The sequence below is a fragment of the Dama dama genome, chromosome 19 (genome assembly GCF_033118175.1).
Source record: "Dama dama isolate Ldn47 chromosome 19, ASM3311817v1, whole genome shotgun sequence".
NCBI lineage: Eukaryota > Metazoa > Chordata > Mammalia > Artiodactyla > Cervidae > Dama > Dama dama.
The window spans coordinates 12,718,693-12,790,467 of NC_083699.1; the positions used below are offsets into that span (position 1 = coordinate 12,718,693).

Genomic DNA, 71,775 nt, shown 5'->3' on the forward strand with positions numbered 1-71,775 from the left:
CCACTCTCCTCTCAGGAGAGGAGAGTATTCTGATCTCTACTGGGGAGCCCACGCTAGAAACCTGGGAGAGGTTCTCAAGTCCAGCCTTTCAGACCTCATAAGCTATTATTCACAAAGTCATCCATTTCACCTGTGAAACACTTCATCTGTTTTCCTTGCCTGCAGACAAATTGCTTCAGTCCTGTCTGATGCTTTTCGACTCTATGGACTGCAGCCCATCTGCCGCCTCTACCCATGGAATTCCCCAGGGAAGAATACTTAATGGAGTGGTTTGCCATGCCCTCTGCCAGGGGGTCTTCCCAACCCAGGGATCGATTTCACGTCTCTTCCGTCTCCTGCATTGGCAGGCAGGTGCTTTACCACTAGCGCCACCTGGGAAGCCCGTTTCCCTTGCTCCATCCCTATTTCCCCAGGATGGGCCCTCATCACCTCTAATCTTCCTAATATCTAGTAATCCTCATTGTTATTCAACCTCTAGCTTTGTCACCCTCAAGAGTTCTGTCATGAAGCTTGGCACCACCACAGGTCTGGCGTCCTTGCTGCTCTGCTAGAAATTTCTACCTTGCATGGCTTCTCATGAAACAAGCTTCGATGTTCCTACTCTGGAGTTCCCTCTCTCATTCCCAGATCAATTCACTCACTCACTCACTCACTCACTCACTCACACACACACACTAGTTTCGTGCTTGCGTCCTTATTATCCGTAACGCTCCCCTCACCTCTATTACCCACCCCTTCATAAAGAACCAAGACTGACTCATTCTTAATTCTAGTTTAGGTATGAACTTCAAGGATCTTTAGCACTCCTCATCTCCTCCGCCGTCACTTTCCCCTACAGCTGGTTAAACGGTACACTTACTCTCCGTTTCCCAAACGCCTTTCCCAGACATTGCGCTAGAATTCAGGGCTCATTTCAGTCGCAGTTCCCACTACACTCATTCATTCACCACACTGTTCTCTAAGGTATCGGTTTCAGTCGCTCTCTCCAACTAAACTGTGAACTCTCTGAGGTCCGAGAGCTTGTCACATTCCACTTAGTTTTCTCAGCACCTGAGACGTAACTTGACACATCATAAGGTGCTCAATCAACTGTGTGTTATTAAGAGCAGCCAAAAAGGCTGCGGAGAGCAACGCTGCGAGGAGCGCTGCGCGCGTTCTCGCCTCCTCCGCGCAGGTGGGATCGCGCAGGTGGAGCCTGGCGTAGGGCCTGAGGGGAGGCCCGCACTTTCTCCGGAGGAGCGGCGCGGAGTCGGCAGCCGGAGCAAGGCAGAAAACGAGAGGCCAGCGCGGTCTGCGGAGGAAGGGTAGAGGCGCCCCGCCTAGAAACTTCCGGGTGAAAAACTCACGCTGCCGTCACCCCTCGTGCCCCGCCGGCCCGGCCCACCGAGTGACCACGCCCACTCACAGGAGCGTAGCCCTGCGTGACCTGCCGCGGCGTCACGTGAGCGGCTGCGGTCACGTGAGCACGGTTTGCTCTGGGCTCTGGCAGCGGCTTCCTCCTGGAGTTGCACTCGCTGTCATCTCTCGGTCTCCCGCGGGCTCGATGGAGGAAGAGGAGGAGGAAGCGAGGGCGCTGCTGCCAGGCGGCTCGGACGAGGCGGGCAGAGACACCCGGGCCACCCGTGCTGCCTCCGGGGCGCTGCAGGCCCTCTGCGACCCCAGTCGCCTAGCGCACCGGCTTGTGGTTCTGTTGCTGATGTGCTTCCTTGGCTTCGGTGAGCCGGCCGGCCTGGTGGGGTGGGACTGGAAATCAAGGAATTCCAGACTGTCTCGGGGTTGCGTTGAGCTCCAGGGTCCTCCTACCCCCTTTCCCCCCCACCTTCGCGACCCCCATTCAGCCCTGTTGCAGGCTATTCAGTGTCCCGAAGGTGGGGGGTCAGGGGACTGAGCTGAGTGACTTTTGTCCTACTCATTTGCTCTCGCAAGAAGTTCCAAAAGCTAGCAATTTGCCTTCTGGGGCTTTAGATATGAGAGAATCCCTGGATGTCAAGGTTCCTCTCATGACACTTTGTTTAGAGGGAATTGCGAAAGATGTAATCCCCTGCCCCAAAGAAGCCTCCAAAAATACTTTGTAGTATTTAAAGAATACTTTAAACTTTTTGATTGAGGTATTCGTTGGCAGTCGTTTATGTTTCTCTTCCTCTTTGGTAAAATGTATGAGTGTGTCTTGTTGATTGCTTCAGTGGGTAGATGTATTCTCCTACTCCTCCGCTCTGCTAATGTGAAGCAATCATACTGGACTGGACTTGTGCTGTTTGGTTTCAGTTATGAAATTTGGTGACTGAAAGCAGTTTCTGGAGATAATTTTTAAAAATATCTTCTTATTATGTCCCAGCAACTAATTTTTTCCAGTAACATTCTATGTCAGTATCAGCTTGGTGTGAAAGTAATGATGTATTTTTCATGGACTCGCTGGATTTGGTGTAATCAACAGGTATATGGTGGATACCTTTATCTACTGCTGGAATATATAAGTAGGCATGGAGGCTGCTTTGGGCTTTAGTTTCTTTGCATCTCTTTTTGTTCCCCCTCTTCTCACTTTGTGGAAAGATGGTGCCCATTCATTAACTTTGAAGCCTGACATTGATATTCCTTACAGCCATTAAAGCAGGATTCATAAAGTTCTGAGTTTAGGAACAAAAAATCAAGAACAACACAAGACACTTAAAATTGCACCTACTTTAACACTTTATTTTTAGTGATTTTTATGTTTACCTTTAGTGGGTTTCAGAAGCCAGAGTCATAACTTTTCTAATGACAATTTTATTTCTTTTGAACTGGTGGCTTCTCATGTATACTTCTAGACAGAGTTAGTGGAGAAACAGAGGCAACATTATCTCGTGGCCTATCAAAACTCTGTCGATTTTATTACTGTAAAAAGTCCTACCTCTCTCCACTTCTTTCTTTCTGACCCTCCAGAAGATGTTACTATGTTTTAATTTAACCTTTTAGAACTCTACTTTATTTTTCTTCATTCCTGGCTGTGTATTTCCTGAGTTATTTGATCTTGGATATACTGTTTGTGGAATTAGAATTCTTATTTTGAAAACAGATCTAGTTAGAGTAGTTAAACTCCATTCCTGTGCGCTCAAGTGGTGGCTTTAGGTAACATTACTAGGAAACTGCTGAGGATGTTTTTGACATTTTTCATGTGTGTGTGTGTTGGTAGCTTTAAGGAAAATATAGCTGTGTCATGAAGATGCTAATAAAACAATAGACATAGGAAACAGGATGTAAGTAAGGTGGAAAAAAAAAGAAAGAAAGGTGGAAAACAACTTCCCTAGGGCTCATCTGGTAAAGAATCCGCCTGCAATGTGGGAGACCTGGGTTTGAACCCTGGGTTGGGAAGATCCCCTGTAGAAGGGAATGGCAACCCACTCCCAACATTCTGGCCTGGAGAACTTCATGGGCTGTGTAGTCCGTGGGGTGGCAAAGAGTCAGACACAGCTGAGCGACTTTCACTTTCAAGGTGGAAAAACAGTTGTTGATTAACTTCTTGATCCAGGTTCCCAGTATTTGCTGTGTATGCAGGCTGCTGCTGAGGCCGCTAAGTCACTTCAGTCGTGTCCGACTGTGTGCGACCCCATAGACGGCAGCCCGTCGGGCTCCCCTGTCCCTGGGATTCTCCAGGCAAGAACACTGGAGTGGGTTGCCATTTCCTTCTCCAATGCATGAAAGTGAAAAGTGAAAGTGAAGTTGCTCACTCGTGTCCAACTCTTAGTGACCCCGTGGACTGCAGCCCACCAGGCTCCTCCATCCATGGTATTTTCCAGGCAAGAGTACTGGAGTGGGGTGCCATTGCCTCCTCCGGTATGCAGGCTAATAATTTGTAAATAACTTGGTATGTTTTCTCTGGGTTATTTGGCTGCAACTTAGAAAGTCTTAATGGACAAGAAAGCAGTCCAAAAGAGTTTCTAGTTTCTTTCTTTTTTTTTTTGAGTTTCCAGTTTCCTTGAGTCCCTAGTATAAACATTGCAAATCACCATTGGAGTAGTAATTGCAACTTGAAACTTTTATATGGAAAGTATTGCTAAAAAGAAATTTGCTTTTCCGTTTTCTAGGCAGCTACTTTTGCTATGATAATCCTGCTGCCCTTCAGATTCAAGTTAAACGGGTAAGTTGACTTTTCATCTATGTTTCTTTTGTTGGCTCTGGAGCAGATACATTGCTGAAGCATCAACTCTCAGATTGCATGGTCCGAAACATTGTCTAATGAATCCATTTAAACATCTGTTGTCACCAAATCTGTGAGGGCAAGGAGTATTCTTGACTTGGAATGAGTGGCCACAGAGAATTCATTTATGGCACTTATGACTTGATATTGTTTCATACCTTAGATAAATAAGTACTATTTCCACAGTGCAACCCAAAAAGTATTGTGAATTTTTGTTGGCATTTCTCTCTCCCACTCTGTAATCATCAGAAGGACAAATGATTTGGTAGGAGAGCATTTTGCTTTCTTAAATATGTTAATTGTTATTTCATTTTTAAAATGTGGATACTGATTCCAGAGGATTGTCCCTATCAGTATTTTTGATATTTACAGTTTCCTATGTATTTAGATTTTTTTTTCCCTTTGTAAGTTTTTTTTTTACCTTTGGATAGGAAGAAATACACAGATTGGCCCTTCACATTCTAGAATGAATGAAAAAGACCAAGAATTAGTGAGGTAGGAGGAAAGGATATGCTAAAGATTGTCCTTTTTCATGTGGGTGAAGCCCCACAGCAGGTAACACACAGGGAATAGAAATGTAGATGATACAGGCAGATGTAGGCAGAAGTGATCCCCATAGTGCAAGAGCTGACGGATGTTGAACTCCATGAAGCCTCTGAAATGACTGCAGACTCAAGAAGTTCCCAGGTGTGACCATTTTTCTGGAGGTAGAGGCCAAAGCTGATAGTAACAGTAAATGATTAAGATATGCCGCCACTACCAGAAAGAATGTTTTGATTGTTAGTTGCTACACTTAACCTGCTTTGAAAAAAACTGTTTTGTTTTCTTTCCATGTAGGATATGCAGGTGAATACCACGAAGTTCATGCTGCTGTATGCCTGGTATTCTTGGCCCAATGTCGTTTTGTGTTTCTTTGGTGGCTTTTTGATAGACCGAGTATTTGGAATACGGTAAGCTTGGGAGAAATCTCACTTACGGGTAAATATGATTATTAAGAAAACACAAAACTAGATTAAGTATTTCTAGAAAGAACTGAATAAACTTGTGTATTGAGTGTGTTAATCTGCATTTGTGTGTGTGTGTGTGTGTGTGTGTGTGATTTTGGTTTTTGAAACTTGGTTGGTATTTCAGTTAAATGCTGCTAATGGCATATGGAAACTCAGTTATCTAAAGGTAAATTATGCCTTCACTTGGAATCAGCAAGCCCGGTTCTGATTTCTGTTGCTGCCACTTGCTCAGCTTCTTAGTTCTTCTGATCTGTTCCTAGCTTCCTGAGCCTCAGTTTCCTCATTGGTAAAATATGGATAGTATTTCCTGCCTTGCAAGGTGGTTATAAGGACTGAGGGAGGTGGATGCACAGTATTTGGCATGTATTTACTGTTTACCTCTCCCAGCCCTAGTGAGATTTTCTCTTCTGCCTTTCTTTAGGCATTAAACTTTCTGTGACCACTCCAGTTAGATGCTGAGGAAGGCATCACATTATTAGCTCTGTCAGTTTTCATCCTGATGATGATGTGCTGTTTGTGGAGACTTTAGGAGGGATGTAGTCTGGAACATTTTCAGAAGGCAGAGGGCGAAATGATGATATGCTTTCCAGCCATGTGTGTTGAAAAAGAATAGAAGAAACTATATGTGTTTAAGCTTGGGGACTAACTTTTAAGCACCTCGATGAGTGTATAGAGGAGGACTTCAATTTGCTTGGTCTAAAGGGGTAGAATTCGCTTGAACTTGAAGGAAACAGATGCCATTTATGTGTGATGAAGATTTTGCTTGATCATGAGTTGTTTTGGGAAAACTTTCAGTAGACTGTGGTATGACCATTGCACAAGGATTTTTGGAGGGACTGGGATTTCAGAAGGATGGTTTACTCATATAATCTTTAATGACTCTCCTAATACTGGTATTTTTTTTACTCTGGGGAAACATTAATGAGCTATTCAGAGTGTGGAATGTTAGAGTAAGCAGATTTATATCATTTCTCATGGTCCCTGTTTTTCCTTTTAAAAATAGCTTTTGGTTATACAGAATTAGCTGAGAAGGCAATGGCAACCCACTTCAGTACTCTTGCCTGGAAAATCCCATAGACAGTGAAGCCTGGTGGGCTGCCGTCTATGGGATCACACAGAGTCAGACACGACTGAAGCGACTTAGCAGCAGCAGCATACAGAATTAAAACCACTTAAAATTATTTAATAGAATTCCTTGGAATCAACCCTAAACTCAATAAAAAATTTGTGAAGAATGTCCATTTTTAAATGGGAGCCCTGGGAACTTCTTGAAGATTATTTAACAAGTTTTGTTTAAGAGATGATAATGGCTTAAACAGACATGCCCTTACCAAAGCCTCTGGAATCCTTTTGGGATTAGAGACCTCTATGGATTCACATTCAGCCTTGGAAAGCTGCTGATTTCAGAGGCCAACCAGAACCTCATTTTTCTTCCTTTGGAGGGAATGCAGAGGAGTCCAAGAAATCCAAAGTGAATTATCACTGAAGGATTTGGTGATAAACTCTTAATTCACTTTCTTTCTCTTTTTCTAACAGATGGGGCACCATTATTTTTAGTTGCTTTGTTTGCATTGGGCAGGTAAGACAAATTGTTCACTGATTCACTGTGGACACTGTCTCTTGAATACTGTCTATTTCCATCAGCATGGATGTGTTTGGTGAAAGCCTAACTTAATTAAGCAGAGTTCACAAATGCCCATGTGACATAATGCACAGTCCCTTTTAAGCCTTGAGACAGATGAACATTGATACTTAAATTTCACAAATTTACTAAGAAGAAACACTAAAATCATTGTAGAAGTTGTGTTTCATCATATGTTACTTATTTTGGATTCCTTGAATTTTCTTTTTCATTGATCCTACATTATATTCCATGTTATAGGTTGTTTTTGCCCTGGGTGGAATATTTAATGCTTTTTGGCTGATGGAATTGGGAAGGTTTGTGTTTGGGTAAGTTATGCATAATTTCATTTGTCTTAACATATTACTGTTTGGGGGGCTTCCCAGGTGGCTCAGTGGTAAAGAAAGACTCTGCCTGCAGTGTAGGAGAATTGCAGGAGATACGGGTTCGGTCCCTGGGTGGGGATGATCCTCTGGAGGAGGAAATGGCAACCCACTCCAGTATTCTTGCCTGGAAAATTGCATGGGCAGAGGAGCCTGGTGGGCTGTAGTCTGTGGAGCAAAGCGTTGGACACAACTGAGCGACTGAACACAAGCACACATTGCTGTTTTAGTGTTCATTTATCAATTTATTAAAGATTTGCCAAAATATATTATTGTATCTTCTGGAGAATTACTTCAGATTCTTGAAATCTACCTCTCTCTTTCTCTCTCTATCTCATATATGTGTGTGTGTGTGTGTGTCTGTGTGTGTGTATATACACACAACTGCTCAATTGTTGTCTTAATTCTCCTTTACAGTAAGCAAGAATTTTGAGTGTTGACAGTTAACTCTGTATAGGCTTTGAATATTAAATAGTTTTCCAGAGATGATGTTTTTCTTAGGTGTTTTGCTTTTCTGTTGTGTTGAAGACTGTGATTTAAACCTCATGTAGAAAAATGTAGACCATCAATTTCTAGCTTGGTGATTAATGTACATTTTGCTGTTTCTTAGTGGATAATGTGTAGGTCCTTTTGAATCATGTTGAAAAGACTTTAATGAGCAGATTACTAAAAGACCAATAGCTCTCAATGAATTTCAGTGTCTGTTCTGTAAGCTCATTCTCAATTCAGCCTTGGGCTTCCTGCCTGGAGGGATGCAGACAACCTAACTTACGCTTTTTACAGGTACCAGGGACCGGTAGCCATAGGTGACACATCCCCAAAAGTGCTCTAAGTGAGGGAGAGGGAAAAACAGTTTATTAAAATGTGGAAGGGACTCAGAGGTAGATGTGTGATCAGAAATGACCATCCATATAGGATTTGGATTCGTAGAAGAGGAGAAATATTTTTAGATGAGGACAGTGGTGAGGAGGACTCAGTGTTTGAATGCAGAGAAGAGGAATCTCTTACCTGAAGGTCAATAATTAGAACCTGCAGAAGGAAAATTAAAATCTGGAAAGTAGGAGAATGTCAAATATGGAAGATACTGGCCTAAAAAGTGTGAATCTGTGTTTTTTTCACAAAGTATGGACCACTCTTCCTGGATGAGCGTTTTATACAGCGTAGATGGTGATGTGGTAGCTCAAACTCCTTTTATTGCCAGGCAGGGTTGTCATCGCAGTATATTAAATTACCTGTACTTAGCAGTGTAAAACTATGAACGCAGGTTTGTGTGCCTGATGCCCAGTGAGGTACAGTGAAATGTAGGCGTTTGGAGCATAGAAAGGTATACTGCAGGGCTATGCAAGGAGACGAGGTGGCTCATGCCCTAAAAAGCTTCATGCTCCTGGAAGAGTTTTCGTAAAGCATTTTAAAAGACAGACGAAGCAGGGATGCCTCAGGGTACCTGATCAGCTTGCGTACATTTCTCTTGTTGGCTGATGATGGGTGGTGATGACGGGAGGCAGTAGGGTGGTGTCACGGGTTAGCTGTGTCAGTCCTTCGGCTCCCGGACTTAGGCTCCTGGGCTGTGTGCTCACGGTCATTGAGTAGTTCTTCCCTTTGGCGGGAGCAGTTTTCACATCTGCAACACAGCTCAGGAAATTCGTACCAAATAGTATTATCTGTGTCCTTCAGAGAGGAGCTACAGCAGAGGATACGGGCAAAGGCCTGTCCCAGGAAGGCCCCATAGATCCTGCTCGGTTACAAAACAACCCTTCCAGGGTGGGCTTCGTGGGTAGAAATCTGGACTGCGTTCAGTGTGGACGGTGTGTCTGCACCTGATGTCTGGAGCCTGGCCTGGGGTGACTCGAGGACTGGCTGTGCTGACTGGAGCATCTGCATGTGGCCCTCTGTGTGGCTTGGCTTTCTCGTAGTGTGGGGGGCTCAGGGTAGCTGGACGCCTTACACAGTGGCTCAGGGTTCTGTGTGTGAACGTTTGAGTGAAAAGGCAGATACCCCCTTTTATATCCCAGCCCCACCTCCACCACCTTCTACTCGTTGAAGCAATCGCAAGCCCATCTAGATTCAGAGGAGGGGCTTAGACACTACCTCTTGACGGGAGGAGTGTCAAAATTTTACACCTGCTGCCTTGCTAACTATGGTATTTCTTTTAAAAGCTGTGACTTTTCTTTCCTTATTTTAGGATTGGTGGGGAGTCCTTAGCAGTTGCCCAGAATACATATGCTGTGAGCTGGTTTAAAGGCAAAGAGTTGAACTTGGTGTTTGGACTCCAACTTAGCATGGCAAGAATTGTAAGTATGACAGATAACAAAGCCAAATAGGAGGCAAAAGATTGACTCTTGTAACCGTGTCTTAAAGATTACAGGATGAAATATATTTGTGTACAAGTTGTGTTGGTTTTTTATATATTTTTCTAGACCATAATGTACCATTTACCTTTAAATGAAGGCATTTCTAATCTTACTTGACCTAAGAGGAAGCAGTTTCAAATGCTAATTGAGCATTCATTAGTTCAGAGATTCTGAGCATTGGGACAGACGGATCACAGAGGTTTTATTCTCTAACTTCTTTACCTCTTTTCGGCATTACTGCAGTGAAAGTCTTTATGTATGGTCATCCAGGCTCTGCTTGCATATTTCTAGTGATAAGAAGGTCTCATTCATCTACTACAGTTAATTTTTTGTTTTTTAAACAAATTCTCAAAGTCATGTCACTTTATAAAAAGCGTCCAAATACATTATTTTTATTATTGTTTATTTGGCTGCTCTGGGTCTTAGTTGTGGCACATGGGTTCTTTACTTGCAGCACGTGAACTCTAAGTTGCAGCACGTGGATCTTAGTTCCCCAGCCAGGGATTGAACCTGGGTCCCCTGCATTGGGAGCATGGAATCTTAGCCACTGGACTACCAGGGAAGTCCCAACTGCAATTAACTTAGTGAAGCTCAGCCTCCCATAGAGACCAGATCTGCCTGCACAAGTCGCTTTTACTGATTGTTGGACTTTTGCCTTCTAGTGAGTGTTTATCTTCTCCGTCAGGCACTAGCATTTTGCCTACTAGCATTTTGCCAAGACAGATCTGAAGGTCTTGGTCAGACATACTCATTTCCTGTGCGTGTCTAAACCATGTGGCCTGGGTTTCAGTTCCCTGACTGGTGCTCCCGCCTCTCTGGACTTCACTGTGGGTGGTCATGCTCCTTCCAGCATTTGGAACCTGGAAATGATCACAGTGTTTCATGATAGGCGGTCCGGTAGAAGGGTACCCAGGAGAGCTACATTATGTTGTTATAAACTCAACCTGGAAGGTGTTTTGGCCATCCCAAATCCTGTTAGGTTTTTTTTCTCATGAACTCTTTATGAATGGAGGTTTTTAAAAAGATTCTTGCCATTAAAAGTCAAGATTTTAAAAAAAAAAAAAGTCAAGATTTTAAAGACTGTAAAATGGCATGAAAATCCTTGGAACATAGTCTTAGGGAAGAAATCCAGTACAAAAAAATGCAGTACAAATGAAATATTTTTAATGTAATGCTTCATCTTATGAAATATATTACACATATGTGTGTTGTATATATATAAAACATTTCTAATTTTTGTACATGTGGGCTTTTTCTAGTTTTCCAGTATTATAAATATAGCTGTTGTGCAGTGACACTCCAAAACTTGTCTCTATCTCTGATTGTTTACTGAGGCTAGATTGCTCGGAAAGGAATTATTACTGAGTCAGAGGGTTTGTTTGGGTTTCTTAGAACTGTTGAGACATATTTCCACCTTATCTTTTCAGAGATGTTTCTATCTCTGTCTTTGGGATATGGGAGGATCCTTCTTACTGTAGCTTTGATAGTGCAGGCTATTATTTTTTAAAAGTCATTTTGTCAATTGGATAGGAAACAGCCAAGTATTACTTTAATTTTTTACCTTTGATAACTAGTGTGGTTTTCCACGTTTTCTAAATTTTATCCACAGAGACATTCTGGCTGCTTCATAATGTATCTTGTGCAAGTCAAGACATGTCTATAGCAGTTGGTGGATCTCATCATCCAGTAACTCCTAGAAGAAGGGAATAGGAGCAGCTGAGCAAGACTCATTCTCAGTGATGCCACTGTGGTTACTAGTGATCTTCAGGTTCTTTTCTTTGTGGTCACAAACTAGTTAATAATCCATTCACCTTCGTCTTGAGGAGCCCTGAGTTTCTCAAAAGGTGTCTCAGGGGCCTCTGTGATGCAGGGCTTATCGGATGGTAAGGGGCCTGAGCTGGACGTGGAGTGAAGCAGAGGTCAGGCAGCTACCTCTGCAACAGCCAGGGTGGCTCGGCTCTAGTCCGGATGGTGTATTTAGGGTCCCTATGAGACACACGAGACCAGAGGCGTCCGTCAGAGCTGCTGGGGTAGATGGAGGTTCAGTCTTTTTTTGTGTTTCTTATGTCTCTGCACTTACTCAGAAGGATCGTGGAGGTTCCAGCTTTACCTCATCATGATTTTTCTGTTGGCCGAGTTGGGAGTTTGTCTGATTTTAGATACTTGGGCAGTTACCATTACCCTTCAGGCAGTGGACTTCTCACTTCTATTATTTTTCATGCCTTACCTGGGGGTTGGAAGTCCAGCAGCCTTTTGGTTCTTCTTTGTTACTTTTAAAATTTCCTTATTTTGAGAAATATTTATTGAGTACTTGCTAAGCCAGGTCATGTTAAGCATTTTTAGATTTAAAGGGTTATTAAGACAACATGTCTTTGAGAGGCTTGTGTTTTCGATGATATTGAGGAAAGTTTCTGGTAGGTCTTCATTTATACCTTAATGCTCGTCTGAGTAGTGCCACTGGCTACCGTTTTGTGAGAAATAGCCACTTGTGCACTTTGCTGTGAGAATCTGGTTGAGGACCCATTCGTTTCTCAGTAGTGTTTCTTAGCAGTAGTGTTTAGAACCCTTCCTTGATTTCTTCTCTTGGCTTCAAGGACCCTACAGGCTCATCGTTTTCTTCTTGCTTCCTCTTCTGCTGCATCCATCTCAGTCTTCTCAACCTGTAATGTGGGCTGGGTCATTGGACACCTTCTCCTTTCTTTTGACACTCACTTCCTTGGTAATCTTACCTGGTTTTGAAGTTTTAAATAGCATGCCTTTGCTCCTGAAGTTGTATTTCCAGGCCTCTCCTTTGAATCCCATCCCTCACGTGTAGCTTTCTCGCTGACATTTCCATGTGGATGTCTCGTAGGCATATCAAACTCAACACAGCCAGAGCCCAGCTCTTGCTGTTCCACCTCCCATCACCCAAACCAGCTCATGCTAAAGCTTTCTCCTTTTCAGTTGTGAGCAGCTCTTTTCTTCCAGTTTCTCAGGCAAAAACTGATGTCACTGGGAACCACTCCCTACCACTCACTCAACTCTCCACATATTTTCCAGTAGCAAATCCTGTCAGTTTTTCCATCAGAGTGAATCTGCAATCTGGTCGCTTCTCATTGTGTCCTCTACCAGTCTCCCCAGTCCAAGACCGTCATCTCTCTTCTTCATTATGGCAGCAACCCCCAGCCAACGTCCTGGCTTCTGTGTCATCCTCACTTGTAGGGTGTTTTGAATATAGCTGCCAGAGTGAGTCTGTTAAAATGTAAGGGATTGTACCAGTTCTCTACTTAGAATCCCAGTGGCTTCCCGTCTCATACAGTAAAATCCAGAAGTTCTTTGATTACCAGTAGCCTGCCTTCCCCCCAGTTCCTCCCTGAGGACCTCATCTCTTCCTGTCTCTCCTTCGCCGACACTGCTCTAGACTCTGTGCTCCCTGCCTTGAGCACGCCGGGTGGCCTCCCTTTCGGGGCCAGGGCACTGACTGTCTCCGACCTGGAGTGCTGCGCTTTTCCCCGGGGCGGCCCCACAGCTTCCTTCAAGTTCTCAATCCACAGTCACATTCTCAGCAAGGTGTCCACCCCTTTCTGCTCTCCTTCCATGCTTTATTTTTTCCTTATTTTTTAAGGAAACATGTATTGCTATTTGATATGGGCTTCCCAGGTAGCTCGGTGGTAAAGAATCAGTCGGCCATGCAAGAGACTTGTAGGAGACTCGGGTTCAATCCCTGGGTCGGGAAGATCCCCTGGAAAAGGAAATGGCAGCCCACTGCAGTAACCTTGCCTGGAAAATCCCATGGACAGAGGAGCCTGGCAGGCTGCAGTCCATGGGGCCACAGAGACTCAGACACGACAGCTCGCCACGCCAAGGACAATCAGAGGATGAATTTTTTCCCCAGATGTCGCTATCAGGAAAAGCTGTGTTTTTTCTGAGCCAGAGTTTGTTATTGTCTTGGGTACCCTGTAAATTCTATAACTTGTGTTTTATTTTTGTTTGGGCTACTAGGAAGTTCTAGACGTACTGTGCTGTTCTGAATACTAGCATTTTCTATAAATTGCCAGTTTGGTGTAGTAATCTTAGCTGTGGCTTTATCTTAGGTTGTTATTTTTCCTTGTAGTTTTTTTTTTTTTTTAATTATCTGTTGTTTAATGATCCCTATTATACCTATTTCTCTAAGCTACTCACATCTTTTTTTTTCAAGCAGGACAGATACAAATGAAAATGATGATGGTTTTTTTTCTTCCAGGGAAGCACAGTCAACATGAACCTCATGGGATGGCTGTATTCTAAGGTTGCAGCTTCACTGGGTTCTGCTGGTCACACAACCCTTGGGGTCACACTTATGATCGGTTAGTGAATCCTGAAGTCCCATTTTTGGTCTCTTCTGAAAGCTTCTTACGCAAAGTGGTGTGACAGAGAGGGGAACCCAGGTTAGACCACTTGGTTATAGCTGTGCCTGCACAATTCACGAGTTCTTGGACCTAATTAGACACAGTGAACACAGTAGCATTGTTCATCCCACTTGTGTTTTTATTTCCACTTTCTTAAAATGAGGATCTTGTCCCGTGGGCGCTTCAGTGTTGTTGCAGTGAGCAAATGAGAGTGTACGTGAGATCTGAAGACAGTCGGGGGGTTTGTACCTCCCTGTGAGGTGTTCATTAATAGTCTTAGCAAAAGGGAGAATTGTTCCCTTCGATCAAATTCAGTTTGCTTATGAAACTTCGATTTTGTAGATGTCAGAGGTGATAGGATGTGATTAGAAACCTACCAGGTTGGGAGCCCAGAGTCTGGATTCTGGTCCTGACTCATCTTGGACAAGGAAGTTATCTCCATGTCTTAGTTTTCTGTAAAAGTGTGGCTGTTTGACTCAGCCACATAGATCACTTCTGGCCCCAAGTGCTGGTGGCTAAGCCTCGGTCGTGCTGGTTGCCAGCTGGTCAGTGAGAAGCGGATGAGACTCTCTTGACTCACCGGCTATGCTTCTCTGTGCGGTAAATTTGTCTAACTGAGCCCCGTGGGGTGTGGAGGACTGCTTGCAGAGCCCTGGGGAGACTTGTGGGTGGCGAGCTGCAGGCTCTGTGCCATCTTTTATTCCTTACAGTTCCTTGGTACAGGCTGGTGAAGGGACTGCTGTGTCCGACTCTTTGCAACCCAGGGACTGTAGCCCCTGCCATGTGGATTCTCCAGGCAAGAATGCTGGAATGGGTTGCTATATCCTCCTCCAGGGGATCTTCCTGACCCAGGGATCGAACCCAGGTCTCCCTCATTGCAGGCAGATTCTTTATGACCTGAGCCACCAGGGAAGCCCAAGAATACTGGAGTGGTCAGCCTATCCCTTCTCCAGGGGATCTTCCCAACCCAGGAATCGAACTGGGGTGTAGTGAGAGGTAATGCTAGACAGGCAGCTTGTTTCTAGAGACGCCTCCTCTTTTCACCTCCCTCTCAAATCCTTTGCCTCTCAAAAGCTTTTTCTTACTTCCAAATGCTCTTCAGTATTCTTTCTAGTTCCCTCCATGATGGAGAATTCGAGAATAAATTTTAAAGAATTTTAGAGCCAGGAAAGATCTGTGCCATCAAGTCAAAGCTGCTTATTTTACAGATGGGAAAATTGAAGCCCAGATAGGTTAAATTCCTTGCCCAAGATCAATCAGCTTGTTAGTGCCAGAAGCAGAACCCACGTCTCCTGACTCTGCAGTCTTTCATATTATGTCATATTGCATCAGCCAATTAAAGATTCATTAGCTTTACTAAACTTCTTTTTATTAAAATCTCGAGAAGCGTAAACTTTCTTCACTCTCTATTCTGATTCACTTTAATGATATGAGTCAGCCTCGGTGAGTAATGCTGACTGCACGGAGGAGAGAGTGAGTGGGCTGTGCTCTGGGAGGGCTGGTGCCCTTGGGGCTGCCAAGGGGCGGGGGTTAGACTTGGGAAGGAGTCAGAAGGAACATGAGCTGATCACAGGTCAGACTTTGCTTTTGCAAGTCTATCCTATTCCCCTGCCCCGGTATCCATCAGTAATGGGTGCTTAGACTGAATTAAGAAATTCGGACTAATTTGCTAGCTGGTCATCGGCTTTCTTTAATCTGTATTATGATTATAAGACTAGACTAGTGCGTTCTAGCCTTTTCCTTCTAATCTCCAACCTTCTACTGGGAAATAATTAATATATAGTAATAGCAACTGTTATGTGTTGAGTGCTTCCCATTTGCACTTCCTTTCCTTCTGTCCTGGTTTAGTAATTGTAGTTTTTTTCATATATGTGTCCAGATGCCATGCCTTTCTGTGGCTAAGTTTTCTGCTGTTAATATAAAGTGCTGCCTTTTAGGAACCTTCAGTTTGGGTCTCTAAAAAAATCTCTGTCTCTCTCTTATATTATAGGAGGTATAACATGTATTCTTTCACTTGTCTGTGCCTTGGCTCTTGCTTACTTGGATCAGAGAGCAGAACGAATCCTTCATAAAGAACAAGGAAAAACAGGTTAGTCTGAATGCAAGAAAACTTAGGCTTTTGGGAATTATGGCCTTTTTGAGATAATTTACAATGAGGTAAGTTCTTAATAGTAATGTTGTAAACCCAGTGAGGCTTAATAATACATGTTTATTAAATCTTTTTCTTCCACTTACACTTTTTAAAATTTATATCAATGTATAGTAGATTTAAATCTTTTATTTCCAAATCTATTTTCACTTGTCTAAAGTTTTGGATACATTTTTTTCCCCTGTAAGTGGTTTTGGCAGAATTTACCTTCTTGATTGTACTTTGTATATTTGCAAAGTGATAAGTGTTCCTGGAGGAGAGGAAGAAGATAGATACTAATCTTAGATTTTACATTTTTCTGTTGTCTTTTAAAATTATCCCCAAAGCTGTATTCTAGTAATTTACTGAGAAAAGTGTTTTTTTAACTGGATTGCAAAAGTTAATCAGGTGATAAAAGAGAAAGAGTCCTGACTTAGAAATGCAGGATTGCACTGACAGCATCGCTGCTTTCTCCTCTCAGGTGAAGTGATCAAGTTAACTGACGTGAAGGACTTCTCCTTACCCCTGTGGCTTATATTTATCATCTGTGTCTGCTATTATGTCGCTATCTTCCCTTTCATTGGACTTGGGAAGTGAGTAATTTCTAGCCTTCCATTTTTGTTGGCTAAATTATAATGAAAATTTAATCATACAAGTGTAAATTTTTAAGCTGTAAATTTTGCTTCTCTGGTTGTTAGTATGTTCATAGAAATTGTTTTACATCCTGGGATACAACTGTTTTTCTTAGCTTGAGGTTTGTTTGCTCAATCACTCACTTGTGTCTGACTCTTTTGTGATCCCATGGACTGTAGTCTGCCACACTCCTCTGACAGTGGGATTCTCCAGGCAAGAATACTGGAGTGTGTTGCCATGCCCTCCTCCAGGGGATCTTCCCAACCCAGGGACTGAACCTGCGTCTCTTATGTCTCCTGCACTGGCAGGCGGATTCTTTACTACTGAGCCACCCAGGAAGCCATAGCTTAAGATTTAGTATTGGTTTAATACTTGGATCAGGTTTTTGAGGAAATACCTAATTACAGTTTTTGATTCATAATACTGATTTATTTCAATGCTTGATTTTGGATTTGAATTCTTTGTTTCCTGTTTATTGTTTTGTTAGGAAGTCTCTTACTGAGAAAGGAGACAGTGTATTAGCTCATAGTGACAAGGCACATCTCCATTTGTTAGGACTGCAGTTCTAGCAGACTCAAATTCAGGGTTTAAATCAAATTCTTTGCTTTATCTCCTACCTCCTTTGTATTTTTGTAGGTACCTACTTAAACAGAGTGGGCTTCCTTTGTGGCTCAGTTGGTAAAGAATCTGCCTGCAATGCGGGAGACCTGGGTTCAATCCCTGGGTTGGGAAGATCCCCTGGAGAAGGGAAAGGCTACCCACTCCAGTATTCTGGCCTGGAGAATTCCATGGACTGTATAGTCCATGGGGTTGCAAAGAGTCAGACAGGACTGAGCGACTTTCACTGTCACTTAAACAGAGCAGTGTATGTGTTTGTGGAGAAGCATCTTTGTAATCATAACCCTTAAATTCAGTCTTTCATTTTACAGTTTGAGAGAGGAGCCTTTTACATTATTTAGCAAAGGATGCATCAAGTATTGCTTTTAAGGAAAAGAAGCTATCTTGATTTCATATAGTAATACATTTGGGTTTCTGAAAATTTGTGTGTATTGTTTTCTGTATACGTAAAAGAGGAAAAATTAGGCATCAGTGTATTTTATTTAGTTGCTGAAGTACTTACATAAATACTAAAGCTTTAGCCAGTTGCTCAAAGATGACTATCAAATAAGATGGGAAAACAGTTTAGAAAGAAGGAGAAGTTGACTATTTTATTCAGTATTATTTTGCTTTTATTTTTACAAAAACAGAATAGTTCTAAATGGTTTATTTTTTTCCCCTCTCTTTATTTTAGAGTTTTCTTTACAGAGAAATTTGGATTTTCCTCCCAGGCAGCCAGTGCTATTAACAGGTATTCCATTAATTCTGTAAATGCTTACTGTATGCTCAGTGTGGGTCTTTCATTATAACCCTGTGTTAGAGCCAGAAAAGACTTAGTGAGCTAACGTCTACAGTGTGAAACCAAGTCTGTCTTGGGTCTTGATCCTGAAAATGGCCATCTTTGCATTAATGGAAAACCAGTGAAGTCTTGGATCACTTTTATCTCTTTATATTTCTATTTACTGATGACCATTTTAGAAGAATGTTAAATGAGCTAGGAATTTTAGAATTAAGGACTTTGGGATTTTTTTTTTTTTTGCTGTGATGTCTTTGATTAAGTATCTTTTGTATTTTCTGGGCAGTATCGTGTATGTAATATCAGCTCCCATGTCCCCAATATTTGGGCTTCTGGTGGATAAAACAGGAAAGAACATCATCTGGGTTTTGTGTGCAGTGGTGACCACACTTGCTTCGCACGTCATGCTGGCCTTCACGCTGTGGAACCCCTGGATTGCTATGGTAACGTGGCTGCTGACACTGAGGGGCCCAGGGAGGGCCGAGCAGCCTGAGGCGGGAGCCGCGCTTGGCTCTTCTGACCGCAGTGCTGCTGGTAGTGGGGAAACAGGGACTTGACTTCAGTTTCCACAGGATAACTGTTTTTAAAGTATATAAATAACAGTCATTAATACATAAAGTCTTTTTGATTTCATTTGGCTGCATAATACTCTCAATGCTGATGGAGAATTTGAAATAAAATAGTCTTATAAAAGCCAAAATGCCTGTTAGTTCCATGCATTTTTCATTAAGAAAAGTCATTCCATAATTTAGCCCAGTATCCATGATTTTACACTTTTTTTTGTCTCTGACTCTTGATAGGTCAAAGAGTCATGATGAATTCATCAAGTTTTTGTTATTGTTCATCAAAAATGTCATTTTTTAAGGCTGAAGTGCTGTATTTCTTACCCATTAATAAAAGAATATTGTGAATATATATATTTGTGCCCTTGGTGAGAAGTCTGTGGGATGGATTCCTAGAAGTAGAAATGCTAGAGCAGAGGTTTTGCACACTGGACATCTTGACGGATGCTGTGAAACCTCTCCTGTAATGACTTTCTACCCATTTAGAGCTTTACCAATAATATATGAATGTGTTTGTTTTTTTATTAATAGTGTCCTTGCTATGTTGGACACTGGCATTGTTTTAATTGTTGCCAATTTGATAGGGATTAATGATGAGTGATCTTATTTTAGCTTAAATCACAAAGTTTCTTCTTTAATTGGAGAAAAAGTTGGCAGTAGGTAATGTTTAACGGGCAGTGGTGGTTACTGGTCCTGTGCCCGGCTCTCTAGATGGGTGGTGATGACCCAGAGGTAAGATAATAGGCTACTGGCATGATGTTACCATGATTGCTCAATTTGTAATTCCTAATGAATACTGGAACGTTAGCTTGCCTGAGACATTGGTAATGACTGTTTGCAAATTAGCTTTATTTTCTTACTTGGTGTATTTTGTCACTGGAGGAATACTGTTAGTGAGGGGCCAGGACCTTTCTGTATTGAATGTGAATTTTTAGCCTAGTTATTTTGTAATGCAACTTGTGTGGATATGCATGTGTTAGTTATTATGTCACTCTTGCTAATCTGCATCAAAGGAAAATCACCTCTTGGTAAACGTGAGCTTTTTGCTTTTTTCTGCGTTGCTTCCTGTAGTGTCTCCTGGGACTCTCCTACTCACTACTTGCCTGTGCCTTGTGGCCAATGGTGGCGTTTGTGGTTCCTGAACATCAGCTGGGGACTGCATATGGCTTGTAAGTGCACATGGGTCATATAATGTCTCTCCCTGCTGTGTCGATTTAATTATCTTATACAAGTCCATATCTCTTGAATCTAGTCATCTTCAGGCTTTTGGGACAGCTCCGAACCTGGAAATAACCAGAAAAGTCCGTTAATCTATTTGTGTTATTATTGTGGCAAAACAATGCCCCAAGCCCCTAACAGGAGAACTAGCGATATGACACCCCGTAAGAGGGCATTGCTTGTTGACCATCCTACTGCCTGTTTATCTGTAGACTTCTCAGTGAGACGCCGGGTTCCTGTCGTCTCTGGTGCAAAAGGCCAAAGCAGGGAACCACATCTGTGGTTGGCATTCACTTAAGCCTTTGTCTCATTCAGCAGAAAGGTGTCATATTCATCCTGCCCTTGCTGAGGCTCACTTACCTGTGAGCCTAAAGTAGTAGAAACAGTCATGGGGAAAAAAAAAATCTAATCAGATCATTCCTGATTGAAAACATCTCTTAGCATTGATAATATGTGGTTCATTCATATGATTATTTATAGTGACTTGCTATTTTGTGTATGCTGACTTTAGAATTAATATATATATATTTTTAATTTCTTAAATTGTAGCATGCAATCCATTCAGAATCTTGGGTTGGCGGTCATTTCCATCATTGCTGGAATGATCTTGGATACTCGGGGATACTTGTTTTTAGAAGTTTTCTTCATTGCCTGTGTTTCCTGTAAGTATGCCACCTGGCAGCATTTAGTTTCTTCTAATATGTGGCAGAATGTCCTTGTTTATTGGAGAAGGAGATGGCAACCTGCTCCAGTATTCTTGCCTGGAGAATCCCATGGACAGAAGAACCTAAAGGGGCCTGGCAGGCTACAGTCCATGCAGTTGCAGAATCAGACATGACTGAAGTGACTTAGCATGCACACGTTATCACTTATACTTCTAGGTTTTTGTTTTGTTATTCTTTTCCCCACTTTTAAAAACCAAATCCCTAAAGTGTTGCACTCACATTTGCCTAATTCTTAGCCTGTGCATCTGTTTCCCAGCTAGTGATTTTTTTTTTTTTTGGTATTATTATTTTTTTGATCTCTCAGTTTTTAAAATTATTTTTAACTGGAGATAACTGTCTTACAGTCTTTTGTTGGTTTCTGCCGTGCACCTGGTGAATCAGTCATAAGTATACGTAGGTCCGCTCCCTCTTGAACCTCCTTCCCCCAAACCCACAGAGCACGGGGCTGAGCTCCCGTGTTATACGGTAACTTCCTACTCCAGCTAGTGACTTTTCAGTTCTGTGAAGATTCATTGGCACTTTTCAGAAGATTCCTACCCATAAAGGTAGCAATAGAATCTACTTTCTATTCTGTTCTAAATATTTGTTTTTTTAAATGGTAAATGTTATGTTATATATTTTTAATTGCAGTGCAAAGAAGAATGTAGTACAGATACATGTTACAGCATGAATGAACATTAAAAACATTCTCAGTGAAAAAAGTTACCCAGAATAAGTCACCCAGATCCCATACTCATCTTGTCTGCTCCATAAATACTTAATGTTTTGTTTTTAAAAAACAAAACACTTTTCTCTTTAGAGTGGAAACATTTGAGGGGTCCTGAGTATGTCCCCGGTGTGAAGGTGTGGACATTAGTGTCGCTTAGGACTGAGCACTCATGGTTTATTCATTAGTCTGTTTTGAATTGTTTTTGTTAGTCCTGTTATTTAATTTTACCAATAAATCATTTATTTAATGATTCACTGGTTAAAAATAGGAAACTGCTGAAAACTGCAAACATAAATCAGTATTTTTCCACTAATGTCTTCACCTTACACATAAATTGTGTTCGTCTGAAGAAAATGTCACATAACATACCAAGATGTCTTTTATACTTCAGTAAGTTGTATTTAAAACGGTATACTCCACAGTGTTCATCGCAGCACTGTTTATAATAGCCAAGACATGGAAGCAACCTAGATGCCCATCAGCAGACGAATGGATAAGGAAGCTGTGGTACATACATACCATGGAATATTATTCAGCTATTAAAAAGAATTCATTTGAATCAGTTCTAATGAGATGGATGAAACTGGAGCCCATTATACAGAGTGAAGTAAGCCAGAAAGATAAAGACCAATACAGTATACTAACGCATATATATGGAATTTAGAAAGATGGTAACTATGACCCTATACACGAGACAGAAAAAGAGACACAGATGTATAGAACAGACTTTTGGACTCTCTAGGAGAAGGAGAGGGTGGGATGTTTTGAGAGAAGAGCATTGAAACATGTATATTATCAAGGGTGAAACAGATCACCAGCCCAGGTTGGATGCATGAGACAAGTGCTCGGGGCTGGTGCACTGGGAAGACCCAGAGGGATCGGGTGGAGAGGGAGGTGGGACGGGGGATCGGGGTGGGGAATACATATAAATCCATGGCTGATTCATGTCAATGTATGGCAAAAACCACTACAATATTGTAAAGTAATTAGCCTCCAACTAATAAAAATAAATGGAAAAAAAAAAATAAAATGGTATACTCCACTGATAATATTATCTGACTTCATTTACAGGAATAAAGACTGTACTTAAAGTGTGGCATTTGCAGATGATTGCTATGACTAGCCTGAATGCATTTTGTTATCTCAAAATTAGCACATCACATTTTAAAAATATATAAAATTATTTCTTAAATAGTGGGCTGTATATGAATTAATGGACTTCCCTGGTCTGGTGGCTCAGATGTAAAGAATCCACCCATCTTCCAGATCCCTGGGTCAGGAAGATCTCATGGAGAAGAAAGTGGCAACCCACTCCAGCATTCTTGCCTGGGAAATCCCATGGACAGATGAGTCAGGCGGGCTACATACAGTCCGCTGCTGCTGCTGCTAAGTCGCTTCAGTCTGTCCGACTCCGTGCGACCCCATAGACGGCAGCCCACCAGGCTCCCCCGTCCCTGGGATTCTCCAGGCAAGAACACTGGAGTGGGTTGCCATTGCCTTCTCCGACATACAGTCCATGGGGTTGCATTTATGATTACCTAGGAACCATTGGGGAAAAGTACATGTTTTTAAGGACCCTATGTTTTTTTCACTTCCAGTGTCACTTTTAGCTGTTGTCTTACTCTACATGGTGAATCGTGCCCAAGGTAAGAGAAGTTGAGGTATTTTAAAAAATTAATTTATTTTTTAATTGAAGGATAATTGCTTTACAGAATTTTATTGTTTTCTGCCATATATCAACCACAGTGGACAGTTTGGGGCCCTTGGATTGTCTCCATGCCCCTGTAGAGGCCAGTGCTTTAGTTCATGTAATAACATTCTGTTTATAGTGTTGAAACACATTTTCCTTCATAGCATATAATTATGTATTCTGGACCTTCACATTTATTTATTAAAATTGTTCTGTTCTTGCTGGTCATTTCAGTTTAAGTTTCGTGTTAGATGTTATTTTTATATTATCATAAAGAAGTATGACTTTTAAAAAAAGTAACCTGAAGTCTTTCCTGTATACTTACTTTAAAGTATAACTGTGAGGAGTGTTTTAGCCTGTGTCTTATATTTTTAAAAAATGAGAAGTAAACACATTTATGGCTGAAGTTTGCGTTTTAAGGTTGAAAGTGTTTGATAACAGAATGAGAAATACAGATTTTTTTCATTTGCTTATATTTGTTTTTTTATTTTTTGTCCTTAATAAAATTTTTATATACCTTCATTAATTTTTCTAAACTGGCTTGCCCCTAAGGGTTGTCATGTATTTAGAAGGATGACTATATATGATGTTTAAATAATTTTAGGTCATTTCTTTTAATGTCTCTTAATTTTTACTGCTTATTAATAGTACAGTGTCCCAAAACCTTGAGCAATACATAAGTCCAAATTTCTTAAAAAATGCTAACATTAAGGAGTGATTATTTGTATCATATAAAGGTTCTTAAAAAACATTTTTCCCCCCCTCAGGAAGTTTTCAGGAGATAAACTATTTCTCACCTTCCATAGCTTTTTTGTTACTTTAAGATGTATATGTACATGTGCACATTGGCACATGCATGTTTGAATTTTACTGCTGATAGTTATATTGAAAAAATTCCACACTTGTATGTATTTTAGGTGGGAACCTAAATTATTCTGCAAAGAAAAGGGAAGAAACGAAACTTTCTCATGAAGAGTAAGTACTGAAAGAGAAAAGTCTTTATTTTGAAAATCTTGAAGCATTAGCAGTTTATTTCAAGATTGGGTTTAGACTTTTAAGAAATTAGTCTCTTGAGTTTTGAGAGCTAACAATTATCTTTGGGACTGCTGTAACATAATTCTTGTTTGTCTTAGAAATTTTTAAAGGGTGGATATCAAAGATTAAAATGAAGGGAATAAAAAGCAAATTGGGCTTTAACTTCTGAGAGAAGAGAGAGGCCTGCAGTATTTGTAATTTATTGGAGGAAAGGGCTTTGTCCTCACTTCCTGTGCTAGGCTTACCCTTTCATTCTTTCTCGTATTTTCTTTTTCTTAACTAATTGTTGATGTTCAGTTGCGCAGTCCTGTCCGACTCTTTGTGACGGTTGAGATAATCTTTTATTATCTAGTTGAGGTAAACTAGTTAAGATAATCTTTTATTTCCTCCTGGGACTAACATGCTATTCTGTATTCTCTTACTTGGAACAGATTAAAGTATAAAGTGTGGAATTTAAGTTCAATCAGTTTTTTCCATGAGTATGTGCTGAACCATAGTAGTGATTCTATTTTTTTTTGAACTTTTTATTTTATCCTGGGATGTAGCCAATTAACGATGTCGTGATAGTTCCAGGTGAACAGTGAAGGGACCCAGCCATAAATACACAAGCGTCCATTCCGTGTTAAACCCCCCTCATCCAGGCTGCCACATAACATTGAGCAGAGTTTGAGGTGCTGTACGGTAGTTCCTTGTTGGTTATCCATCCTAAACACAGCAGTGTGTACCTGTCCATCCCAAACCCCCTAACTGTCCCCACCCACCCCAGCAGCCATTTCTGTTTTCTAAGTCTGTGAGTTTCTCTGTGTCCTGTATGTTCATTTGCATCATTTCTTTTTATATGCCACATATAAGGGATGTTATACAGTGCTTCTCTTCCTGTCTGACCTGCTTCACTGAGCATGACACACTCTAGTTCCATCCTTGTTGCTGCAAATGGCATTATTTCATTCCTTGTAATGACTGAGTAATATTCCATTATATGTATGTACCACATCTTCTTTATCCATTCTTCTGTCAATGGACATTTAGGTGGCTTCCATGTCTTGGCTATTGTAAACAGTGCTGCAGTGATCATTGGGGTGCATGTATCCTTTGGGATCATGTTTTTCTCTGGATATATGCCCAGGAGTGGGATTGCAGGGTCATATGGTAGCTCTGTTTTTAGTTTTTTTAAAGGTGTCTCCATATTGATCTCCATAGTGGCTATACCAATTTACGTTCTCACCAATAGTATAGGAGGGTTCCCTTCTCTCCACACCCTCCCCAGTATTTATTGTTTGTGGGTTTTTTGATGATAGCCATTCTGGCCGGTGTGAAGTGATGTCTCATTGTATTTTTGATTTGCATTTCTTTCATAATTATCGATATTGATAATTATCAATGTTGAATATCTTTTCATGTACCTAATGGCCGTCTGTATGTCTTCTTTGGAGAAATGTCTGTTTAGGTCTTCCGCCCATTTTTTGGATGGGTTGTTTGTTTTGATGCTGTTGAGCATCATAAGCTGTTTGTGAATTTTGTAGACTAATCCCTTATCAGTCATATTATTTGCAGATACTTTCTCATGATGATTCTTTTTCTTGTTTTTCTAGTTTTTTAGATACTGAATTTTTTATGATTTAAAAAATTTACTTGTAAATATATACCATATAAGTTTTATGAATTTTGAGTAGGCTGAAATAGGATAGAACAAGGCTGTGTTTTCTGGAGATTGATTCTTGGTTGTCTCAAATTCCTTTTTTTTCTGGCCACACCTTGAGGCTTATGGGATCTTAGTTCCGCAACCAGGAATTGAACCTAGGGCCTCAACAGTGAAAGTGTGGAGTCTTAACCAGTGGACTGCCAGGGAACTCCCTCAAATTCCCTTTTAACATAGTAATTCTACTTCTGTAAATAGTTGTTGTTGTTAAAATCATGTTTTAGAAGGATTTTTAAAGTCAGAGATACTCTACATTGCCATATGTTAAGTAAACAATAGGTAAAAATGCAAATATATCCTAATTTTACTCAAGAAAAAGTATGCAGACTTATGTATTTCTTAAATCCATTACTTGTATATAATGGGAAAAAGGTTGAAAGAAAAATCCCCAGATATTGCCAATTCCATTTGAATGGTAGGATTAGAAGAGTTTTTTTTTTTTTTTTCCTTCGCTTTTCTATATTTTCTGAATTTTCTACATTGATCCTGTGTTGCTTTTATGGTCAAGAGGAGTGAAAAGATTATCCAGCAAAATGTGTAACTTAATACTTGACACTGCTTGTTTTTTATAGTGGTTATGGTTTTGATTTTGTAATGATGGGGTTTTGTGGGGTTTTCCCCTCCCTTTTTTGATAATGTATTATATTGTGTTTTACAGATGAGAAGTTTAAATGGCTGTGTCATGAGAATGGGCTGCATACATCATTGGTTTGAAAACCTCCATTTTTTTTTTTTTTAATTTAGAGTTTAGTCATTAGGAAAAATAATAGTCTGGAGAGATTTTATATTTATATTTTGAATATAACTATTTTAAAGCATAACTGTGGGGACTGTGTCTTCTGTATTGCTGAAAAATTCTGCTTTGGAATAGGCTTATCAGTGGTGAAGTTGACAAAATTGCACCTGGTACATGCAGGTGATTTTGAGTAAGGACAGTAAATAATGGAAATCTTTGGATATCGTATTGACATAATTTTCACAAAATGTATCTTAAGGATATGGCCTTTTTTTTTTCATCTAAAAGCAAAAAAAAAGCTTTTGAAGTAATAGAAAGGATGTTTTATATAGGATAAATAATGGCATTTCCTTTTGTAATAGGGGATATTTGAAAGATACTTTTATGAAGTCTCATTTCCACATATAGCAGATTTTGTTCTCCTCTCTTTAGTTATGAGAGGTTGCTGACCTTTTTGAGCTTCTCTATTTCTCTGTTACTGAGAACCCTAATCCCTTACGGACATGATTTTGTGGTGCAAACTTTCTGTATGATTCTTCCTATAGTCCAGTTAATTACTAAAAGTTATGTAACTGTAAATTATGGTAATTGTATATCTACACAGATAAATAAAAGCGCTGCGAAAGAAATACATGATGTCTTTAAATTTTGACTTAAAAAGCATTAAAACACTGAATGTAACTCTTATTTATGGGGAAAATTATTTCTATAAAAAGAAAATCTAAGTTGGAATATGGAAAATTTGCCTAGTTACCGTCAAAAGATTATGGGAGTAGTTTTTCCTCCAGAGTAGGGCCTTACGTAACATTTATGTCTTTTGCATTAAATAAAATATGGATATGAAATTTTTCTGGCAAACTGAAACACTCTTTAGCTTCCCTGGGGGTCAGACAGTTAAGAATCTGCCTGTGATGCAGGAGACACAGGTTCGACCCCGGGGTCAGGAAGAATCCCTGGAGAAGGAGATGGCAGTCTCCTCCAGTATACTTACCTGGACAGTCCCAGGGACAGAGGAGTCTGGTGGGATACACAGTCCGGAGGAGTTGCAAAGAGTCAGACACAACTGAGCGATTAACACTGGTCTTGTCATATTATATATTAAAGTCAAGGAATTTTTGTGTATTGCATTCTCTGGACATGCAGATATTTTAGACACCATTTAGCATATTTAGCTGGTCATATTGTTTGACGTACATGGCATAACATCATAAGTTTAAAAGTCCTAGAACAGCTTGAAAGTGTATTACTTAGGGAAAGTTTATTTTTTCAGTACATCTGTTTTTCTGGTTTATTGTATCATTACTCAGTTGTTATCTCTTTAGGCTTTGACTGCCACGTGACTGTTCTAGTCCATGGCCTCACCAGTTGGGAAAAGCTGCACTGGGGTTTAAGTTTCTGTTGTAAATTCTGTGAAACCAGGCTGTAGAGAATCTTGGATAAAATAGTCTTAAGAAAAGGGAGCAGCATGGACGGAGCCCCTGAGAAGGGATGGAACATGATCAATTAAAAAAAAACAAAAATGTAAGCCACTCACTGCAGCTGAGGCACAGAGGAAGTGTAAGGTGGGTGCCAGACCACACGTGCCCTGGACCGCAGCAGACTTGCCTTCTTTGCAGAGTCTGGTTCAGTTTCCCAAGGAAAATCCGATTATTTCCAGGTTCTGTGTCTTACCGTGTCCAGGCAGTTTTTAACCGTTCAGAGCAGACCCTATCTGCTCTGAGTAAATATTAATAAATATTTAAATAGTAAATAATCAGGATGAAAGGAGAATTCCTCTCCCCCTTCTGCATCCCAGTAGAGCCCAGACTTTGTGGGGTATAGTGGATAAGAGTTGAGGGAGTGAAGTGGGAGGAGGGTGAGAGAGAGAGAAAAGATACCCAAGGTACCAGTTCAAGGTCATTGAACTGGCAGCAACAGGGCTGGGAGAGCAGGGGTGAGGGAATCGGCTGCAAGGGGAGCAGGGCTTATGTGAATGGCAGGAAGCCTGGCCTGAGATATGGAGGTGTGGGGAGGTGGGCCCGGACACGGGCCATCTCCAAGTTCAGAGTCATCGCTCAGGGGATGGAGTGAGAGTGTCAGAGAAGTAAGTGTCCTCTTTGGGTTCTGATGGGGTTGTGGAGGTGCAATCCAGGCTTGGGGGAGGGGAGAGGCAAGGAATGGGCCATGTTTAACGGAGATTTTAAAATGTTTCCCATGACTTTAATTTTATTTTCTATGAATTTTAATGGATTACATGAATTTAATGGTTCTATGAATTTTAATGGATGCAGATTTGTGTTTCGCTACCACAATCAGACTTGCCAACAAAGGCCCGTCTAGTCAAGGCTATGGTTTTTCCAGTGGTCATGTATGGATGTGAGAGTTGGACTGTGAAGAAAGCTGAGTGCCGAAGAATTGATGCTGTTGAACTGTGGTGTTGGAGAAGACTCTTGAGAGTCCCTTGGACTGCAAGGAGATCCAACCAGTCCATCCTAAAGGAGATCAGTCCTGGGTGTTCATTGGAAGGACTGATGTTGAAGCTGAAATTCCAGTACTTTGGCCACCTCACACGAAGAGTTGACTCATTGGAAAAGACCCTGATGCTGGGAGGGATTGGGGGCAGGAGGAGAAGGGGACGACAGAGGATGAGATGGCTGGATGGCATCAATCACCGACTCAATGGACATGAGTTTGAGTAAACTCCGGGAGTTTGTGATGGACAGGAAGGCCTGGCATGCTGCAATTCATTGGGTTGCAAAGAGTCGGACATGACTGAGCAACTGAACTGAACTGAACTGAACCACAATCAGAATACAGAACAAACAGTTCTTTAATGAACATTTCAAAGGAAAAATGTAACATTTTAAGATAACATAGGTGTGTTCTCTTCACTTAAAGAGTTATTTTAGAAAGTTTTGGGTTATTTTCCAGCACTTGGGTGTTTTTTTAATGTCTTTTTAGTCTGATGACTAAAAAGTTGTTATAATCATGTTACTTAAATTAATATACTGTATTCTGTAGACTGTAGTATTTCACCTCTTAACATCTCTGAAGTTGGGATGTGTCTTTGACAGCATCTTATGATGCAAAGAAATATAGTAGTGAGGAAAACCAAGCATAATACTGTAACAATAGATGATGCTTGATGATATGCACAGACTTCTGTATCATCATTCATTTCTGGGAGCACTGAACCTAAGGCTCTTTACTAGAGGTGGTGATTCGGAAATGTGAAAATTGTGGACCATCTTCCACACACTGATGAGTGAGGGAAACAGACAAAAGATCAGTGATTCTGAGATGATATGGTGCAAAGAGCACTGTCATAGAGCAGTGACTAGTGGGGGTTAGGGACCCTAGAATACTTCTGAGATTCTCAGAGGAAGATGGTCTTTGAGCTGCATGACAAAGGATGAATCAGATGACTTGCCTAAGCAGTGGAGGAGTGAGGTATGAATGGGGAGGACAAGAGTTTCTAGAGGTTATCTTGGAACCTGCTGGTTGATGAAGATGAAGTGAAGGAGGCTAGTGTAGGGTTCAGGTTGGAACTTTTTTTTTAGATTTTTTTTAAAATGTGGATCACTTTTAAAGTCTTTATTGAATTTGTTACAACATTGCATCTGTTTTATTACCTATTTTGGCTTTTTGGCCCAAAGGCATGTGAGATCTTACCTCCCCAAGCAGGGATTGAATTCACACCCCCTGCATTGGAAGGTGAAGTCCCAACCCCTGAATCACCAGGGAAGTCCAGGTTGGAAGCTTTGATAGGAGACAAGATTGCTGAAGGACTGTTGTTGCATGTTCAGCATTTTGATCTTAAGCCTGAAGGCAGATGGGTGCTTTTGGAAGATACATATGTTGGGAATTAAGATTTACATCTTACAAAGATGACTGTAGAAGCAGAAGGAAGGGAATGAATTAGAGGTTGAGGAGAACAAATCTGGGGTCAGAGAATGACAGATCGGTCAGAGCAGTGAAGCCCACGAGAAGTGATGGAATTTGAACTAAGGCAGTGGCGGAGCAGATGAACAGGAGAAAACACGTTCCTGTGATGCTGTGATCCAGGGAGGCCGATCTGACCACATGATCATGACAGTTTGGAGTGTGGGAAGAGGCTGGAGTTAAGCACGACTCCCAAATCTCTGGCTTGGATGGATGGTGGTGCCATTGAGCTGAAAGCAGGTTTGGGAGGAAAACGATTTCAGTTTTGACTTTATGGAACTTGCCATGCCCGAGGAACTGTTGTATGGACAAGAGCATGGGTTTGGAATGCAAGAGGCTTTCCCTGGAGAGGGGTTTGCGGGTCCTTACTGGGGCCTTCAGGGAGTCAGTGAGGTTGCTCAGGAGGAAAGTAGGGTAGAGCAGAAGAGTGCAGGGGCGGAACCCTGGGGCTACCCACTCACACTTACAGGGTGGGAGCAGGAGAGGGTGCAGTGTGTGGAATCGGTTTAATGAGGAGGTGGGTGACAGTGACAAATGCCATGGAAGCCCAAGCAGGATAGGGCATGACCATTTGGTTTGTAACTGGAAACCACTGGTGTGTTGTAAAGAGCAGTTACAATGCAGTGGGCTGGTGAGATGGGCAGTAGCCAACTTGTGATGATTTGGCACTATGAATTCAAGGTAGAAATGGCAATAAAAAGCATAGCCTACTCTTGCAAGAAATTAGGCTATAAAAGGAGAGACCATAAGGAGTGTTCAGCGACTGTGTCTTTGATTGTTGGGTTAATGCTTTCTAAAGGTCTCATGGCTAATGTGTTTTTATACTTGTGGAGTGGAACTTTCTCAGACTCAACTATTCTTTAATTTGCTTGAAGTGGCACTTTTTGCTTTCTGTTCATGATTTAACACTATAAAAACACCCAGCTAGAGCTCGCTGCAGGAATATGAGTTCCATCTTGAGGCCATTACCTTTGAAGTTGTTTGGTACATTAACAAATAAACAGAAAACAACAAGACAAAAAGTTGAGAAATTGAAATACTAAGGAGATTGAGCTTGTTTACAAAAAAGTAAAAGACAATGAGAATACGCAACTTTATAAGCTTAGGTTATGCTTAATTGCAAACAACTTGATGAAAAATTTCCTTTCTTTATTGTCCTTGAAATATGGGCTAAAAAGTGAGAATGCTTGCAGGTATTGTGTGTCCCGGAATTGCTTTGAATTGCAGTTGGTGAGTGTGAGAACAAATAAATCCCAAACGATTTGTGATTTAGGTTTATAGGCGCACACTCATACACTGGATTCAGGCAGTAATTCCGGAAAGCATACACAGGAGAATTATTTGCTGTATGTTCATTTACTCCACAAAGATTTAGCGAGTACCCATATGTTGAAATCTCTGCTAGATCCTGTAGGAGAGGAAATAAGGGGACTTAAATAATGCTGCTTATACTTCGTTGAAGGGAGATGTGGATGAGGGTCTAGAGAAGAGAGAAAGCCTTCTTTTTTTTTAAGTATTTATTTTTAGTATTTATTTATTTGACTGCACCAGGTCTTAGTTGCAGCATGTAGATCTAGTTTCCTAACCAGGGATCGAACCAGGGCCCCCTGCCTTGGGAGTGCAGAGTCTTAGCCACTGGACCACTGGGGAAGTCCCGAGAAAGGGCCTTTTGATGGGTGATCAGGGGAGGCTTCTTGGAAGAGGTGGTATTTGAACTGTATGCTGAGAGACAACGGTTCATTCATTCTCTTTGGCGTGTCTATTTCACATGATACCCTTGACTACTCTCTCTCTTGAAACTGCCCTGGTTTGATTTTCCCACACTATTATCCAGCACCACCTACTGCCTCTGTGTTCCCTGTCAACCATTTTTATGGTTCCTGTATCTCCTAGGTTCTCTGTCCTTTTTCTTCCCTTCTTCCTCAGAGATGTAATTTCCATCTGCAGCTTGGAAGAGTTGCCTGAATAGATAACTCTAAACCCAGAGCTTGAGCCTAAACTTTCTCTGACCCTCCATCCTACATTTCCACCTTTAGGCCTCACCGGCAGCTCACATTTCAGTTGTCTGAACTCTTCCTCACAATGCACAGCCTTCTGCCTTCCCTCCTTTTCTTCCTTCCTTCCGCTTTCCTATTGAGCCACTATGGAGTGTCCATATGTGCTCAGTGCTAGTTGATCATTCTTTTGATTCCTCAGGCTTGGAGTCTCAGAGTCAGTTTTTTTCTGTCCCCCTTACCACCTATGTCTCAATAATTTATTTCACTCTTCTTCATTCTTTCCAGTATGTTTTGAAATCTTTTTGGTTCTACTAAAAGATTGAGTTCTTCATGCCCATTATCTGCCTGCTTGGATCGCGGCAGTGGCCTTGGAAATGGTGACCTTCCTCTACCTCCTGTTCATTGTCAGCATCACCATTGCTTACTAAGTGTCCATCATGTTTGGAATGTTGCTCAGTTCAGTTCTGTTGCTCAGTCATGTCTGACTCTTTGCCACCCCATGGACTGTAGTACGCCAGGCTTCCCTGTCCATCACCAACTCCTGGAGCTTGCTCATACTCGTGTCCATTGAGTCAGTGATGCCATCCAACCATCTCATCCTCTGTCATGCCCTTCTCCTCCTAGGAATGTTGCTAGGGTACCATAGTCTATATGTTGAAAAATGGAGTAGAAGGAGAGACAAAACAGACCTGACTGATAAAGAAGTCCATCACCAACTCCAAGGCCATAGGCCCAGAGGCTGAGTCAGCAGTGCAGTGAGATCGGAGGAAGTGGACCCCAAGATCTGGGGAGATGCGTATCTAGGCATGTGGAGAAGGTTTGGGGCAGGGTGTTGAGTGGTGGATGGTGGCCCTCTGGTGAACATGTGAGAGGTGGTGTGGTATAAGACCTGTGAGTTGAAAAGTTCAGCTAGGCCTGGACTGTGATGGATCTAGTAAACCAGGATGAGAGATCTGGTTTAGAAGTAAGTTTATAGGGAGGGAATGGACAGAAATGGGGAGAGTGTGATCTATGAAAAGTGTTCTTTAAGAAGTACCTGGAGGCAGTGTGTAGGCTGACTTTGAAGCCAGTTAGGAGATTTCACAGAAGTCTTCTGTAACATTTTGTTTCTTATCTCTAAACACAATGACTGCCAGATTAAGTTTCTCAATTGCAGTTTTGATCCTGTGGCCCTCCTGCTCAGATGCCTTTGGTGGGTCCCATGCCTTGAGGAGCAGTTCTTTTGCTGACTTTGGGGTAACCTTTGTAATCACACTTCAGCCTACCCTTCCAGCATCGTCTCCGCCTCCTACCCGTCAGTAACCAACCATTGGCCCCCACACAAATTTTGTATTCTCTCCAATGCTTGAGAAATTCTGACTGCAGTTTCACCCAGCTTGCAGCATACACATGACACCCTTCACGGCCCCTGCAGCCCCTGCCCCCTGACAAAGCTTCCCTCATACTTACACGGTGTTGTTTGCTTTTAATTAATCACCAACTCACACGACTTTTTTCTGTAGCTGCTGAAGTTGTTAATTAGTGCCCATATTGTTTGTCTGGGTTTATTTTTCCAACCGTCTGTAACCTCCTCAGGAGCTGGCACTGTGCTTGCCCTTGTAGGTAGCTACAGCCATTATATTTGCGTCCAGTACTGTCCCAGTGCTGGTACTTCAAACATGATGACATTTGCTGACCTTCGATTTTGTTTTAACCTGTCCAAGCAGCCAGGCGGATTACATAAGATGCCCAGGGTGATAACACATTTGAGGACCCACGCTTTCACCAGGGTGGTGGACACTGAATGGGGAGACTGAGGAAGAACTTCCGTTCCTTTTAGTCTCCTCACCCCCTTGTGTTGATGGGTGTTTGCTAACCAAAGGGGAGTCAGGAATACCCCCTTAACTTTTGTTGGGCAGTGGGTTCCCAGCTCCCCTTTCAGTGGGGCCCTTTCTCTAAAGGGGAATAGCCTACTTTGATTCTCATATCTTGAGAAAACTACCCTTGAAAACTACGATATGATGACCACTAGGTGAAACTTTCTTGATCCCAGTGATAGAGAAGTAAGTTAAAAGTGGATGCTTATTCTTTGCTGTTAGATAGGTCAAAAGATTCTGCAGAAGCAAAATTAGCATTATATGGATCAGAGAAATAATTGTAACCACATAAGTTAGCAAGGACTTAAGGCTGGAAAACTTTGGACAGGGTTATAAAGCACTTGGGCTGCCCTGGTGGCTCAGATGGTGAAGAATCTGCCTGCAATGCAGGAGACCCAGGTTCAGTCCTTGGATTGGGAAGATCCCCTGGAGAAGGGAATGGCTACTCCAGTATTCTTGCCTTGAGAATTTCATGGACAAAGTAGCCTGGCTAGCTACAATCCATGGAATTGCAGAGTCGACGCGATTGAGTGACTAACACTTATTATTTACAAACTACTTGCTTTTTAGATAAAAGTGATGCATCCTGAAAATTCTAGATTAGTTTTCTTTCCAGTTCCAAGGTTGGCAGGCTGGTGGGTGTTAGAAATAATGTCTAAGTGGGATGTAGGATGGCTTTAAGCATTTACTGGGGAGCCAACTCTCCAGAAATGTTAAACCTTGCTCATCTGTAAGAAGTGATAGTTGAGACTGTAGGTCAGCTGAGTGTTTCCTTTGTGTTTGTGACAAGAAAGGTACAAAAAGTATTAATATAAGCAAGACAACTGAGAGAATATTCAAAAGGGCAGACAGTTTTAAGCTCTCTCAGCTATTACAGAAGCACTTATTTATATAGAAACAGCTGACCTGCTAATTAGAAAACATCCTTGCCTATTCATTAAACTAATTATCTGAAGGAATTCTGCTAGGCAACACTTAGTCTAGTTCTAATTATTGTGTGCCCTTGAAAGCAATAAACGGCACTTTTAGAATAAAATTTTATAATTTAGACATGTACATGGTTTACTCAGACATTCCCTGTAAATAGAGTCGGGGTAGTAATGAGGGTTACACTTTAGCTTTTATGAAAAAGGATTATCTATCTTTTCATAGAGAGATTATCATGAATTATTAAATCATACATGTTTAGACCTGAGAGCTCCTTGGAGATCATTATTGTTTAAATATAAGAGGTTTTTTTTTAAAGGTCTTTTCTGTTTTTGTATTACTTTTTTTTTTTTAAGAAGTTGAGCATCAACTTGTGATTTATGACAGTGGTAGAACTTTTCTGTCATAAACTGAGACATTATGTTCACATATGAATAAGGTGGATCATCATTTCTGCAGCCACTTTACCCTGCAGAGCCTTTTCTGACCTTAACCAGAACACTGGTTAAGAAGCGCAGTAAAAGAGCACATACTGTGTTCCGGGGGTCCCCAACCTCTAGGATCTAATGCCTGATGGTCTGAGGCAGAGCTGATGTAATAATCATAGAAATAAAGTGCACAATAAATGCACTTGAATCACCCTGAAACCATCCCTGCCTACCCCTGCTCCATGGAAAGACTGTCTTCCATGAAACCAGTCCCTGGTGCCAAAAAGGCTGGGACGGCTACAGCTGTCTTCAGGTCACAGCAGTTATGTAAACCAGTGAGCTGGTACTGTCAACGAAGACTCAGCCAGCTCTTGATGAGTTATTTGGACTGGGCCATCTGCTTCAATCTTAGGGCTGTGTTCCTCAGAGCCAGTGCCTGGGTTCGAAGCTCCCGTCCAGCACTATGATTTGGGCATTCTCCAGCTGGGTGACCTTGGATAAGCTACTTTAAGCTCTGTGCTTCAGTTTCCTGATCTGTCAGAGGGGCTAGCAATAGCTCCTGCCTCCAGGGATTGTTGGGAGGATTAAATGAGTTATTTCTTATAAAGCGCTCTTACGTAGTAAGGGCTCCATCACTTCTTCATTCAGCGCCTATTATGCTCTCTCTGTGTGCTGGATCCTGTTGTGGAGGCTGTTAGGGGACAGCACTCAGGTGAGGTCCCTGTCCTATTGGAGCCTCCATCCTAGGGGGACGAGACCGTGAATAAGTAAACGAACACGTCCAGGTCCTCATAAGTGTTACAATAATGACAATAAATCGGGAAATATAATAGAGATGGATTGGTTTACGGGGAGAGAGGTCAACGTTGGCTAGGGTGGCAGGAGCGGCTTTGGAGAAGGTGATGTGTGAGCTGAAATCTGAATGACGAGAGATAAATGTCAGCTTCACTAAGAAAGTTTTCCTTTGTGTTGGTAGCTCTTTCCATATTCTTATTTTAAAACCACTTAGGATCAAAATTAAAGTCCTTTCAGGACCCCACTAGGAGACCTCCTGGGAGTCTCTCTCCCAAGAGCTCGTGACTCTGTTCAGACAAGTCATTGTGGACATCTTGGAGCTCCCCCCCTGAACTTCATCTGGGCAGGACCCAGACCTGCCCACCCCCGGGTCTCTGTCCCTCGGCTCCGGCTGGGGGCTCACCCACCTTGTGGCCCAGTCCCTGGAAGAGCCTGACTCTGTTCCCACCCGCCAGGAAGTAGAGGACCGGGTTGAGGCAGCTGCTCAGGCTCACCAGAGGCCTCCATATCTTGTAGGCCAGGCTGACCGCTCTCAGGAGCTGGCAGTCGTCCGAGGACAGCAGGCGGAGCGTGAGATAGAGGCAGCGCGAGACGTGGAAGGGCACGAAGCAGAGGGCAAAGAGGCCAGACACCAGCAGGATGGTCCGGATGGACTTGGCCCGCGCTGCGCCCCCCGCCCTCCTGAGGGTCTCCGCGGGCGCGGCCAGGCTCCTGACCATCAGGGAGTAGCACACCAAGATGACCGAGGAGGGCAGGACGAAGCCGGACAGCGTCAGCACCATGCCGTAGACGAAAAACTGGTCAAAGCGGTCCGCGCTGGTCGTGTCGTAGCAGATCACCTGGCCGTCGATGTCGTCGGTGTGGGAGAAGGCCAGGGTGGGCAGCAGCTGGATGCCCACCAGAGCCCACGCGGCGGCGGCGCCCAGCAGGGCGTGCCGGCGGGTCCGGTAGGGCAGCGAGCGCAGCGGGTGGCACACAGCCAGGAAGCGGTGCACGGAGATGCAGGCCAGCAGCAGCACGCTGCAGTAGAGGTTGGCGTAGAACAGGAAACGCACCAGCTTGCAGAGCAGCGCCCCGAAGGGCCAGGTGCCCCCCAGGGAGTAGGTGACGATGAGGAAGGGCAGCGTCGATAGGTACAGCAGATCCGCCACCATCAGGTTCACCAGGTAGATGGTGGCGCAGCTCCAGCGCTGGGTTTGGCGCCAGGAGAGCCACAGGACGGCGCCGTTCAGGGGCAGCCCCAGCACAAAGATGATGCTGTAGGTCAGGGAGAGGTAGATCTGCTTGTATTCCTCCGAGCGATGGCAGGATCTTCCTTCCGCTGAGATGTTCGTGTCCGGCTTCTCCATCTCCACCGGGGAGCACCGCTCTTCCTGCTTCTCCTTCCCCTGGGAGGAAACAGAGTGGATAGCAGAGCATCACGGCCTCAGCTGAGGGTTAGTTTCTGCCTGGACTTGGCATTAACTCATGAAGGCTGGTCAGAGCCCTTGTTTGAGAAAGACGAGTGCTAGTTAAAAAAAAAAAAAAAATAGAGCTAAGGCCAAAGGCAAAGCAGATTTTAAAGGAGGGCTTTTCAACTTACCAGGTCCACAGGGCCTCCCTGACCCCGAGTTGTGTGCTCTTGGTTCCAGGCTGGGCTGATAGGAAGCTCCGATACCCATGGTGGCAGGAAAAGGTGCTGCCACATTTAAGCAGGGCACACCACCTCAAGCGCTGTGACTTGTTCTTTGGTTAGACTACTTTGCATAGACTTAGGAAACCTCCAAGGGGACCTCTTCCAGCTGAAGATGCTGGTGCATCCGTAGAGGGCAGTATTTCCTGCAACCTGGCCCTAACCCCACATACATGCCTTGGTGGCAGTGGAAAGTGATCCATGGGGGTTAGGGAGGATTAGGGAAAGCATGGGTTTTGCCTATAGGCTCTGCAAGAGGATTTCAATTTGTATCTCTTTCAGGATTTATTAACTGCGTATTTGAATCCCGAGGCTGATTTGCTTGTTAAACACCTCAGCATCCCGGACATCCAAGAAAACGCATCTGAGCTGTGAAGCCAGGTGCAGCTTCTTTCTTACCCTCGTCCCCGCTGACAAAGCAGATCCAACAAGCAGAGCCACGGAGCTGAGACAGCTGTGTGTGCCTGATGCATCGGGAAATCAGCCAGCACCAGACCTTCAGGGGTGCCTGAGATGAAGCCTGAACTTTCCAAGAAGTTGGTTTCTAGGGGCTCATCTTCAGAAAGATGAGTTAATACAGGCAAAGAGGGAAAAGTGTACGTTGGGTAATTTGGGGGTAAACTGTAACATACAGATCTTTACTCACAGCAGAAAGAACAGAGACCTCATGCATTCTATCAGTCAACAAGCACTTATGGAGCACCTGTTGGTCAGGCACTATGGAGAAAAGATGGGCACGGCACTTGCTCTCTAGGCTCTCAGAATCTGGTGGGGAAGACAAGCAGATACAGCTGATTGCATTGCAGCATGGGAAATGGTCCCCAAGTGCTGCAGAAACCAGCAGGATGCTGAGGGAGTCGAGGGGAGACTTGGGTTTGGTGCCACGGGAGCTGCTTGGGAAAGAAGGGTGAAGGGCATTTGAGGGATGGGCCTGGAGGCATAGCACATGCAAGGAGACAGAGCTGAAGAGTCCTGGGATGGCAGGATGACCTGTGTGGGGGCTGAACTGCAAGGATGCGGTAAGGAGGATGGATGTGCTTAAGCAGGACCGTGACGGGTAAGGCAGTGTGGGAGGAAGGCCCAGAAGCGAGCCTGGACCAGTCAGACTGTAAGGGGGCCCGGGCAGTGCCTGCGGGTGGGAGATGCTCGGGACCCCAGCGAGCCCATGAAGGTTGATGAGGAGAGAGGCCCTGATCCCAGAGGCACTTCTGAGGCAGGAACAATGGGACCCATTGAACATGGGTCGTGAGCCAGAGGAGGAGTTGAGGGTATACATGAGGCTGGCGGTGGGGGGGCGGGTGAGGCCAGTGCTGATCTGAAGCCTGAAGCTTGAAGGCCGGGACCGATGTTCTGAGGCAAGGAGCTTGTTGATTGACTTTAAGACTCGCCTGACTGGGAGATCAAAGCTTTTTGGCTGGGTGAGTATTCATAGGAAGAATGACATTTTCATTCATTTTGTCCCCTATCGTCTTCCACATGGAGGGTTGGCCAATGCTTAGTTATTTTCAGCAAAGCTGCCTTCCCAGCTCGCCGTGGGCTCTTAGGGGGATGCTGAGGAGCGGCACCAGCCTGGTTCTGTGCTGGCTTGGGCCCACCAGCTGACACTGTGATTTCGTATAGTCCTCTGAGCAACCTTGGGGATGAAGCCCTAGCTCTGTTTCACTGTGAGGAAGCCTCGAGTCAGAGGAAACACCCCTGCAGGGCTGGCTAGGCCCCCCAGTGTGGAGGGCTTGCTCCTGAGGTGGGCTGTGGCCTTCTGCCCCCTCACGACTGTGGTAAGAAGCCCTCCAAGCCCAGCTCGGCAGGGGCTGTGAGTGTGGTGTGAAGGAGCAAGTCGTCTTCTCTCTCCGAGCCACGGCCTCCTGGTGAGGTTGTTGGGAGAATCAGCTGGAAGAGAGGCGCACAGGGTATCATAGGGGGGTGACCCAACAGGTTCTGGTTCTGTCCCCACCTTTCCTTTTCCTCCTCCTAGAGACTACGGCGCTCTGACTAAGCTCTTTGGTTTATGTGGAAGGATGAGCGGGTGAGTCACATTTCCACTTCGTAACAGACAAGGTCACTTTTCTTCCTGCTGTGGTCTGAAATGTGTCACCTACAAAGTCATGTGTGTGTGCTCACTCGCTTCTGTCTTTTTGACTCTTTGTGACCCTGTGGGCTGTAGCCCACCAGGCTCCTCTGTCCATGGGGATTCTCCAGGCAAGAATACTGGAGTGGGTTGCCATGTCCTCCTCCAGGGGATCTTCGCAACTCAGGGATTGAACACATGTCTCTATGTCTACCTGCATTGGCAGGTGGGGTCTTAACCACCAGCACCACCTGGGAAGCCCTTACTCAGTCTGGAGGGACAGCTGTCTAAGGGAGAGGTTGACCATCCTTAGTCAAGGCATCACGTAAGGCATACACAATGTTTGGACCAGTGCATCATTGAGGCTGCTATCATGGAGAAAGGAAGGAGCAAAACACAGACTATAATGGGTTAATTCACTCACCAAAATCTGGGACGATGTTGAGCACCTCCTTGAAGCCGCTTTTCTAGCCTCTGCAATCCCCTGACTTTTCTTCTGTCTCTCTAGAACTAGCTTCCTCCATTCATTGGGAAGAAGCATTGAAGGGCTATGTAGCTGTTCACAGCAAAAGTGGAAAGACCTAGAATGGAAGAGAAGCAGGCTGGGGTTTTACAGGAGAAGAGAATTTGGGGGGCAGTTTTCATGATGAATGAAATTCTCGGGAGAAGAGACATACTCACTTCTAAAACGTGACTGTGTCATGCATTTTCTCCTCTTTGTTGCCATTTCTTCAAGACCTTTCAAAAAGACTGATATGATTAGGGTTGGAATTTGTTTCACTGTTGGACTCAGTGGGGATAAGGCCCTTGAGGAAATAATGAAGTGATAATCCTGAATGGGTTAGATGGGTCCCAGGGCTTCAGCCCAGAGTTCTTCCCATTGTGAGTCTCCAAGAGTCTGGGCCTGTTTCTGGCTCCCTGCTAAACAGGAGCCTTGGGTAATCATCCATGGAGCAATGACCTCTGAGTACCATGATGGATATCTTTCCATGGGAATCAGTCAGTCATTTCAGTTGCTCAGTGGTGTCTAACTCTTTGTGACCTCATGAATCGCAGCACGCCAGGCCTCCCTGTCCATCACCAACTCCCGGAATTTACTCAAACTCATGTCCATTGAGTAGGTGATGCCATCCAGCCATCTCATCCTCTGTCGTCCCCTTCTCCTCCTGCCCCCAGTCCCTCCCAGCATCAGGGTCTTTTCCAATGAGTCAACTCTTCGCATGAGGTGGGCAAAGTACTGGAGTTTCAGCTTCAGCATCAGTCCTTCCAATGAACACTCAGGACTGATCTCCTTCAGGATGTACTGGTTGGATCTCCTCGCAGTCCAAGGGACTCTCAAGAGTCTTCTCCAACACCACAGTTCAAAAGCATCAATTTTTCGGTGCTCAGCTTTCTTCACAGTCCAACTCTCACATCCATACATGACTACTGGAAAAACCATAGCCTTGACTAGACGGACCTTTGTTGGTAAAGTAATGTCTCTGCTTTTTAATATGCTGTCTATGTTGGTCATAGCTTTTCTTCCAAGGAGTAAGTGTCTTTTAATTTCATAGCTGCAGTCACCATCTGCAGTGATTTTGGAGCCAAAAAATAAAGTCAGTCATTGTTTCCATTGTTTTCCCATCTATTTGCCAGGAAGTGATGGGACCCGATGCCATGATCTTAGTTTTCTGAATGTTGAATTTTAAGCCAACTTTTCCACTCTCCTGTTTCACTTTCATCAAAAGGCTCTTTAGTTGTTCCTCTTCCATGGGAACAGGGAAGTCTTTATCATTTTCATGGTTTAAAATAGTTACCACTACCCAGAGAAATGACTCAGCCACGATGAAGAAAGGGCTCTTCTTTCTCCTTTAACAAGTATCTGTAAGATACGTACTTCAAGAGTTCAGAAAAGGGAAAAGTTATGAATAAATTTGAGTAACAATGAAATATTACTGCTTTCAGTTGTGGAGGAGTGATTGTTGAAGTGAGAAAATAAGATCTCCCTTAAAAAAGATTTTGGGCCAAAGAAGTGGACATTTCTTATTTCCAGTTTTGAATGCCACATTTGACATGTGTTTAATCTATAAATTGATTTTAATATTTTACCTATATCTAGAGACCTTTCTTAGAGAAATGGAGCTACTTAATGGAGCCTTATAAATGCTTTCAGACAGTAAATTTGTTTTTACAAGTTACTCTGAAAAAAACTGTTGATAAATAGATGCATTTCTTTAGGATTTTTATTTTTAATACAATTTTTAAAAGTTACACTCCATTAAGAGTTGTTACAAAATACTGGCTGTGCTCCCCATGTTGCAGAGTAAATCCTTGAGCCTGTCTTACACCCAGGAGTTTGTCCCTCCCAGTCTCCACCCCTATGATGCCCCTCCCACAATGGTGTGCAAAACAGTATGGAGGTTTCTCAAAAAGCTGCTTTAGAGAACTTCCCTGGTGGTCCAGTGGTTAAGACTCTGTGCTTCCACTGAAGGGGGCGCTGGTTTGATCCCTGGTTGGGGAACTAAGATGCCACATGCTGCATGGTGCAACCAAAAGAAGCTAATGTAATGTATGCATTACCTAATTTATAAAGATTTCTTAATTTATAAAGGTGAGTTATAAAGTTATTTTTCATATTCGCAACATAATTTGTCTTTCAATAAGTTTTAAAAATGGGGCCCGAAGGTACATTTAATTAGGTGGTGGATTACAGGAGTTAGTAGTTGGAATTACTTTTCCTGTGTTTCAAATCCACTAGATAGTTTGGTGTTATTTGGTCAATGAACCACTAGGTGGCGATGAAGACTGACAGTTTATAATTTTTTTCCCTCCAAATGAAAGCAGAAATTGGGATTGGTTTTAGATACAGGCCTAGTAGTTGTGAATGGGTATAAGTCATTTAGGACATACAGAAAATCCCACCAGCTAAACCACCTCCTACTGGTCTTTTATCTAAAGTTACTATGTTAGGTTCCCACAATAAAGTGGTGTTGCAATCAGCTGAAAGCAGCCTTGCTGAGATTGAGTTATAAAAAGATATTGTGAGATAGGCATGGCCAGAATTATTTCCCCCATTTTCAGTTTGGTTCAGTTCAGTCGCTCAGTCATGTCCGACTCTTTGCGACCCCATGGACTGCAACACACCAGGCTTCCCTGTTCATCACCAACTCCTGGAGCTTGCTCAAACTCATGTCCATCAAGTCAGTGATGCCATCCAACCATCTCATCCTCTGTTGTTCCCTTCTCCTCCTCCTCTTCAGTCTTTCCCAGCATCAGGGTCTTTTCCAATGAGTCAGTTCTTCACCATCTGCAGTGATTTTGGAGCCCAAGAAAATAAAGTCTGTCACTGTTTCCATTGTTTCCCCATCTATTTGCCATGAAGTGATGGGACCGGATGTCATGATCTTAGTGTTTTGAATGTTGAGTTTTCACCATTTTGCAGCTGAGCAAACTGAGGTGCAGTGGAAGTCCTATCTGTGATGTTTTGGGGGAACCTGGGCTTCCTTTACAAAGCAGAGACAGCAAATTCCCAGCTTTCCAGAGGATTTTTTTTTTTTTAAGCTACCTTCCCCCATCTCACCCACCTAATCACATAACAAAGAAAGAAGGGAAATAGAAAAGCAGGTCATCCCTGAAGTCACTAGAGGTAGTGTCTTTTAGAGAACGCAGAGTGTAAGTGTTACTCAGTCATGTCTGACTCTGGGAGACCCCATGGATTGTAGCCCACCAGGCTCCTCTGTCCATGGAATTCTCCAGGCAAGAATACTGGAATGGGTTGCCATTTCCTTCTCTAGGGGATCTTTCTGACCCAGGGATTGAACCCAGGTCTCCTGCATTGCAGAACCCTAGCTTGAAAAACATGATCTGGAGATAATGGTAAAGAGAGAGAAGACAGATCTGAGTTTTAAAAAACTGTCAAGGGACTTTCCTAGTAGTCCACTGGTTAAGACTTCACCTTCCAATGTAGGGGGTTCAGGTTTGATCCCTGGTTGGGGAGCTATGATCCTACATGCCTCATGGCCAAAAAACCAAAACATTAAATGGAAATAATATTGTGACAAATTCAATAAAGACTTAAAAAAATGGTCATCAAAAAAGAAAAAAATATTGAAAAAGACTCAAGAATGAGACCTACATAGCAACCCAGTTTTAAACTATACGTTGAGTCTTAAGATGAAAGGTGGTGATTAGCCTTTTAATAATTTTGTATTATATTTTTGCAGTGTGGGCTTATGCCTGCTGTGTACCTAGATCTCTTTTCCATGTGTGAATTGTCCCCAAACATAAGAATGCAAGGGCTTTTTTTTTTTTCACAAGGAAAAGCAAATTGGATCCTTTAAATAATTAAGAAGAGTATCTAGAGACTGTGAGTACTTAATTTTAATAATTAATTCATATAGCAGCTTGCACATTTTTGTTTTCTGTTGACAAGGATCTGACAAAATTGGCAGCTTCAAATTAGTGTAAACACAGGGAGTGATTGGGAAGCATTGCTCTGACATTGTATTGTCACAACAGAGAAGGTGGCTGCTCTGAAACTGATGTTACTGTCTGGAAAAATAATTACTGAAGAAGTAATGTTTTTACTTCACCTATACAAATGTGTAATACCACACCCTCAATGACTTTGAAATTAGATTTTTTGTTGTTGTTGTTGTTACATTAATGGTGCAGTAAAAATAGCTATAAAGTCCTGTGGCTCTGGAAGTGCATCATTTCCTCTGGAGTCATGACCCTGAAAGGAATTCTTTAGGAAACTTTTTCCTTTTCGTTTCATCTGGCATCAAAGATCTTTAAACACATCACAACTGAGTCTTTGCTTGTGTGCTGTGTGCAGAAATGTAGAAAGCTGCTTTGGTTTGGGGCAAGAGAGGAGATCAGTGGCAGAGCCTGTGGGGCTCAAGAACTAGTGGTAAAGTTGCCCAAGGCATCGGCAGAGTAGAGGGCCTGTATCTCGGGACCCTGCCTTCACTCACTCTTACCCTCGGGCATCAGCCTCCTCTCACAGCTTCCCTAAAAGGCTGTTTACAGCCCTAGCACGCTGATGGATGTGCAGTCCACTGCCAGAGCCTTTCCTGTTGCTAGGGTGTTGCTAGGGTGGGGTGGGCGGGGAGTGGAGGGAGGAATCCACAGTGGCTCTGGACTCTCAGCATGTGAAGGGAGAAGGAGGATGATGTGGTACCATCGTGTCTGGGAGAGCAACTCCAGGGAGCAGGGGTGAGGGACAAGGGAGTGACCTGGTGAAGGAAGGACCTACCTTGGGCCACTCTTACCCTCTGGCCTAAGACTCTCACTGAACCCTATTTTGGGGTTTTGTGTTTTTTTTTTGGCCCTATGAGGCGTTCTTCTCCCTCCCCACATGCCCTGTGCTGTTTGTGTGTGGGAGAGGGGCTCCTGCTGCATCTGGACCTGCTTCTTTGTGTGAAGTGATTCTTGTAGTTTCTTTTTGTCATTTTTTTTGCTATTGAGTTGTCTGCCCTTTTGCTATTGAGTTTTAGGAATTCTTTACATATTTTGGATAACAATGTTTTCTGTTACTCATGTTACAAGTCTTTGTTTTCCTACTCCAGCTTTCCCAGACTTAAGGGCATATATATATATCATTTTAGGAAACAAAGCTCTTAATTTTAACATAGTTGAAATGATCAATATTCCTTTTATGGTTTGTGCCTATTGTCTCTGATTTAAGACTCCTTCTCTACCCTGAGGTCATAGAGATATTCTTCTGTATTAGCATATGAAGTGAAGTGAAGTTGCTCAGTGGTGTCTGACTCTGCGACCCCATGGACTGTAGCCTACCAGGCTCGTCTGTCCATGGGATTTTCCAGGCACGAATACTGGAGTGGGTTGCCATTTCCTTCTCCAATTAGCATATAGAAAGCCTTCCCCATTTAGATCTAATTGATTTTTGCTACTGAAGGGTTTAATGTGTGTGTGTGTGTGTGTGTGTGTGTATGTCTAAGAAATACAGAATGGCGTGACTTGATGAGAGGCTGTGTAGAGAGTGGAGCGGGGAGCATTGGAGACAGGTGGAGAGTGTTTGCTCTAGTCCAACAGGGACATCATGGTAGCTTTGACCTCAGTGGTGAGGGTGTATACACTCACCCAGAGAGTTCTGGGTGTATTCACTGGCTATTTAGGAGGGAAATGAATGTGAGTTGGTGGTGAATTAAATATTGGGGAGGAGCTGGTGAATTAAATATGGGGGAGGACCTGAGGACTACCCCTAGTGGCCTCTTTCTGCTGTCCTAACCGACACCTTCACCCTTTTCTTTTTTTCCTCTATTTTGTTGCTTTTCAGTTCAGTTCCTGCTTCCTCCTTGCTCCCCCTGACTCAGCTTTCCCTCTGGGCTTCCTTCGCCTTCCATCACTGCTGCAGATGGCTAACTCTGCCCACGGAAACTTGGGAATTTTCCCCGAGAGACTGATTGGCCCAGGTGGTCCCCGTTATTCCTGTTTGGCCAGGACTGCCACACCAGGCCTCTGGCACGCTGGGGGTCTGCACACCTCCTGGTTGCCTGGGGGGCCCCTTGCTGGTACCCCGGGGGCTGCTGGATGGGATCATGGAGGCAGGAGCAGGCCACACTTGATGGGTGCACACCCATGGCTGCTGTTTCTGGGGAGGCTTTGAGAAAGATGATTCCCCCTCTGAAGAGGGCTCTGGGCAGCTGGCACTTGGCATGTTCTGTGAGTACAGAAGCGTGTTAGAAAGAGAAGATACACTTAAGAGAATGGATTTTCTTTTCCACTAAACCCAATTTTCTTTAATAATGTCTGTATTGTGAACTTGCTTTCTAAAATGCATGTTTATAACAGAAACTTGTCATGACTCTTAAAAGTGATTGTCCATAGCAAACATAATATTTGAAGGTGGTCTCCAACACAGAGTTTCATTTATTAATAGTATACCAGTCAGATATTTCACTCTGAGATATTTTGTTCATGCATTAACTATTTGAATCAACAGTCCTATTAATGATGGAATGCAGATATGTATGTTTATGGTAAAAGAACTGACTGGATATCTTTTGAACCTCTTTATATGCAAGACGTATGAAAAACAGAGTTGCAGAGAGTAAAATCAGGCCTCAATGTCACGTTCAGTAAAACATGTCAGAGGTGAGGGCTCGGAAAGTGCCATAGTGAAATACGACGGGAAGGTGTGGAGTTGCAAGGGGTTTCATTTAAACACAAGGCTCACGTATTAATATTTTCATTGATTTATTTTCATGCCAATATGTTCTGACATAAATATGGTGATCTATAATGTATCGACCATAAAAGTCAACATTATTTTTAAAGCTGACTCAGGGAAATAAAACCACATTGTTAGTGCTGATATATACGGCATGTTATTCTGTTGAAAAATTAACCTCTCCTATCCTGTTCCTGATTGAGCTAAATAAGAAAAATGCCTTCAAATAGCCACTGACCTTTCTTGCATGTTTTGCTTCCTGGACAATGTTCAGTTTGCAATGGGACAGGCCCATGGAATGAAGTCAAGAGCAGAAAAGTGAAAGTGAAATTTGCTCAGTAGTGTCTGACTCTTTGCAACCCTGTATAGTCCATGGAATTCTCCAGGCCAGAATACTGGAATGGGTAGCCTTTCCCTTCTCCAGGGGATCCTCCCAACCCAGGGATCGAACCCAGGTCTCCCACATTGCAGGCGGATTCTTTACCAGCTGAGCCACAAGGGATACCCAAGAATACTAGAGTGGGTAGCCTATCCCTTCTCCACCAGATCTTCCTGACCCAGGAATCGAACCAGAGTCTCCTGCATTGCAGGCGGATTCTTTACCAACTGAGCTACTAGGGAAGCCCAAAGAGCGGAAAGACTCTGCCAATATATTTTCCTTTTAGAGGTTCAAAAGGCCTATGAAACTCCCTTGGCCAGATATTATGAAGCCATAAATTGTGTCTTCTGTATGAGACCAACGGTGAGAATAGCAGAGTGGGCAACCCCAGACAGGACACGTGGGTACAGTGTCAGCCGTGGATGGTCACAGAGAAGAGAGTCTAGCATGCCAGAGGCAGGGAACACACCCCAGGGCTCTGCCCAAGCCAACTGCATCCGTGATGTGACCTTCAGTGAAATGATATTATGAAATGGACAGCAACTAAGGAGAATTTAACTTAGGAACGTTGGAGAGAGTGCTCATGGAACCTGGATACATTTGGATGACTTATTCTTCCACTAAGTTTCAGAACAGAACAAGTGTGCTGACTTTTAACAAAATACTGAGAAATTTAGAAATACTGAGAGTTTTAGAGCTAGAGGGACCCTGGGTGTAAGGCAGGGGTAATCACTTGATCGATGAGGCAGCTGTTACACCCCAGGAGATTAAGTGAGCAGGTTGCCCAAGGAGACACAGCTGGTTAGTGGCTGCCATACCTGAGGTCCAGATCTCCTGGTTCTCCGTCCAGGGCTCTTTCTGCTCCATTTTATCCACTAGAAGCCATGACTGATAATACACATTCTTGGAGGATATTCCTCAGAGCCCCCCAGATCTGGTTTCCAACCTGCCACTGCACCAAAACTGGTCTTGTCAAGGCTCTCGATAGCCACCAACTCGCCAGATTCTCTGGACTTGGCAAGTTTTCTGACTTGATTTAAACCTCTCATCGTATTGCAGTTCAATACTCCTTGAAGTGTCTTGTCTCTTGCTTTTTCCATTAGTTAAGACTTCATTGCTGGTGAGAACGGTGACAAAGCTAAGCAATAATTTATTGGCTCATATAATCACTGTCCTGGTGATGCTGGTTTTAGACACGGTCTGATTCAGGAGCTCAGACAGAGTTACTAAAACCGCTTTCTTTATATGTTATTTCTTGGCTCCATTTTCTCCAAATTGGCTCCATTCTGAAACATACTCTCCCCTCATAGTGACAAGATGGCCGCCACAAACTCCACTGTTTCATTTAATTACGTGCAACTCTGGCAAGAAAAATTATGCCTCAGCCAGGAAGTCCTGGGATTAGCAGTGACTGGTCCTGTGGTCTTATCCTGAGTTCAGTGTCCATTCCTGAACCTACCGCTATGGCCAGGGGATGGAAGGCATTGATTGGCTCAGACTGGGGTTAAATGCTCCACCTAAGAGAGAGCTGGGTTCACCCCAATCTTGAGTATTAGAGAGAGGAAAGGGTGGTTCCCCTAAAGCATATTTGAGGTCCTGTTACCACACGAAATTGAGTAACTCCGGGACAGCAAAAACAGCAAATGCCCAGAGCAGTTTCTCTGACACCACGCTTTCCTAATATGCCTCCGACTTCACTCTTTTCAGTCTCGCCCACTGCGTCACTCACCTCAGCTGGATCTCTAACGCTGAATGTCCCCGTGGCCGAGCTCCAGAGCTTCCCCCCTTCTATGACTGTGCTGTTCTCAGGGCGATTTCATCCAGTCCATTGTGAAAGGAGGAGCTTGGCATAGCCCAAAGCACTTTGAGAAAACCCTGGCTCACACATGGGATTGAAATGGTAGGCCAGGGAATATAATGAGAAATAGTACTTAATGGGAAATTTTGAGAGGAAGGAAGATTGTTGACGCAAGTGTATCTGAGAAGGCAAAGCATCGCGTTACTCCTTATCCTTTGCTCTGAACGTAAGGGATAAGGCATGAGAATATTTAGAAGTAGTTACCATAAAGTCATGGGGCTTCCCAGGTGGTGCTAGTGGTAAAGAGCCCTCTTGTCAATGCAGCACATTTCAGAAAAGCGAGTTTGACCCCTGGGTCTGGAAGATCCCCTGGAGGAGGGCACGGCAACCCACGCCAATATTCTTGCCTGGTGAATCCCATGGATAGAGGAGCCTGGCAGGATGCATCCCACAGGGTAGCAAAGAAATGGGACTGAGGCGACTTTGCACGCACCATGCACCATAAAGGCACAAAACATCAAGTATATTAGCCAGGTGGGTTAAAAGTCTTGTTAACGTTAGATCTATAAATACTTGCTTTTCTCCCTGTGAAACTAAATTTCTGGCTGGGTTGCTTGCTGAGAAGGTAAAGAATTTGCCTGGGATATTTCCCTTCCCTACTATACAGGTTTATTGTAATCCTTTATGGTTTACAATCTTTAACCTTGGGGCTATGGTAACGGCAAAGCTTGTTTTACATATTTGTTGTGGGGAATTCCATTTATTCACTATATAGCTGTTATAAGAAATTGTCTATATTAGAATATGTTTGGGTAGGAGATAGAATTTATGTACCTAAGCAGTCATGTGCCCACCAGGCCTGTTAATGACTTCACTCACTTTGTCCCGTGACTGTTTCTACATAAATTCATAAACCCAGCTTCTAGTCAGGAACCATTAAAGCCCTTTGTCTTGGCTTTCTTGTTGTAGAGTTTATCTGAGGAAAATATATTTGTGATTCTAGAAGAATGACTTCTAAACAATATATGAAGCTTGTTTTCTTCTCATCATCCATGTCTTGATAATTCCTTCTCCATACCCACAGCTCTGTTCCGTGCCCTGAGCTCCACACTTGTATATCCCATAGTCCACTTGGCACTACCTGGATATTTTTGGGTAGATTTTACCAATCTACTGTGGTCAAGAGTAAACGTCTAATTTCCTCATTTTTCTCCTACCAAATCTGCCTCTCTGCTGAGCACTCTTATCATTTCAGTAAATGGCACTGTTATAGATCTAGTCATTCAAGCAAAATCCCAGAAATCATTCTTCATTCTTCTCTTTTCCCTTTTGCCGCATCAGTCCATCGCCAAGTCTTACCAAGTATCTGTCACACCATCCACCACTGGTGTTTGCACTGGGATCTTTTGTCCACTTCAACTGTACCCATCACTTGTCTTCTTGACTCCTTTTACCTACTCCATGCAGAGCGGTCAGAATGATCTGTATGAAGCAGAAATCAGACTCTGTGCCCTTCTAAAGGTATTCTATTATCTTCCTTTTGTCCTTCAGAATAAACCCCAAATGTCTTCCCAGAGACTATGAGGTCCTGTGTGGTCTTGTCCCTTCTCTACAGTTCAATCTCATCTCATCCTCTCTACCCCCTAGTGATGGGGCTGTAGCCACACTTGCAATGTGTCCACTGGGCTATGGGTGTGCAACAGGAGAAAACTCTCTCTCTCTCTCTCTCTCTCTAACACACACACACACACACACACCACACCCTGATTGTTGTCATCAAAGCCTAGGAAACTTTCAGAAGAGGGGTGGCTACAGAGGCCAGGAGCAGATGCAGTCTATTATGGTAGGACTTTTTCCTCTGTGCTAGTCCCCCCATGGCATGTCCACACACAACAGAACAGGGGCCTGCTGTGTCTAAGTAAGCAGCCAGATTTTGGCTGTACCTTGTCTTTTACACATAGGACTCACCTCAAGACTTAGCCTAACCTTCTGTGTACTGTGTCCTTCCATTTTCCAGGTTTGAACCAAATTCAGCATCAGCAAAGCCACATTATCATGTTGAAGGAGAGTCAATATTCAGGTAAGTGTGAAAAATGTCTGCTGCTTGCTTTAAAGCATCTGGATAGCCTGTTTACCCATGGTTCATTCCTTGACTCTCCTTCAGTTTGGATTATTCTCATGCTGAATTTGGTTCCAGGACCCAAGGCACAAGCTCACTTCCCTGAAGGCCTGTCTGTCCCCTGCACACATCATGCTTGTCCATGCCCCAGAGTGTTTACAATTCCTGCCCCAACTGCTTGGAGCACACTTTCCCAGTTTTTTCTCCATGTGACCAAATTCATCTCATCCTTCAGATCTTAGCTAAAATATCATGTTCTAAGAAGGCTTTTTACTATCTAAAACAATTTGGGCTGTAATTCCTTCCTACAGCACCTAATTCACTTTCCATATTTTTTTTTTTTTTTTTTTACAAAATCTTTATTACTTTGCTTGGTTTTTGTCTGTATGCCACTAAAATATAATTTAATTGAGGTCAGGGACCTTGTCTGTCTTGTTATTTTTTTTTTCTTTTAAATTATTTACTTATTTTTGGCTGTGCTGGGTCTTTGCTTCTGTGCGGGCTTCTCTAGTTGCAGTAAATGGGGGCTACTCTCTAGTTGCATGGGCCTCTCACTACCGTGGCTCCTCCTGTGGCAAAGTACAGGCTCTGGGTGCACGGGCTTCAGTAATTGTGGCACATGAGCTTAGTTGCTCCGAGACATGGGGGGTCTTTCCAGATCAGAGATCAAACCCCGTTTCCCTTGCATTGGCAGGCAGATTCCTTTCCATCGTACCACCAGGGAAGTCTTGTTCTCTTTTGTATCCTCAGGCTTAACAGCACTTTGTACATAGTTGGCACTCAACAGATTTTAGCTGAATGATGGAGTGGGCTGTGTACTGTCCCTGAGGGATGGGAGACAAGTGACTTGCTTTGCTGAGGGCCATACTGCCTGTCTTGCCCCAGCGGGGTGGATTTCATTGCTGGGTTCATACAGATGATGACAGGCTAGCCTCTGAGACAGTGGTTGTTGGGGAGCCACCATCATGGATGGGCACAGAGAAAAGTGGCTTGAGCCTTCAGCCCCCAAAGTCTTGGCTCTTCCTGTGTTGAATTTCTCAATGGCCCTTACTCCTCCGTCTCCTTTCCAGAAGCCATGGGTGATGATATAGAGCATCATGAAAAGCACCTATTATTGATCCCATAGCCAACTTTCCACACTGCTCTTGGAAATTCTGTACAAAGTGAAAGTGAATACATAAAAGAAAAAAAAGAATGGATTATGACTTGTCTTCATCTCCAAAAACAGTTATGAGGTTGGTCTTGCTACTCACAATTTTATATGTGTTGTTTTGTGATGACTGACCATTTTTGTGATTTTCAGTTTGTTGGTAACTGTGTCAGTCAGCTTTCATTAGGTGATGTTGCAGCTTCCCTGGTGGCTCAGAGGGTAAAGCGTCTGCCTGCAATGTGGGAGACCTGGGTTCGATCCCTGGGTTGGGAAGATCCCCTGGAGAAGGAAATAGCAACCCACTGCAGTATTCCTGCCTGGAGAATCCCATGGATGGAGGAGCCTGGTGGGCTACAGTCCACGAGGTCACAAAGAGTCGGACACGACTGAGCGACTTCACTTTCACTTTCCTGAACTCCTAATGGCTTAAGACAGCAAAGATTTGCTTCTCATTCTCCATGTGCCAGTGTGAGTAAGGGTCAGATCTTCTCCGTGTCTCTTCCTCATCTTGGAATCTAGGCTGAGGGAATGGCCCCTGTCTGGGACATGTTTGTCTCATAGCAGAGGGAAGAAAAGAAAGAGAGGAAATATGCAATACCCTTTAAAGCTTCTCCTTAGAAAGTTACACTTCAATTCTGCTTGCATGTCATTGGCCAAAGCATATCACGTAGTCAAGCCTGGCAACAATGGGCTAGGAGGCAGAGCAAATGATTGAGAATGTTAATATAATCTTCCATAGGAAGTTTCTAATGATCAGAAACTACTGTTCCTGAAAATTTTTGGCAAGCTTCTAGTAATGAAAATGTAATAAAGAATGAATATTTTTAATTGTCATCATGTATTAACAGTATATGAAAAGCCACATAATGCAAGACAAAGCCCAGATATAGAGAATTTGGAATCTGTATACCGATAGTTGCTGTGTAAGCCTCAACAAGGTATTTCGTGTCACTGGACTTCCATTTCTGCAAAACATAGGGTTTAAATGAGAGGATCTCCAATTTCACTGTAAATAAAAAACATCCGTGTTCCACTGACTGCAGGTACATGCCAAGTGGTATATCTGGGTGGCAGTGTTGGTAGTATTGAGGGTGTGATTTTCGGGGTCTCTTTGGACTGTTAGTGTTGCTCTGCATTTTGTAGGCGGGTGGGGAGATGAAAGATTTTCACCCTTAGTCAGCCTTAAAGGGAATGAATTTTGTACTTAATTTCTTCCCACTGAAGCCTTGCCACTCGCCCACATGGGACCTGCTGTTCAGTTTAGAAGGGTTTTTCATTCTCAATTCACTTAGCCAAAGGGCAAGTTCTGACAAGGTGGCTGTTTGAGTTTTCTTGATGAGTGATGATGAAAAAAGCAGCACTAGGAAGTGAATGGAAATCCTGACTCCAGCCTGGCCCAAGATTGTTAGTTTTGGGAAAGAAAAAAATTAGGAAAGAAAAGTAAGATCTTGAAAAATCTCATCGATCTATAGATAATTCTACATAATTCTTCATGTTGGATGAGCCTCAGAGGTTTGGGAAACTTATTCAGTAAGATGCTAACCTGAACATGTCAGGACTTTTTTTTTCTCTTGGTACATCTATTCCCATTTTTCTTTGCTATTTAGGTCTACTTGGCATATATCTTAAATTAGAAATGCTTAGCTCTTTCAACCAGATTTTCAGTTTAGATCAGACCCTGCAGAGCTTCAGCCACTGAATTAAAAACTTGACCAAGTTCTGGTTGACCTCTAAATGCCCATTCTTCATTTCTACAAAATTGATTTCATCTATTTTTGAATATGTGTCCTGAAAATTGTGGCTTTGAACTCTTCCCTGTAATGTAAACAGGTCACTCTCATTGTCGTCACTACTAACAATTAAAATATTAGTTCAATTTAGTGGACTACTTTCCTGTAATGTGTTAAAACATTTTACATAAACATTGTCCCTCAGAGAAGCTCTCACACATGTGCATCAGGAGATAGAAAAATGCAAGGATGCTCACTGCAATTATTGTTTGAGTTCAGGAAAAAAGAAGAATGCCTAAATATTCACCAATAGGAGAACTGATCAATGTATAGTACTATAATCATATAGAATTCATGCAGCAGTTAAAGTGAATGAACTAGAACAACATGTATCAATATGAAAATATCTCAAAAACATGTTGGGTCAAAAAAAGCAAGTTGCACAGTTATACATACAGTATGAAATGACTTCAAGTTTAAAAACATAAAAGACTCCAAATTATATATAGGCATACATATTTATAGTAAAGGTAAAATGTAAAAGAAGGATACACAATAATTTCAAAATAATTGTCCCCTTTGGGGAAATTAGTTTTTGTCTATAACTCATTTTATTTATCAAAAATAAGATCTCATAAAAACAAAAAAAAACAAATCAAATATTATTAGATATTAACCTTGGCTAAATCTTGCTGGTGGGCATGGGGGTATCTGTTATTGTTTTTTTTTAATGCTTTTTGGTATATGGGAAATAATATTAAAACAGTCATTCCCTTTCTCCGTTTCCCCCTTTTTTCTCATATCAACTTCAGAGAGGTAGCATAGAATTGTATGTGGAAAACAACCTCTAGAAGATGGGTAATCTTCATGGGGTTTTGAGAAGGTGATTTCTTCTTTATTTTTAATTTAAAAACATCGCCGCAAACTTAGATTCAAGATAGGTTTTGAAAAAGATCTGGACTCTCAGGACCTTTTCATTCATAATGATTTTTTTTTTCCAGGTGTCCTTGAGCATCTTCCCTTGCTTCTGGCAGCCCCAATGCTCCAAATCCTCCTGTAGCCACCTGTTGTCCTCAGAATGGAGCCCAGGTGGCCTGTAGCATCTGGCCCCAGGCATCTCCCCTGCCTCTTGGACCTCTGTCTCCTGCCACATTCCCTCTTCTCTCCCACCAGGTCTTCACAGGGCAGTGGCTTCTGCCTGTCTTCCTGTTGTCCCTCATCCCCCTTCAGCCCCCAGGCTCCAGGTACTTCTTCAAGGATCTCTTCCCTGAGACCCTCACGAGAGTCAGTGTTGTTCTCATTTTCTACTGGTTCCCCAGTGCTGGGCCTATGCTCCATACGTATTTTTTGTTTGTTTGTTTGTTTAGAAAAATTTCTAACAGCTACGTATTTATTAATTCTCACTAACTAACTTGAAATTAGAGTTGGAGAGAGTAAATGAATCATGTCACACTCTTAACACCCGTTATCCGTCTTTACGAAAGGAGATGTCTCTTTATTCTTGCCTCATTTTTTGCTATGCATAAGACATTAACAGGCATACAGTTATCTTATCAGACTTAATAGAAATTCCTATCATGTTCTTTGCACATATTTAAATTTAATATTACTTAGTCACAGCAATAGAAAGCTGTTGCTTCATGAATTAAGTTTCAGTAGTTATTTTTAAGTCAGTTACCTGTAAAGTAGACAATCTGTCCTCCGAATCAAGAGTGTCTATTGGTAATAAAGATTCCTAGGATTTTCTGTTGAGTTTAATATCAGTATTAGCATGCACTATGCATGGGAAGAAAGTTACTGAAACACATTACATGTAAAGCATGCTTCTTTTAAACTAAAGGCTTTAATTATGGAAGTACGGATAATTTTTTTGATAGTTTCATTATATCAGGCAATCTCTTAGAAAGAATTCATTGGGTGATGTTACAGTCAGAATCCTCTGAGTTTAATAATGCAAGTGAAAATTTAAGTAGTGTCTTTGAGTAAGGGGCTGGAAGTCTGCAGATCTTAAAAGGGTATATCTAATAACATGTTGATAACTCACAAATTGTTGGTTTTGGACTACAGGCCCAGAGTGAAAGGGCCTTCATAAATTTTGCATGTCTGACAAATAGATGATACATTTTTCAAATCACAAAAGTTCTTCAGAATCAAGTCTGCTCTGTGGAGATAATTAAAGAAAATCAATGTGTGTTTATTGATAGACATTTGACTTGAAAACACATTTTCCACACTTGCTCAGACAGTGGGGCGCCCGAGCTTCAAGTCCACTGTTCTCTGGGGTGGGAGGCTTGAGTGTGCTGGGTGTGGTTCTCTTGACTCCACATGCTGGTTCTTGCCTTGGTCCTTGCCCTGACCCTAACACTTACAGAGCTGAGGACAATTGACTTGACTTCCTATCTCTGTCTCTTTTCCTGAGTGAAAGAGTATAACTGTGTTTTAGTTTCATTGGGACCACGAGAGGCTTAATTCATCAATGTTGGTAAAGTGCTAGGAAGATGGGAAGTGCTGTGTCCATTCTGAGCAGCATTATTGATTTCATTTTTTCTTTGTGGTTAATATAAAATTCTCCACATATCAGATAATGGCTAAGCATTGCATAAACAGCCAAGAATTGCTGGCAGGAGAGATGTGGCCTGTGTTTTCCCCTAGGAAAATTGATGTCTGTAAAATGCCTTTGCTTTCTCTCAAAAGACATTATTATTTGATTTAAACTGATTATATTGGTACTGTATTTTTATTTGCCTATCAGTGTATTTTCTTTTTATTTGCTTGTTTTGGTTTGCTTTTTCAGTAACTATTGATGATAATGTTGAACCTAATAAATGCTTTATACGGTGGAAGGCCTGGATTGGTAAATATTTTGTTTCTCCATTTTAGATAATCCTGTTTGTCAAATAATAAGGAGGATACATACATACGTGTGTGCATACATGTATAAGTGTATCTATATATGTAGCCTATGTTTGTGTATATATACAAAGAAATATAAAATGGTAATTTGCATTATCCATAATGTATAATCCTGTTCATTAAATAATAGGCTATAGGTATGTATGTATACATAATACACACATGGATACATATAAATATATCAATTTTATGCTAATATGCTTAACATGTCTGTGTTATTATTCCACTAAAATAATGTAACATAAGTAACTACTGCTGCTGCTGCTAAGTCACTTCAGTCGTGTCCAACTCTGTGTGATCCCATAGACGGCAGCCCACCAGGCTCCCCCGTCCCTGGGATTCTCCAGGCAAAAACACTGGAGTGGGTTGCCATTTCCTTCCCCAATGTGTGATAGTGAAAAGTGAAAGTGAAGTTGCTCAGTTGTGTCCGACTCTTAGCGACCCCATGGACCACAGCCTACCAGGCTCCTCCATCCATGGGATTTTCCAGGAAAGAGTACTGGAGTGGGGTGCCATTGCCTTCTCCGAAGTAACTACTAATTATGACATTTAGCTAATTCAGCATGCTTTAAAATATTTTAGGAATTGCACTCCTGAAATTACTTTTCACAGGCATTTTAAAAGCATATGAAGAATTTAGGCTAGTTACTTTATCATTATGATTTTTAAAAATGGCGTGATATAGTTGAATTATCTAGCTTATTATTCATCAGAGTTGGTTCTGGATCACTTTTCCAAATTCCAAACACACCCTCACAAGTTAGAGTATTCAGCACCATTGGTTACTGTAAAAGAGACCCTGCAGTGGGCTCTGAAGAGTGCTCTGAATGTGAAGACTCTTCTTTGTTACATGGGTTCTGGTTTGTTTGTTTAAACAAAATTCTGTTTCTAATGGTACTATGATCATGGCTTTTAGAAAGTATATTTCCATGATACATACTGGAAAAAGAAATCAGTTTCATTATCTTATGGTCACACTATTTGTGTGGAGCTCAGCCATGAAAATCATCTCCATAAACACCCCAAAGATTTATAAGAATTTGCTTGTTTCATTTGTCACTCATTGGTTCTTTTCCTACATCATTTATTGGATGCTTGCTATGTATTAGATGCCTTGAAACACATTAAAGAGTAGAAGACAGCCCTTATTCTTAAGGAAGTTGTGATCTGGTTGAGTCAAAGAAAATGCCCTAGAAACAAAAGATTAAATAAACGTTTATGGACAGAGGCTAGTAGGTGTCCCCCAACATCCCCTCCTTCCTCAGTAACGGAATTCCAGTTTTCAGTTGGCCACCCAGGGTAAAGATGCATCTCTCAGCTTCCCTTGCCAGTGCCAAGTCTGGACCATCCTGGGTAAGAGGAAGTTTCTAGACCCTCCGATATATGTTGGTTATGTCTCCTTCAGTCTTTCTTTTTCATGTTTTCTTCTTGCTCACTGGATATGAATGTAATTGCTGGGGCTTCCATGACCACGCTGAACCACACAGATGAGGGCCGCACCTAGGGATGCTGGAGCAGAGTCTTGAGGGCGACTGGGGGACCTTGCATTTATAGGGACTGCCACACGGCCCTGGGCAGCTACCCCTGGGCTTCTCCATGAAAGATCAATAAACTGCCACCTGTCTATTATTTTAGGTGTCTGATACTTCCAGCTACTTGTAATCCCGACAGGCACTTTCAACAAAGTGTGCATTTTAAGTGTGGAGGGGATAATATACAGTGAGTAATCAGAACGGGGAAGTGCCAAGAGAGGCTTCTGAGAAGAATATGCTATCCCAGCACGATTCTTCTCACACCTGCTCCTTATTTTTGCTACCTCACCATTTCCCGAACATGACACTTTCTCTCGTCCTTAACTTTCCCTTCTGCAATGCTTTCTCTATGTACCTTCCTTCCCATCTAGTTAATTTTATAATTATATTAAATTATATAATCCACATAAGCAGTTAACACAGTTAATTAAGCTATGTAAACACACAGTACATTTAGCTGTTATTCTCATTGTTATCACTGACCTGCTCAAATCTGGCTTCTGTTCTGTCTCTCAAGATTCTTTTTTTTTAAAATTTTTATTTATTTTTTCATTTATTTTTATTAGTTGGAGGCTAATTACTTTACAATATTGTAGTGGTTTTTGCCATACATTGACATGAATCAGCCATGGATTTACATGTGTTCCCCATCCCAATCCCTCCTCCCTCTCTCAAGATTCTTTCCGCCTCCCCATTTTATCAGAAACAACTATCCTCTTAGTGTCCTGATACCAGGCACTGAGCACTGCTCCAGGAACCCCAGTGTTGAGGAGAGTGGCTGGCTAATTACTTGTGTAGCTACTGCTCAAGAGGAATGGGGGAGGGCAGGAGGAATGTGGCTCTTCTACATTCCTTCCCCTTTGCCTTCTGGCAGCTTCTTTGTCATTGTGTCCCCTCCCCATCCCTATGCCTCCTTTCTAGGCTAGTTCTTCGTGTTCAATAGCTTCAACTCTGCTTTAGCTCTTCCAACATTATAACCTCTGCTGTTTGGAGCGTCAGGGACGTGGTGGCAAGCAGATCAGAGCGTGGGGCTGAGAGCAGGCAAGCTGTGCTGGCAAGATTACCCCACCTCCTTTTGTGATAACTGTGGGACCGGCACTGTAGGACCAACAATGTTGCTCTGCTCTTTGATTTCCAGGTGTTTCTGCTCAGATGGGATTGCCCTGCCGACATGATGGATGTGAGGGGCTGCGTCTCAGAGACAACCACGCTCAGCTGTACTCAGGCATCTTTCTGGCACTTTCCCACCTCCAGCCTGCGGGGGCTGGGGGCACAGTCACGAAGGTGTCTGTGCGTCTGACCATGGATGGGACAAGCCAGCATTATTCTGATGTCTGGGTTGGACTTGTACATAGACTTCTTGCATTGTCTTTAGGAGTTCAGACACATTAAAAAAAAAAAATAATGCCCTGTCGAGAATAATGAGGGCCCTGATGCTGACGGGATGAGGCAATTTCACTCCAGATGGTGGTCTTTAGCAAAAGAAACGGGTGCTATCAGACTTGAGGTTTTCAGTCACTGAAGAAGAATGACTGATTGAGGATCATTTACACAGTCCCTCACTTTTTCTTGGCTTTGTCTCTGTTTAGAGAACCAAGTGGTCTGTCCAGCTTCCTCCTGTTGGTTCTGCCATACCTATGTTGCCTGGCTTTTGAACCACATTCCACAGTGGTATGTCCCTGAGGCCAGCATACGTTGGGGCCATATTTCATAGTAATTGCCTATTTCATTGAGACCCTTTTAATCTTAGCTAATTTCCCCAACAGGGCAAATTCTTACCTACTTATTCAAAAACTTTCTTCTGATAATAGGTGATTACAAGATGGCCCTTCATCTAAGCCCACCCACCCATGATATCCAATGAGCAAAATTCCCCAGGTGAATACTTTCTTTTTATTAATTTTTTTTAAATGAAGAGGTTGGGGAAATTGAGCTCTAATATTTCTTTCAGTGCTAAGGTATTTTAAGTTTTGTTTTATTGAGTTAATGCATATTTTTAAATACAGTTAGCCCAGGCCTCCAATATGAAAAACAGCATAACTTGTGTTTAGTGAAAAGTACCAGTTGAAAAGGAGAATTGAAAGTATTTCTGGAATTGTTAAACTAGAAAATATCTAGAAAATAAACGAGAAAATAAAGAAATTTGCAGTATACAGTGGGTAAGGAACCACCTAATAGCTGATGTATAAACTAAAGGTATCTTACGTCTTCTTCTAGGTTTTTTAAAAAACCTGGATTAAGTAGGATTTACAGATGGAGGCAAACCTGGCCTCCAAATACTGAGGAAAATTCCTCAGTATTTTCTCCTGAGTTTCATTGCTTTGCACAGGAGGAATTTCATGATTTTCCAAACAGCTCTATTGTTTCATCAGGACAGAGTACTCACAAAGAATCCTCCCTCTTTTTTTTTTTTTTAAATACTTTTATTTTTATTTATTTATTTTTGGCTGCGTTGGGTCTTCAGTTGCTGCGTGGGCTTTTCTCTGTGGTGAGCACCGGCTCCTCTCCTTGTGGCGTGCACGCTTCTTACTGGGTGGCTTCTCTTGTAGAGCACGTGCTCTTTGCTCCGGGGCTTCAGTAGTCAGGCTCCCCAGCTCTAGGGCACAGGCTCAATAGCTGTGGCCCAGGGGCTTAGTTGCTCCAGAGCATGTGGGATCTTCCCGGACCAGGGATTGAACCCCTGTTTCCTGCATTGGCAGGCGTTTTCTTTACCACTGAGCCACCTGAGAAGCCCTCCTCCCTCTTTTATTTCCTGACATACAGAGATGAAAGGAACTAACCATTTTTCCTTGCAGAGTGAAAGCCCCTCCCCACGAGGTTGGCACCTGGAGGCTTAGTAGCCTCCAGAGCATTGTGGGAGCGACGGGGGCTGCTTCTGGGAGCTCAGGTTGAGATGTGCCCTCGCCGGCAAAGAATGCTCCGAAATCTGGTGCCAGCAGCTGCCTTGGAAGGAGTTAAAGGCCTTAGAACATCCCGTGTGCCCATTTCTCCAGATGACATACTCCAGGATGAAAGGCAGGTGACTTGAGTTTCTGTTCTGAAATGTGGGGTCCCTCTGAGCTGATGTGGTGTTGCGGTCAGGCGTGGAATGAATGTGGTGTTCCGAGGACTGTTCTCTGTTGGATGCCGAAACTCCCCAGATTGCAGTGCAGTTTGGAAAGCAAGACTCCAAGCCACCTGGGTTAGCTTTGCCTGTTTAGGTATAACCCCTGGAGATGATTGCGTTTGAGCTGCCTCTGCTCATCCTTAAAGAGACCCGAATCCCAGAGGTTGCGGGGATTGGGAAATGGCAGACAGGCTGGTAGTTCTTTGTTAGGAAGCCCGGTGACTGAGGCTCATGTACGCAGCTGTCAGCAGTTTGTCATCCTGCCTCAAAATCCAGGAACCTGGAGGCAGGCGATAACGGTACCATGTTGTTGTTGGCCAGTGGCTAAGCCCTGTCTGACTCTTTGTGACCTCATGGGCTGTAGCCCACCCGCCTCCCCTGTGCATGGGATTTCCCAGGTGAGAATGCTGGAGTGGGTTACCTTTTCCTTCTCCAGGGGATCTTCCTGACCCAGGGATTGAACCCGGATCTCTGCATACTCCAGCATTGGCAGGCAGATTCTTTACCACTGAACCACCAGGAAAGCCACTGGTACCAGGTTGGTCAGAGCCAAAGGCTGGTCAGTTGCTTTCCCAGAGCATGGAACGCTGGTGTTGTGGTCAGCCTTCTCTGCACCTCTGCTTGGGAGTTGTTAGGTCTGGTTTACAGGCTGCATGTCTTTTGTGTATGTGGGTGTGTAGGAGAAATGACTAAAAAAATGGCCTTTTCAGCATGGTTAGCTTTTTCTCCACCCACCTCCTGGGCAGGTACAAAGAGAAATGGCAGCTACACGATGGCGTGTGGCTCACAGACTTATTTTATTTGACTTGTAGAGGATTTAACACTGGGGGAGGGGGATTAGTTCCTACTTAGTAAGAGGGAGAGTCCACCTAAAAACGATTTCCACTTCCTCCTGAAGAGTTGGTTTTTGTCTCAGGACAGTCAGCTAGCGCTCGGCAATGGCTGCCTCTGGGCGGAGGCCTCTGCTCCCTAGTTCACTGTGGCCCACGTCTGTCCAGGGTTGTTCATTGTCTGCCTGGCCCTAGAAGGCACTTGAGGGTGAGGGCCTCAGTGGACACAGCCATCCTCCCCGCTCCCAGCCTCTTTAAGTCCTCTGTGCTACCCCTGCTCTCTCAGGCGCTGCCCCCGTGGGCCTGTCCTCCTGTCCCACCAGTGCAGACCCTGGGCGGCAGCCCTCTGTTCTCCTCTTGGGGAAGAGCTCCAGGCTTGTGTTGCTCTGTAGCCTTCACCACAGGTGAAGGTGAAAGAACTGGGAAGCTGAGTCCTGACTGGGACTCTGTTGGCACATCCCAGCCTGCTGGGTACAGGGCGTGGCTCTGAGTGCCGTGGCATGGGGGTCTGGCCCTGCAGTCCTTCGCTCTGCCCCTGACTCCCTGGAGCTGAGCTTGACTACAGCCTGAAGTCAGGGACAGAGACGTATATATATATATATTTTTTTTTTTTTTTGGTTTTTAAACTCCTTTTGGAGAACTGTGGGGCTTCTTCATAATAGAAATTATAATAACACAATTACACATAAACTCATATTATATATAATGTGTGTATACATACCTTCTTGTAAATCATTTCTTTACACTCAACCATGACCGGCTAAAGTAGGGGTAAATTATTGCCCCTGTTTCGCAGATAAGCCCCAGAGAAGGCTCAGAGCACCTGCCCCAGATCTCAGTCACTCATCCCGGCAGGGACACAGAAGCCCATGTTGGATTTTGGTTTTTTTTATCTGCACAGTGCAAGGCCACACTTTGAAGCTTGAATGTTTCTATATATATGTAAATGTCTATAGTCACAGCTTAGCACAAGAAAACATCAGGGTTACTACTCACATTCACTCTGTCATTCAAGAGGCCATGAAGAGAACTCGAGGAGGAAAAATCCCCAATACTCCTTACACCTGTAAATTCCTCCGTTAAGCTTTCAGTATCCTAAACTATTAGATATTAAAAATAAACACATTTTTAGTGACAGAAAAAGGTCTTGGCACTTCTAAATATTCAGAAATTTGCAAGCCCACCAGCACCCTTTTTACTATATCTGTATACTATTCTTTAAATTTTTTTTAATTTTAATTTTATTGGAGTATAATTGATTTAAAATGTGTTAGTTTGGGGTCTACAGCAGAGTGATTCAGTTATACATATAATCATTATTTTTTAGATTCTTTTCTCATATAGGTTAGGATAATATTGTTATATTCTTAAAAATTTACATTTAGGTTGACACATGTTAAAAATATCAACTTAAATTTGAATGAAAAATTTTAAAGAATCTAGTAGTCACATATTAATAGTAAAAATGAGTTTCATACGCTAGTTGTATTTTTAAATGTCCATGGAAATAATATCTGATTAGTAATTTCATTTTAAAGTTTGTCTACAAATTGGTTAAAATTGTGCCACATTTGCCACCTTTTGGGAAACCTACTTCTGATGAAAAAAAAAAGTAAATTGCAGCTCTTCATGTCACCAGCAAGCCTCCCGAGCTTAGTGTTGGAAATGTATAATATATAATCCAGCAGACATAGAACAAAACTACTGGGGGATTTTTGCCGCATCTGGGCAGTTGTTACAGTCTGTTGGATCTCCCTAGGATTTCATGTGGTGATGGGCAAAGCTAGTGCATTGGTGGATATGGGATGTGCTGGGCACGTGTAATGACTCATCCTTATGCTGAGCCTGCCCCAACGGCTGGTGAACTGCTTTCTTCATCTGGCTTTATGTTCATGGCTAGCTGATAACCTCCATCTCCAAGAGCTCACAATAGGAATTGTCATTCAAATATTTAATTTCTCTAATCCAAGATGTTAAACTTGATTGGTTTAAGAGATGGTAGGAAAGTATTCTTCATGTCTTGAGTATTGAGTTTAAATGCACTTTAGAGTTATAGCACTGATTCGTTTATTTTGTATATTTAGACTTTGAACATTTGAACTCAAGTAAATTTATGTACATCGTGACTACTTATTAATTTGAACAAAAGGTCCTGATCATGTTTTAAAAATAGATTTCAAGTACTGAAGAAAAAGTGAGAAAATTTTTATGTATTTACTTAAAAATATCTGAACACTGAAAGCAACACTAAAACCATTAATAATCCTTGTAGTTAATGTGCTTGGGAATTCACAATAGATCTCACGGTCTTCTGAAGTACTGACTTTATTGAATTATCCATGTGGTTCATATTGGTAATGGAAGGTGGGGCCACCTTACAAGGTTCAGATCCAGGAAAATAAGAGCTTGCGAGATGCCCTCTGGGCTACTTGGAGAGAATAAGATTCGGATAGCTCAAATTGTGGTATATATTAGCTTGACCCTTTGAAGACCAACAAAATAATCATTGTAAACATTTCTTAATACAGTTTTTGAAAAGCTTGCATTGTTATTTAAATATGTTACCCATTATAATAGCCATTGTGGTCTTCTAAAAATAATCTGGAGTTTTTATTTTTTAAAATATGTTTGTTAGAGTGTTATTATATTTTTTCAAGTATATGCATTCAGTTCAGAATAGCTCTCTGAGGATATGCTGTGCATATAAATATCATGCTGCAGACAGGGCTTAGAGTAATGGACCAGGGAGGGTTATTTTATGGAGAGTTTAATAGTGTATTATTGTTATTTCTAAATTGTACTAATAATAATATCCTACACATGTCCAGCATGTGTATGACATTTTACTGACCTTAGAGGGTCACTGCATACATTATCTCATTTGTTTCTCACAACAACCCTGGGAGGGAAGTGGGATGGTATCAAGTGTTGACACTGAAGTCCTTTGGTTGAGATAAAGTCCTGGTAATATTGGGAAGAAAAAGATGCTATAGAAACACAAGCATTCTTTTTATTCTGTGTTTGACCAGTGTGGTAGCAGGTGTTCAGATTGACTTTGGACATGTCAGTCTCCAAGGAGAGAGCCTATCTCGTCATTTCTTCCACTGGTAGGAGGGAAGAAAAGAGCAAAATGTGTGAGTACTGTCTTAGCGGAAAAGCTGCAAGATTAAGGGAGTAAACTGCCTTCTACTTCATAGAAGTTAGCACTGAACCCTTGGATTCCCCATCGAGTACTTACATACACTCTTGTTTAAAACACTTTTCTATATCCTTTCTGTGCCATTCATGATGAAATCTGGAGAATCAAGTATGTAGAGGTTGTCAGAGGAAACAAACAATTTTATTGTTGTAGTCAATAGTGATCCAGTCTGGACTTATGTGTTGTTTATGAAATATTTTGAGCTTCCCTGTTTTACCAACAGCAGCATGGGAACTCAGAGACAATGGTATGCTGATAGCTGAGCTGGAGTAGTGAACCCAGGACTGTAGAATCCTCGAGCCTGTGCAGAGAAATATTTAAATAATTTATCATAATGATTATTTCTATCAGATATAACTCCAGGATTAAATGCTAATTTTATTTGACTTACATAAAGGGGAATTATTACTGCAGTTACTTTTAAAGAGCTCCCTGGGTTTGCCAGGAGTATGTGAATTAACAGTAAATTGTGCACCATTACTTATTAATGGGGTCCAGCTGATTTATTGGTGGTCTGTCTGGCAATTAGCCATTCTGTATAGTGTCTTCCGTTTGGCCATTACTTTTTCACTATTGAGTGCAAGCTCAGGGCTGAGCACCTTGAACCAATGGGAAAGTCTGCCTGTCAACCTAATAGGGCCTTGCATCATCTTAATGGTGAGTTATGATCTGTCTTGAAGGATATTTGGATACACTTAATATCTTTTGGATGACAACCATTGGAGGCATAGATGAAAGTACATGTTGTCATTGAACCACTAAAAATCTTTACTCAGTCACCAGATAGCCATTATATTATATGAATCTCTTTAGAAATATTTCTTTTATTAAAAAAAAAATTACACAGGTGTTTTTAGCTTCTTTGGCACTTGTAGAATGAAATGCTGTGAGCAAACTGTAGCACAGCAAGTTATGGCCGGCAGTATTTATTTGCAAGTGTCACTTTGGGGTGCCTAATTTGTCCTCAGGAGAAATATTTTTTGCTCAGCTTGCAAAATGTTGTAATAAAAATTGGTGATTGATGTTGATTATAAGATTAAATGGCTGGGCCACAGTGGCCAACGTCGTAAATCAAAGCAGCTCAAAGTTGTGATTGGCCACTAGAGGAGGTTCTAAGTGGGAGCGTGTTTTTTTTTTTTTTTTAATGAATCAATATATTTCAGGTCTTGATAATATTGACTCCTGAACTTCATTGAAACTGTATTCAAAACATCATTTTACAGTGCTTTTAATAAGTTTTAATACAACCTGGTTTTGCCTATCTAAGCATGCAGGGAAGCTACGAGGCTTCCCTCATAGCTCAGTTGGGGAAGAATCTGCCTGCAATGCAGGAGACTGGGGTCCGATTCCTGGGTTGGGAAGATCCCCTGGAGAAGGAAATGGCAACCCATTCCAGTATTCTTGCCTGGAGAATCCCATGGACAGAGGAGCCTGGCAGAGCCTGGGTCATAAGAGTCAGACATGACTGAGTGACTAACACTTTTGCTTTTTTCAAGCGTGCGGTAGTGGAAGAAAATACACGAAAATTCTCTTCTTAGTGGGAAGGCAGTTTAAGAATTAGTGAGGGTGTAGGAGCTGCTAAATCCAAGCTCATCGCCTAATTCTTTGATTGAAGAGTTTTATATTTGGTTGCCTAGCATTAATTTCTCCTTCCTAACAAATTCCTTGGAGGGTATGTTGTCTATAGTCTGATGCCATCCTACGGTGTCCTAGGGGCCATCCCCTACTCTGACACAGCTCCTCTCTGGATTGGACTCTGGAGTAGAGGGAAGAACACTGGGAAAGCTTGGGGTTTTTTATTTCCAGTCTGATCAGAATGTTCTGGTCACTCCCATTTTCTGGCCATCATAGTGACAACTGAGTGACAATTGTTTTCCAAGTCTGTTTCTCCTGTCTTTGACACTTCTGGGAGCTCCATGATAGCATCCCAATAAATCCCCCTTTGCTTAACTAAACCAGAAGTGGTTTCTCTTGCATGACACTAAAATTTGGCATCTGTAAACATACAGGAAACAGAGGTTTTCTGATTGGGACTGAACATTCATTCATTCATTCACCAAATATTTATTGAGTACCTACGATATATGTTAGGCACTCTTCTCAACAACTTGGGAAGCAGTAGTGAATAAAGCAAAAATCTGTGCTTTCATGAAATTTGCTTTGTAATGGGGGGAGATATATAAAAAGCAAGGTAAGTTAAATATATGTATCTATCATATATATAAAAATACAATATGTAGGCCGTGGTGAAAGGTGCTATACATATATACAATATTTTTCTTCTTAGTTCTTTCCTTGTTAAAGTTCCTTGAGTCAGGTAGGCCTGTTCAGATGTGGCTGATGATCTGGAATGACTTATCCTGAGGTTCTGTCTGTTTCTTGAACTTTGCTCCAACACATTTCTGCATAGCTCTCAAAGGGATGTCAGCTGGAGTCTGAGCTGAGTGTCTACAAAACAGAGAGCTGGAGAAAGGGGACTGGGGTGAGATAAGGCAGTGGCAGGGGTCGAGTGAGGGCTTTAGTCTTGTGGCCAAAATTCTTCCTTCTGGGGCTCTGCCTGGGCTCAGGCAGTAGTACTGAATCAAGAATGCAAGGCTGGGGCTTGGGCATGTGGCCTGGAGCAAGGATACAAACTGATCTGTGTGTGGAGGGGGAGTCTGGGTCGGAGATGTGAGGAAGTATCACAGGACTGTGTGAGGCAGAGCAGGGTAGCAGCAAGTGGAGGGACCTAAAGAAAGAAAGTCTGTGAGGGTGAGGGCAGGAAGTATTGCTGTGGTGAAGTAGGTGGCCAGCACCTTCTTCACTTAGTAGGCAGATATCAAGTGAGGGGACCAGAGTGGTATCTGGAATAATGACCTAAAAGAGTGGGGAGGGATGTGGTGATGCTGCCTTCAGAATTTCAGAATACAGTACATTTCTTTTCCCATGAGGTCGGGAACCTGGCGAAGCATCCAGCCCAGTGTTAGCAGCAGGTTGGTGGAAAGCCACATATCAGGCCTGTCCCCTCACTAGGTGAGAGGTATCAAGGCCCAAATGCCAGCAATGGAAGTCTAGAGCCCCAGCAGTTCTGCAGGATGACAGGATATGAACACAGAGTATCTTGGGAGGCTGGAAGGAAGGTCTGGGTTTAATAGGGATGAGCTGAAGGTCAGTTTTGGAGTGTAGAAAACCAGATGCATGGCACAGAATGAGGGAGAGATGGCCTTCCAGCAGCATGAATCAGGAAACAGGGGGAGTGTGTTTGCCCTCAACTTTGGCCTGCATTTTTAGGAGAATAATACTCAGAAAGAGAAAGGTGATTGTTTTTTCCTACAGTGTATTGAAGACGGAACACGTGGAACAAGCATTCTGGTGCCAATACTCTGAAAGAATTAGACAGAGTGGGACTCACTCAGGAGTGAATAACTGAAAGGATGAAAAGACCAGAAACCATTTTATATGTGAAATGATTGGAGGAATTTTGGATATTTAGACTGGAAAATAGGCTCAGGGGCTATGTGCGAGCTGTTTTCAAATATTTGTCTCATGGAAATGGTTTTGAGCTTCTGTTTGCTTCAGAAGCATTTGGACTGATTAATGTGGGGGCACAGAGTCAGACACGACTGAGCAACTAACACTTTCATGTTTTCTGATACTAGGAGATCCACAGATAGGATGATAGCCTCACAATGGGCTCAGTCTGGATGGGATAGTCACATGATGCATTTTAGCCAGGTAAGGGTGGAGGGAGACATCCAAAGGCTTTTCAACCCTTCTATCATTTGGCTCTGTTAATAAACAGCAGACTGGACGAATAGCACAGAACTTAAAAGAATCAAACACATACATGCAATATAGAGCTGTTGGTAATTTCTTTTCTTCACTTTTGCTTGATGTTTATAGCTCTGTTAAATATAACCCTGGTCTAAAAACCTTAGCCTCAAAGTGACAGCCACTTCTTGAATCTACTCTTGGTGCAGATGTCCTTTGTGGTCATTTTTTTTTTTTTTTAATACCAGTGTGGCTCCAAAGTTTCTTTGTTGAGCTTCTGTGTTGTCGCACTTATGACTATCTTAGCGAATTACTTTATTCACTGAATTTTTGTATAGCCTGCTCCTGAAGTCATTGTCTCAGTTCTAATCTAGTTCCCATTCGAGTTTTCTTTCTGCTTCAACAGAAGCCAGAAGAAAGGGCAACATAGCAGTGGTGGCTCTCTGGCCCCCGTCTTTCCCATTCAGTAGTATACTTTTTAAAATTCCTATTCGTGACTTAAGAGAACATCTCCTCCCTTCCATCTTGCTGGGTGCTCCTTGAAATTTGCAGCTAGCTTAAGTACATGGGTTAAACGTACTCATTGACCCCTCCACTGAAGCTCAAACTTGGTTCAGAACACAAACAACTTTCTTTTGCAGGGGTAGTATCTCTTCCCAGTAACAAATCCTAGTAACCAGGGTTTAGATTTCCAAATTATTTCAGAAGGAATGTAAAAGGTTATTTGGACAAAACCATAAAGATATTTCACCCCAGTATATTATTTCTCCTGGATTATGTTCTTGACTTTTTATCAGGAGCCCCTGGGGTTGAACCCAAAGCAGTAAACAGTGGGGTGATTTTCTAGAATCTGGAAGTGTTATAAGAGAGAAGGTTTCAGTAGGGAGGGTTCTATTGTCCTTCAGATAGCACCTTGGGGTTGGTGTTTACCCATGTTTAGGTCTTATTTAGAATCCCAGCTATTAATAAAGTAAAAGCCCTACTCCCCATAGTTCCTGAACCAAATAAGAAAAGCGTCTGGGGAACCTCAGCAGGCCTGTGGCTCTGCAGAAATAGAAGTTGGGTCAGTTGAGAAAACGTTAAGGAGCAAAGCCTTTTCTTTTCTTAGAACTGAACCGCTAGTCGATCTGGCAACAGCATATTCCAGCTAGAAATAAACACATTTATCTTTTATCGCTGAAAACAAGAAAGAAATCCTGGACTGCTGGAAACAGCTTTTCTCCCTCATCACAGGAGCTTGCCATGTAGGTTAATCTGCCTGGCATTTCTGAGAACCAGTTTTGTATAAGAGCTGCACTGGGCAAGGTGGGGCTGTGAAGGTGAGTCAGGCCAGGTTAGTCCTGAAAGAGTTCTCTTCACCCATGACTTTTGCATTCTGTGGCTCTTCCAGAACCTGGAGATAGTGACAGGGGAGGTCTTGGTATCAATTCAGTAGACCTCCTTTAAGCTCTGCATAGAGAGTAGGTCAGTGTCACTGGCAGCCTTGGTCTTAAGGGAATGGGACTGTTGGAGTCGTCACAGCCTTGGCCTGACAACAAGCTGAAGTAGGCTTTCACTCAGCCTTGCACATCTTTTCTTTCAGTGCACTAATTGTTCTCTGTGACTCTACACTGTTCTGACAAGATGGCAAATGTGCAGAGTAATTAAAGTAAGTGTGTGGTTTCAATTGTTAGAATCTATTGCCCTGAGCTGAGTGCCATTTGAGGGGGAACCCAGAGAAGGGCTGCATTCAGGCATGGAGGACAAATAGTTTCTTGGTTGGTTTGTCTTTTATAACAAAAATTCAACTCAGGGAAATGACTGAAGAAAGAGAAACTTCAGGCTTTCCTTGGTAGTTCTTTCTCAGAACTTTAGGGATTCTGTGTTGTTGTTTATGATCAAATTTCCGAGGGTATTATCCGTATATGTAAACTGATTAGGAAGACTACTGATATAGATCAATTTATACATGGTTTGTGTACAAGGTACGTTTGCCTCTTGTTGAAATAAAATAGCATTGGAA

At 42.6% G+C, this 71,775-nt stretch overlaps 1 protein-coding gene across 3 annotated transcripts; it reads left to right on the plus strand.

Annotated features, from left to right (window-relative positions):
* The first annotated feature begins 1,444 nt into the window (after positions 1-1,444).
* On the plus strand, positions 1,445-27,063 carry MFSD1 (major facilitator superfamily domain containing 1). Of its 3 annotated transcripts, XM_061168219.1 has the most exons (16): positions 1,445-1,715; positions 4,062-4,114; positions 5,012-5,124; positions 6,718-6,760; positions 7,064-7,131; positions 9,368-9,476; positions 13,759-13,861; positions 15,894-15,992; positions 16,513-16,624; positions 17,956-18,012; positions 18,344-18,500; positions 19,692-19,789; positions 20,388-20,500; positions 22,871-22,918; positions 23,880-23,937; positions 26,355-27,063. In XM_061168219.1, exons 1-16 carry the CDS (start codon positions 1,544-1,546, stop codon positions 26,356-26,358), a joined length of 1,407 nt encoding a protein of 468 aa, XP_061024202.1. In that variant the 5' UTR covers positions 1,445-1,543; the 3' UTR covers positions 26,359-27,063. The 3 variants fall into 3 exon arrangements, with proteins under 3 accessions (XP_061024202.1, XP_061024203.1, XP_061024205.1); XM_061168220.1 differs by lacking the exon at positions 26,355-27,063 and having other exon boundaries at positions 23,880-23,941; XM_061168222.1 differs by lacking the exons at positions 6,718-6,760; positions 7,064-7,131.
* The last annotated feature ends 44,712 nt before the right edge of the window (positions 27,064-71,775 follow it).

Bases quoted from the DNA above. Each gene is read 5' to 3' on its own strand.
- MFSD1 (XM_061168219.1), top strand. From the start codon at position 1,544: ATGGAGGAAGAGGAGGAGGAAGCGAGGGCGCTGCTGCCAGGCGGCTCG. The intron at 4,115-5,011 runs GTAAGTTGACTT...CTTTCCATGTAG, and splicing joins TTCAGATTCAAGTTAAACGG to GATATGCAGGTGAATACCAC. The intron at 5,125-6,717 runs GTAAGCTTGGGA...TTTTTCTAACAG, and splicing joins GACCGAGTATTTGGAATACG to ATGGGGCACCATTATTTTTA.